General features: G+C 43.9%; 4 protein-coding genes across 12 annotated transcripts in view; 3 read left to right on the forward strand and 1 right to left on the reverse strand.

The window, feature by feature from the left end:
- LOC135519038 (uncharacterized) overlaps positions 1–3,903 on the forward strand; it is a 10,279-nt gene extending 6,376 nt beyond the window's left edge. For all 7 annotated transcript variants that reach the window (XR_010452252.1, XM_064944072.1, XM_064944073.1 and 4 more), the window contains 2 exons: positions 2,363–2,434; positions 3,191–3,903. Coding sequence is in view for 6 of the 7 variants with exons in the window: in XM_064944072.1 (XP_064800144.1) it covers positions 2,363–2,434; positions 3,191–3,294 (176 nt within the window). In the remaining variant the exon portion in view is untranslated. The remainder of the gene's footprint in view (positions 1–2,362; positions 2,435–3,190) is intronic.
- Positions 3,904–4,477: 574 nt separating this feature from the next.
- On the forward strand, positions 4,478–16,129 carry LOC135519040 (mucin-5AC-like). Of its 3 annotated transcripts, none has more exons than XM_064944078.1 (16): positions 4,478–4,808; positions 8,092–8,196; positions 8,344–8,477; positions 8,994–9,028; positions 9,286–9,371; positions 9,825–9,846; positions 9,966–10,048; positions 10,173–10,195; positions 10,404–10,474; positions 11,409–11,487; positions 11,707–11,732; positions 11,824–11,900; positions 13,088–13,169; positions 13,916–14,770; positions 14,865–14,936; positions 15,027–16,129. In XM_064944078.1, the coding sequence occupies exons 1-16, from the start codon at positions 4,689–4,691 to the stop codon at positions 15,101–15,103; spliced, it is 1,947 nt and encodes a 648-aa protein (XP_064800150.1). In that variant the 5' UTR covers positions 4,478–4,688; the 3' UTR covers positions 15,104–16,129. The 3 variants fall into 3 exon arrangements, with proteins under 3 accessions (XP_064800150.1, XP_064800151.1, XP_064800152.1); XM_064944079.1 differs by having other exon boundaries at positions 13,097–13,169; XM_064944080.1 differs by having other exon boundaries at positions 13,103–13,169.
- Positions 16,130–28,162: 12,033 nt separating this feature from the next.
- On the forward strand, positions 28,163–28,762 carry LOC135519462 (ADP-ribosylation factor-like protein 11). Its single transcript, XM_064944697.1, has one exon. It carries the CDS (start codon positions 28,163–28,165, stop codon positions 28,760–28,762), a length of 600 nt encoding a protein of 199 aa, XP_064800769.1.
- A 5,203-nt stretch (positions 28,763–33,965) lies between these two features.
- LOC135519041 (importin subunit alpha-4-like) lies at positions 33,966–60,052 on the reverse strand. The gene is made up of 17 exons (XM_064944081.1): positions 59,906–60,052; positions 57,671–57,715; positions 50,478–50,567; positions 49,035–49,064; positions 48,886–48,938; positions 48,488–48,583; positions 48,043–48,128; positions 47,457–47,543; positions 46,365–46,534; positions 46,140–46,184; positions 45,893–46,024; positions 45,377–45,505; positions 45,107–45,211; positions 40,852–40,923; positions 40,466–40,628; positions 40,284–40,378; positions 33,966–34,903 (listed from the first exon to the last, which is right to left on the reverse strand). The coding sequence occupies exons 1-17, from the start codon at positions 59,972–59,974 to the stop codon at positions 34,808–34,810; spliced, it is 1,563 nt and encodes a 520-aa protein (XP_064800153.1). The 5' UTR covers positions 59,975–60,052; the 3' UTR covers positions 33,966–34,807.
- Positions 60,053–60,948: the final 896 nt, after the last annotated feature.

Consider the following 60,948-nt stretch of genomic DNA (forward strand, 5'->3'; position numbering starts at 1 on the left):
CTCCTGGAGGAGGAAACAACTTCCTATGGAGTGAAAGAGGTATGTGATTGTAGGTGCGGTAACCATGACCGAGGCAGAGAATAGTACCGTTAACAGGGAATTTATTTCCTTAACACGGTAAATATGGGAAAAAGGGGCTGGAGGGAACCAAAGCAAAGGAAGTTCAAATCAAATTTTATTTGTCACATGGGTTAGCAGATGTTAATGCGAGTGTAGCGAAATGCTTGTGCTTCTAGTTCTGACAATGCAGTAATAACCAACAAGTAATCTAACTAACAATTCCAAAACTAATATCTTATACACAGTGTAAGGGGATAAAGAATATGTACATAAGGATATATGAATGAGTGATGGTACAGAGCAGCATAGGCAAGATACAGTAGATGGTATAGAGTACAGTATATACATATGAGATGAGTATGTAAACAAAGTGGCATAGTTAGTGGCTAGTGATATGTATTACATAAGGATGCAGTAGATGATATAGAGTAGAGTATATACGTATACATATGAGATGAATAATATAGGGTATGTAAACATTATATTAGGTAGCATTGTTTAAAGTGGCGAGAGATGTATATTATATTTCCCATCAATTCCCATTATTAAAGTGGCTGGAGTTGAGTCAGTGTGTTGGCAGCAGCCACTCAATGTTAGTGGTTGCTGTTTAACAGTCTGATGGCCTTGAGATAGAAGCTGTTTTTCAGTCTCTCGGTCCCAGCTTTGATGCACCTGTACTGACCTCGCCTTCTGGATGATAGCGGGGTGAACAGGCAGTGGCTCGGGTGGGTGTTGTCCTTGATGATCTTTATGGCCTTCCTGTAACATCGGGTGGTGTAGGTGTCCTGGAGGGCAGGTAGTTTGCCCCCGGTGATGCGTTGTGCAGACCTCACTACCCTTTGGAGAGCCTTGCGGTTGTGGGCGGAGCAGATGCCGTACCAGGCGGTGATACAGCCCGCCAGGATGCTCTCGATTGTGCATCTATAGAAGTTTGAGTGCTTTTGGTGACAAGCCGAATTTCTTCAGCCTCCTGAGGTTGAAGAGGCGCTGCTGCGCCTTCTTCACGATGCTGTCTGTGTGAGTGGACCAATTCAGTTTGTCTGTGATGTGTATGCTGAGGAACTTAATACTACCCTCTCCACTACTGTTCCATCGATGTGGATAGTGGGATGTTCCCTCTGCTGTTTCCTGAAGTCCACAATCATCTCCTTAGTTTTTGTTTACGTTGAGTGTGAGGTTATTTTCCTGACACCACACTCCGAGGGCCCTCGCCTCCTCCCTGTAGGCCGTCTCGTCGTTGTTGGTAATCAAGCCTACCACTGTTGTGTCGTCCGCAAACTTGATGATTGAGTTGGAGACGTGCAAGGCCGTGCAGTCGTGGGTGAACAGAGAGTACAGGAGAGGGCTCAGAACGCACCCTTGTGGGGCCCCAGTGTTGAGGATCAGCGGGGTGGAGATGTTGTTGCCTACCCTCACCACCTGGGGGCGGCCCGTCATGAAGTCCAGTACCCAGTTGCACAAGGCGGGGTCGAGACCCAGGGTCTCGAGCTTGATGACGAGCTTGGAGGGTACTATGGTGTTAAATGCCGAGCTGTAGTCGATGAACAGCATTCTCGCATAGGTATTCCTCTTGTCCAGATGGGTTAGGGCAGTGTGCAGTGTGGTTGAGATTGCATCGTCTGTGGACCTATTTGGGCAGTAAGCAAATTGGAGTGGGTCTAGGGTGTCAGGTAGGGTGGAGATGATAAGTTAGTCCTACCTACCTGTTCTTAACGCCACCTGGCGCGCTAACCAAAATACAGGGGGTGGTCCGCACAGGTATTAGTCCTTTTGGCATATGTAACCGATGTGAAATGGATAGCTAGTTAGCGGGGTGCGCGCTAATAGCTTTTCAATCGGTGACGTCACTTGCTCTGAGACCTTGAAGTAGTTGTTCCCCTTGATCTGCAAGAGCAGCGGTTTTTGTGGAGCGATGGGTAACGATGCTTCGTGGGTGTCAGTTGTTGTGTGCAGAGGGTCCCTGGTTCGAGCCCAGGTAGGGGCGAGGAAAGGGGCGTTAGCTAAACTGTTACACATACCTCAGAAGTTACGGCTACAAAATACTTTACAACAAATTTACCAGACTAACAACCAACACAGCACATACAAAGAAGCTCTCTCCTAACAAAGGAACACTGGCTTTTCAAGCTGCAGAAGGAGTCAGTAATTGCAGACAGCTGAATCCCCTGACGAGGGCAGGGTCAGAGCTCCAATCAGTTGCTTGGAATTCAGGAAGCCAGCCTGAAAAACACACAAACAAACCCACAACACAGAACCTGGGAAACGTAACAATATTAACCTAATTAATTTCCTGTGTTCACAGATTTCAACCTCACCCTGAAAGTGCTGGAGGCCTCTGGGATGCTGCCAGAGATCTTTACCAAAAGAGATCAAGGTAAAGTATTTTAACAACATGCACGGAATAAAGTCCCCATAAGTTAGCTCCTCATCGGAATTCTGGCTCGGAAGTACAAGTAACCTTGCCTGACACCTGAAGAATATCTTCCTGAGCTAAATCAAATCAAATCAAAAAATCAAATTTTATTTGTCACATACACATGGTTAGCAGATGTTAATGCGAGTGTAGCGAAATGCTTGTGCTTCTAGTTCCGACAATGCAGTAATAACCAACAAGTAATCTAACTAATAATTCCTAAACTACTGTCTTATACACAGTGTAAGGGGATAAAGAATATGTACATAAGGATATATGAGTGAGTGATGGTACAGAGCAGCATAGGCAAGATACAGTAGATGGTATCGAGTACAGCTAATGCCTAGGTGTAACGGATGTGAAACGGCTAGCTTAGTTAGCGGTGCGCGCTAAATAGCGTTTCAATCGGTGACGTCACTTGCTCTGAGACCTTGAAGTAGTGGTTCCCCGCTGCTTTTGTGGAGCGATGGGTAACGATGTTTCGTGGGTGACTGTTGTTGTGTGCAGTGGGTCCCTGGTTCGTGCCCGGGTATGGGCGAGGGGACGGTCTAAAGTTATACTGTTACATAGGCTTTAGCTCGATGGGCTAACATAGTCATGTGGCATGCAGGAGACCCTCCGGGCTCGTACCCTGATCGGTCACACCCACTGGCCAGTAGTCAGACAGAGAACTGCTGTCACCTTGATGCCCTGTTTTTTTTCCCTCCCTTTTTCCAGAAATGGAGAAGAGACTGAGGGAGCTACAGAGAGAGACTGTAGCGGTGAGGACTGCCAGGTCTGCCATGAGAGATGCTTGCGCCATGAGCTTCACCTCATCATGACGGAGCACCGCTGAAGATCAAAGCAGTTTTATAAAGGTGTTTATAACCAGGGCCTGGGTTTTCTGACAACTTGACTGAACTAGGAAGGTATAGGACTTGGAGTTTTCCCTGGTCCAATCCCATCGTCAGGAAAAACAGGCCCTCCTTTTAACCAAAATGTAAATATTTCAAACCTTTTGTATTTGACATATTTTTCTACCCATGTTCAAACTTAAACTCTGATATTTGACTCTGATATTTGAATGCAGTTTTTCACCCTGGCCACTAACTTGAGTGGCATGTTATACCTTATAATCTTTTGACAGACATTGGTTCTGAGGTTATTGGTGATGTTTTGATGTTAGGTGATCCTTAGTCTACCCCTCTGTACTGTATGTTATATGCTCACTAACCCTTAACAGACCAACTATATCCTAATATACTGAATGTGCAAATTAGTCAACTTTTTTGACGGTTACTATGTCCACTAGTACTATAAGATAAATTATTTAAAATACACTAATATTGTATACTTGAGTGTGAAGTTGAGACCTGTGATGTTCTGAGAATGAATTAAATGTATGTAAATGGATTGTGATTATTTCAGATTAAAAAATGTCCTGAACATGACTTTTTATAGTAAATGGTACAAATTACAAGGTTTCTGCACATGCTCTACAGTGAAGGGAGAAAACTAAGTGGCAAAGATGATTTCTCAGAATGTATTGTTATACCAGAGTTCCCCAACTTTTATGAGAAAAACATATTTAAACATTTTCGTTTGACATAAAACACCCGGAAATGCGCTCCAATTGATTTTAATTTAAATATGTTCCCAACTATTCATAAGCTTAGAGACACGTGATGGTAAAACGTCAGCAAGGTTTGAAATTGCAAGGTTTGAAATTAACCGCAGACAACGTATGGTCGTGTGTGCCAGCGGTTTGCTGAAGTCGTGAACAGAGTGCCCCATGGTGGCGGTGGACCATTGCATTTTATCGATGGAAATTTGAATGCACAGAAAGACCATGACGAGATCCTTTTCTTTTAGGGCGTCTTTGACCAACAGATGCATATCTGTATTCCCAGTCATGTGAAATCCATAGATTAGGGCCTAATTTATTTCATTAGACTGATTTTCTCATTAACGTAGTAAAATCTTAAAACATTGTTGCGTTTGTATTTTTAAGTATAGTTGACGTTTACTGTTGGCAGTGCACAATGCCCTCTTGCACCCCCCAAGTAGAATGAAACTAAAACCACACGGATACTTGCCTCGACAACATTTCTGAAGAAGCGAAACCGGATGCCCAGCCAACACGGAATTTCTTAGTGGCAGACTTGACTGAGGTTGGCGCGAACAATTTTCTGATTTGGGAAGTTGTTGCGAAAGATAATACACGAACACCTGCAGGATGGCTACCGATCAACATGGCAAGAAAGTCCAATGCGTACTTTGTCTAACGTCCGAGGAAAATCGGACAACTGGACCGTTATCAACGAAAGGTTCTATCACCGCTCATCAGAACTGCTTGGTAAGATGAAAAGCTCTATTGCTGCGACCTGTTATTGAAACGACACGGATAATTTTGCTTTGGTTGAAGATTTTGGTGCTGATAGGCTAGCAAAGAGAACTAAAACGAGTTAACAGGGTTTTCCAAACTCAGTCCTCTTGACCCCAAGGGGTGCACGTTTGAGTTTTTTCGCCAGCACTCGAGATCCCCAATGGATCGTTTTTGTGTGTTCCCTAGCACTACACAGCTGATTAAAGTAATCATCAATATTTGATCATTTTAATCAGCTGTGTATTGTTAGGGCGTGCACCCCTTGGGGTCCAGAGAACCGAGTTTGGGAAACACTGAGCTAACAAGCTATGGTGGACAATATGGGGCCGCGGGGTTTCTAAACCCAGAGATGCAACATCGCGAGAGTTCCGGGAACGTTAGCGGAACTTACCGGTTTAGGAAGGCAATTGGGTGTGTTAGGAAATTCACTCTGCAAAATTGTAATTATCTCCTCATGCCTTTTGCACACAATGTATATAGACTCTCTTTTTTTCTTTTTTCCCCTACTGTGTTATTGACTTGTTAATTGTTTACTCCATGTGTAACTCTGTGTTGTCTGTTCAACCTGCTATGCTTTATCTTGGCCAGGTCGCAGTTGTAAATGAGAACTTGTTCTCAACGGGCCTACCTGGTTAAATAAAGGTGAAATAAATAAAAACTCTAGAGTGCGCTCTGAACGAAAGCTCTGAATTTACGAACGACCAGAGCGCACTCTAGAGTGAATTTACTAACACACCCAATTGCCTTCCTAAACCGGTAAGTTCCGCAAACTTCTCAATCCTAAAGCCCATTTAAATTTTTGTAAAAAATATATATTAAAAAAACTTAATATCGAAGGAGTCCCTTTGATTTGACAGCGTGCACATGCGCAAGACGACCATTATGCCTTTGCTAGACAACGTCGCCATGACAATGCCTACGAGTGTGATCGAGGGTTTTCTATTGGAGGAGCAGTTTTAGCCCATCTTCATACTGCACTGTTTTTGGTGGGGCTCTATTTGGGCTTGGTTACGATAGGAGACCACTAAAGAAGAGACCACCTTTACAAATTAAATAGACTGCATGGCTTTGTGGTTTACTTTCCCATTTAAATTCTCAATGCTGTTAGCCCTAGGCAAAGGTCTTCTCTGGCCTAGGTTGGAGATGTGGGCCAGTTATGTGGGGGTAATACTGAACGATTAACCGACAGAGTTAGTTGTTATTAAACAACTAAGTAACGGACGTCGATTAAATTGCTTGAATTCCATTTAGTTTGTTTTATTTTTATTTTTTTTGTGATCCCAACGCGCCTTTTCTCTAGAGAAATCAACTCATTCATGAGAGAAATCAACTCGAACCATGTGGGACGCTGAGCTCCAGTACCGCTTGCCATGCAGTAGCAGAGAGAACCGTTTCACTTGGGTAGCTGAAGTGGAACATTTATTTGGTCTTTCTTCTGACACCGACTAGCATAGAGGCCCTGGATGTCAGGAAGCTTGGCCCCAGTGATGTACTGGGCCGTACGCACTACCCTCTGAGGCGCCCTATGGTCGGATGCTGAACAGTTTACATACCAGGTGTAGATGCAACCTGCCAGGATGCCCTCTATGGTGCAGCTGTAGAACTTTTTGAGTATCTGGGGACCCATGCCAAATGTTTTCAGTCTCCTGAGGGATAATAGACATTGTCATGCCCTCTTCATGACTGTCTTGGTGTGTTTTGACCATGATAGTTTGTTGGTGATGTGGACACCAAGGAACTTGAAGCTCTCAACCTGCTCCGCTACAGCCCTGTTGATGTTAATGGGGGCCTGTTCGGCCCTCCTTTTCTGTTGTCCACGATCAGCTCTTTTGTCTTGCTCACGTTGAGGGAGAGGTTGTTGTCCTGGCACCACACTTCCAGCCTATAGGCTGTCTCATCGTTGTCGGTGATCAGGCTTACCACTGTTGTGTTGTCAGCAAACTTAATGATGGTGTTTGAGTCGTGCTTGGCCACGCAGTTGTGGGTGAACAGGGAGTACAGCAGGTTACTTTGGCGTTCTTGGGCACAAGGACTATTGTGGTCTTCTTGAAACATGTAGGTATTACAGACTAGGTCAGGGAGAGTTTGAGTTTGAACATGTCAGTGAAGACACTTGCCAGTTGGTCCGCGCTTTGAGTACACATCCTGGTAATCCTTCTGGCCCCGCGACCTTGCGAATGTTGACCTGGCGAAATTTCTTGCTCACATCAGCTACGGAGAGCTGTTTGGCTGCTACTGTCTGAGCAGAGAGGAGATGACTTTAAGGAATTCAAAATAATAAAGTAATCAAATAAAAACAAAGTAATATATACAACTTGAAACATTGTATTAGTTCATAGTAATTTCCTAATCTATTTATGTCTACCCCAGGGTTTCCCCAAACTCAGTCCTGGGTGTCCCCCAACTGCTCCCCAGTGGCATAGCGGTCTCAGGCACTGCATCTCAGTGCTACAGACCCGGGTTTGATCCCTTGCAGTATCACAACTGGCCGTGATCGGGAGTCTCATAGGGCAGTGCACAATTGGCCCAGCATCGCCCGGGTTAGGGGAGGGTTTGGCTGGGGTAGGCCGTCATTGTAAATAAGAATTTGTTCTTAACTGTCTTGCCTAGTTAAATAAAGGTTAAATGTAAAAATTAATTGTGCTGAGCGATTACAGTACTTTTCTAGGTCGTTTTGGTTTGACCAGAGTTTCCCAAACTCGGTCCTGGGGCCCCCACCGGGTGCACGTTTAGTTATTTGCCCTTGCATCACACAGCTGATTCAAATAACCAACTATGACCGAGTTTGGAAACCCTACATTAGGGGAAAAATATACTCGTCAGCAGAGCGGAGAGAAAATCCCCCACCCCAAAACATCCTCCCGCGGCCATGCATTCCTTATGAGTTTAGTACAACTATCATACACACTCAGAACCCCCAAAATAACATGCATGGCCGCCCAAAAATAACATCCATTGTTTGTTTGTAAACAATGTAATTGTAAACAAACACTGAATGGCTTCAAAACATGGTTAAAACTAATGTTTATCTCATGGATGGTCAGTCCTCCCATCCACAGCTCTGTGAATTTGATTGTTTACCTAACATTTAGACCTATTATGTGTTTTATTTGTATTTTTGAGGGGGATATACGTGTTATGTAACCACACAAATTCATAGATGCAAGGACTGACCATCTATGATAATCCCAGATTGTTGTTTGAATCCTAGATTGCCCCTGTAACTCTCTGCTCTGTGTTGTCTGAATTGCAGCTGTATTCATCAGGGATTATTTGCAAGAATTCGCCAGAGTTTGACGACTTGTTTGGTTTCTCTGTGGAAGACGTCCTTAACGAGTTGAAAAGGGGAAACAGACTGGTGAGGTTATTTTATTGTTTCCTTTGGTTGTTTGAAGGAATTAAGTCTGTTTTCGTCGGATCAACTAGTTATGTATGGTGTTTAGTTTAATCTAATGTGGCCATTACAAAACAAACTGTTACTTACAGTACTTTTTCTCCTACCCAGAATTGTTACAGATGTAAGAAGAAGGGTGCCACAGTGGGATGTGAGGTGAAACGCTGTAAGAAGTCCTACCACTACCCCTGCGCTTTGCGAGATGGGGCCCAAAACGTCGATGACCACACAGAAGAGAAGTTTACGTAAGTGCGAGGCACAAAGTCTTTTCTTTCTAAACAACTGGGAAATATATTTTTCAACTTCATTCCAAATGAGAGGTGGTTCTCACTTACAAATTTAAAGGGATACTTCAGGATTTTGGCAATGAAGCCCTTTATTTATTTAGTAGAAATTTTGCAAGATTAATTATTTTGAGATGCACCATCTTGTTTTCAAGTGTCCAAATGAAAAAGCAAAACAAACAAACAATAATTATCTACTTCCCCAGAGTCAGATGAACGTGTGGATGCCATTTTTCATCTCTGCGTGCAGGTGGAAGGAAGTTGCATACTAAGGTTAGCGCAATGCGCTACCATAGACTTTCAGTCATTGCGCTAATGATAGTTAGCATTGACTCGCGAAACTACCTCTAGCTTCCTTCATACTGGGTACAGAGACATACAAATGGCATCCATGAGTTCATCTGACTCTGGGGAAGTAGATAAAGGGCATGAGCATGTTATTAAATGGGTCTCTATGACTGTCTCTGTGTTTTACAGGTTGTACTGTCTGAAGCATAATCTGGCGATGGCAGGTGAGTTGGCTGGTTCATGCCTGTAGGCTACCTGAGTAACTGTTACTATAGTAGACATCAATTAATTTGTTTATCCCAATATCCATCTGGTTGTGTTTAGTTGATTTAAATACCTATTCGTCCATCAGGGCAAATCTTCCTGGCTTTGTACACAAACACGCAGCCTCTGCCGGTCCAGCTGGCAGTACCAGCAAAAAGCTGTAAGTTAGAGGTTTTTCTTTAAATTGTTAATGTGTGATGTTTCTGTCTCAACACAGCAACCAATGAAACAGTGAGTAGAGCTTTGTCTACCAACGGTGATTCAGACACAACGATGAACAACAATGGAGAAACGTCGCCCAAGGTCTATATTCCACCTACTGTACTGTAATAACACACATACAGGACCATTGTGGAATGGATAGTTAATAGCTAGGCCTATATATGACTGATTACCTGGTCACCATCATTGAACCACATCATCCAGCTAAATTTGTAAGTCGCTCTGGATAAGAGCGTCTGCTAAATGACTTAAATGTAAATGTAAATTCTGAGAAGCAAAAACAAATAAATGAATACATTTCCGTTCCCATTTCCAACTGTTTTGTCTGGTCTGTGAGAGGAAAGCCTCAGTCTAGAGCACATCGATAGTGGCATTGTCAAGTGAGTATGAGGAGGCGCTTTTCATTCCAAAACAACATCTTTGCTCCTTAATTTCTATCATTAATGTCAGTACAATGCTTTATTATTTAGTTGTGAGAGCCTGGCATGTCTGTCTTTGTCACGTAGGTTGTATTGTAAAAAGCATCAACCACAGTCGTTGCAGAAAGAGCGGAAAGGTGAGTCATTTGTCTCCATTGACTCACATCAACATAGACTTGACTTCTCCTTTGGTTGTGTTTCCCTGTAGTTTAAAGATCAGATTTATCATGTAGAAATGTATGTTTCAATTGTAAAGGACTTGATGCAGTGGCAGGACCCTCATCTTCCCATAGTGACTCCAACATGTCTAGTAAACGACGGCAGAAACAAACACCCAAGGTGTGTATTTAACTGTTGAGAATGGATGTGTCTTCAGTTAAGAAAGTCATGGAATATGCTCATGTAATCATATATGATAATATCATAGTGAACCGTAATCTCTTTGCTTTTTCTGTTGGAACAGAGACGGTTGAGCTGCTCGAGCACGTAAGTATGGAATTCATGTATGCATGTTGAAGTTGGGTGGTCTGTTTCTTTGATGCTGACCTGCCCTGTTCTGTTTCGCTTTTTGAGTGCATGTAGCTTTATTAACATTCTATGTTGTCAAAAAGTGAAATATATAAATATGTCTCTTTAATTCTCTGGACACTATTTTTCTGAACACTGTGCCAAGTTGTTACTTTTTCTGTCACAGACCGGAAGTGAAATCATCAAAAAAGTCCAGAATGTGGAGCAAGAGAATTCAGAACGGTTTCTCAGACTCAGGTTACTTATTTCTCCTGTAGGCTCCCTTTTCATTACCTTGATTGTTGTCGATTTATATTTATACTGAACAAAAATGTAAATGCAACATACAACAATTTCAAACATTTTACTGAGTTACAGTTCATATAAGGAAATCAGTCAATTGAAATAAGTTCATTAGGCCCAAATCTATGGATTTCACATGACTGGTCAGGGGTGTAGCCATGGGTGGGCCTGGGCCATAGGCCCACCCAATCAGAATGAGTTTTTCCCCACAAAAGGGGTTTATTACAGACAGAAATACTCCTCAGTTTCATCAGCTGTCCAGTGGCTGGTCTCAGACAATCCCACAGGTGATGAAGCCAGATGTGGAGGTCCTGGGCTGGCATGGTTACATGGGGGCTGAGGTTGTGTGACCAGTTGGATGTACTGCCAAATTCTCTAAAATGACGTTGGAGGGGGCTTATGGTAGAGAATTAACATTAAATTCTCTGGCAACAGGTCTTGTGGACATTCCTGCAGTCAGCGTGCCAATTGCACACTCCCTCAAAACTTGCTACAGTGCTACAGAGACACTTGCTACAATGCTACAGAGACATCTGTAGTATTGTGTTGTGTGACAAAACTGCACATTTTAGTGGCCTTTTATTATCCCCAGCACAAGCTGCACCTGTGTAATGATCATGCTGTTTAATCAGCTTCTTGATATACCACACCTGTCCACTGGATGGATTATGTTGGCAAAAGAAAAATGCTCAATAACATGGATGTAAATACATTTGTGCAAGACATATGAGAGAAATAAGCTTTTTGTGTGTATGGAACATTTATGGGATCTTTTATCTCGAGAAACACTTTACATGTTGCATTTATATTTTTGTTCAATATACAGTAGTTTTTTACAAAGACGAGTGATGCATTGCATTGATTAGTATTTGTGTATGTTCTGTAACAGACGGAGTTGTGAATGGAATTGACATGGAGTTAGCCCCTTTGGAGTCTGATCTAGAAGACAGTGTGTTGTCTGAACACAGGTAATGATGATGGTGCTCCAGTCTGGTATCAATAAAACTACTGCTTAGTCTGATGGGTATGAAAACCCAATCATGACACATGTTATCTTTACAGTGTTGATGTGGTTCCTGTGTAGACCAAATATTCTAGAAGGGGGGGGGGGGGGGGGGGATAACAGTTGCCTGCCTCTGTATTGTACAGTGACGTTAGAAAAATAATATTGCTCTCTTACATCCCAGAAATCATGCTGAGGCTCTCACCGGAGGTAAAACATTTCAGGGTACACACACACAGCATATTGCCAGGAGGTTTAATATCAAACCTGATAATAACAAAACCACTGTGGTTTTCCTCAGGATGTCAGCCAGAACCTGAACACAGTGACGACAGCGATGGGGACGATAGCGATGGGGACGATACAGTCATAGACTCAGTGAGTTACACAACTCTGACTATTCTTGTCCAACACTTCCTGTGGCATTACTGTGTCTCTATCCTGGTCCTAAACTATTGGTTTGATCATTACTGTGTCTCTATCCTGGTCCTAAACTATTGGTTTGATCATTACTGTGTCTCTATCCTGGTCCTAAACTATTGGTTTGATCATTACTGTGTCTCTATCCTGGTCCTAAACTATTGGTTTGATCATTACTGTGTCTCTATCCTGGTCCTAAACTATTGGTTTGATCATTAGTGTCTCTATCCTGGTCCTAAACTATTGGTTTGATCATTACTGTGTCTCTATCCTGGTCCTAAACTATTGGTTTGATCATTACTGTGTCTCTATCCTGGTCCTAAACTATTGGTTTGTCTCTATCCTGGTCCTAAACTATTGGTTTGATCATTACTGTGTCTCTATCCTGGTCCTAAACTATTGGTTTGATCATTACTGTGTCTCTATCCTGGTCCTAAACTATTGGTTTGATCATTACTGTGTCTCTATCCTGGTCCTAAACTATTGGTTTGATCATTACTGTATCTCTATACTGGTCCTAAACTATTGGTTTGATCATTACTGTATCTCTATCCTGGTCCTAAACTATTGGTTTGATCATTACTGTATCCTGGTCCTCTATAAACTGGTCCTAAACTATTGGTTTGATCATTATTATCCTGGTCCTAAACTATTGGTTTGATCATTACTGTGTCTCTATCCTGGTCCTAAACTATTGGTTTGATCATTACTGTGTCTCTATCCTGGTCCTAAACTATTGGTTTGATCATTACCGTGTCTCTATCCTGGTCCTAAACTATTGGTTTGATCATTACTGTATCTCTATCCTGGTCCTAAACTATTGGTTTGATCATTACTGTGTCTCTATCCTGGTCCTAAACTATTGGTTTGATCATTACTGTGTCTCTATCCTGGTCCTAAACTATTGGTTTGATCATTACTGTGTCTCTATCCTGGTCCCAAACTATTGGTTTGATCATTACTGTGTCTCTATCCTGGTCCTAAACTATTGGTTTGATCATTACTGTGTCTCTATCCTGGTCCTAAACTATTGGTTTGATCATTACTGTGTCTCTATCCTGGTCCCAAACTATTGGTTTGATCATTACTGTATCTCTATCCTGGTCCTAAACTATTGGTTTGATCATTACTGTATCTCTATACTGGATGCTGAGTCTCAGAGTCTGTTGCTGCCTGTGATGTGGTGTGTGGTGTCTGAAGAAACCTCTCAGGACACAAACCTCTCAGGTAACGACTCACCTTCTACAAATCAAATTTATTTATATAGCCCTTCGTACATCAGCTGATATCTCAAAGTGCTGTACAGAAACCCAGCCTAAAACCCCAAAAAGCAAGCAATGCAGGTGTAGAAGCACGGTGGCTAGGAAAAACTCCATAGAAAGGCCCAAACCTAGGAAGAAACCTAGAGAGGAACCAGGCTATGTGGGGTGGCCAGTCCTCTTCTGGCTGTGCCGGGTAGAGATTATAACAGAACATGGCCACGATGTTCAAATGTTCATAAATGACCAGCATGGTTGAATAATAATAAGGCAGAACAGTTGAAACTGGAGCAGCAGCACGGCCAGGTGGACTGGGGACAGCAAGGAGTCATCATGTCAGGTAGTCCTGGGACATGGTCCTAGGGCTCAGGTCCTCCGAGAGAGAGAAAGAGAATTAGAGAACGCACACTTAGATTCACACAGGACACCAAATAGGACAGGAGAAGTACTCCAGATATAACAAACTGACCCTAGCCCCCCGACACAAACTACTGCAGCATAAATACTGGAGGCTGAGACAGGAGGGGTCAGGAGACACTGTGGCCCCATCCGAGGACACCCCCGGACAGGGCCAAACAGGAAGGATATAACCCCACCCACTTTGCCAAAGCACAGCCCCCACACCACTACACTCCTTACTATCCCTACTTATTAGTTTAGTCTTGGAAAAGCTTTGATAATGCAGACAATTTTTTGTTCTCTCTCTCCTCTCAGTGTGCAGTTCTCAGCCGTGTTCTGCGGCTAGTCCTGGTTCACCTGTCCTCTCTGGTCGACAGGGCAGCTCTCTCACACCTGGTCCCATCTCACCTGTCCTCTCTGGTCGGCAGGGCAGCTCTCTCACACCTGGTCCCATCTCATCTGTCCTCTCTGGTCGACAGGGCAGCTCTCTCACACCTGGTCCCATCTCATCTGTCCTCTCTGGTCGACAGGGCAGCTCTCTCACACCTGGTCCCATCTCATCTGTCCTCTCTGGTCGACAGGGCAGCTCTCTCACACCTGGTCCCATCTCACCTGTCCTCTCTGGTCGACAGGGCAGCTCTCTCACACCTGGTCCCATCTCACCTGTCCTCTCTGGTCGACAGGGCAGCTCTCTCACACCTGGTCCCATCTCATCTGTCCTCTCTGGTCGGCAGGGCAGCTCTCTCACACCTGGTCCCATCTCATCTGTCCTCTCTGGTCGACAGGGCAGCTCTCTCACACCTGGTCCCATCTCACCTGTCCTCTCTGGTCGGCAGGGCAGCTCTCTCACACCTGGTCCCATCTCATCTGTCCACTCTGGTCCACTCAATGTCACCAACACACCTACTCGTACCAGTCCACCAGTCTCACCCGTCCCGCCTGATTGCTGTTTCACCCCTGTGTCCTCTCCACACTCTGTATCCAATCATCCCCTGGCTGGGCCCGGAGGACTAGGTTCACCTATTGGTTCTGGCTCTGACTCTGCAGCCAGCAGAGTGTTCTGGAGAAGGTGTAACGAAGCAGGCTGTACACAGTCCATCTTCACCACCTTCTTCTCTGACATGGTCAGCATCTCCAATAGGATCCTGTCGGATAACGCCAGTCAGGAAGGTGAGTGGCACGGTTGGGTTGTATAAAATAAAACCAAATGAATCCATGTTGGGAGCATATTATCAGAATCTGTGACTTTGTTTCTCGCTCTCAGATTATGATCTCTCTCTGAGAGTGATGGAGGCTTCTGGAAAATTATCACAGATGCTCTCAGAGCAGGAGAGAGGTGAGAATTGGTGGTTTAATTATTGGTGTACAGGAGTTTTCATAGCATTGTGTGAATGTTAAATCTAATGTATTCTCCCCCTTTGTTCAGAGTTTAAGAAGAAGCAAATGGAGTTACAGAGCGCTACTGCAGCCATAAGGGATGCCAGGTCAGCCCTAAAGAGATAAGGAGCCCTGCCAGGTCAACTACAACACCCATAATCCACCTTCCCTCATTCAGTTCATTGGCATCACAAGATTTTATGGGGTGCATTATGCAGCCATATTGAGAATTTGATTTCACAATAGTTTATGTAGATCCACTTTCTTACCTTGTCAATATTATAAATCCCCCCCCCCCCCCCCCCAAAAAAAAAAAAAAATACTTTTGTTGTTTATACTGTATGTTCAAACTCCGAGACCGAGAACCAATTATGAAACAAGAGGCTGACATTTTGCTTGCCAGTAACAAAAGGATGTTTTACCTTTAAACAATATATATTTTTATATAAATATATATTTCTCTGAATAGATCCCAAAAAGTGTTGCTATTGTGTTGATAGCAAGTATACAAAACATTAAGAACACCTCTTTCCATGCCATTGACTGACCAGGTGAATCCAGGTGAATGCTATAATCCCTTATTGATGTCACTTGTTAAATCCACTTCAATCAGTGTAGATGAAGGGGAGGAGACAGGTTAAAGAAGAATGTTTTCGCCTTGTGACATGGCTTGTGTATGTGTGCCATTCAGAGGGTGAATGGACATGGCAAACGATTTAAGTGCCTTTAAACGGGTAACCACCCAAATGACAGCCAGCCAATCATACTGGTTTGTGTCAAGAACTGCAACATTGCTGGGTTTTTCACACTCAAAACACTTTCCCGTGTGTATCAAGAATGGTCGACCAATGGTCAGCCAGCTTTACACTACTATGGAGTCAACATGGGCCAACATCCCTGTGAAACTCTTTTGACACCTTGTAGAGTCCATGCCCTGATGAATTGAGGCTGTTCTGAGAGCAAAAGGGGGTGCAACATCTTCTGTACCTAGAACTTCTTATGATCTACATGATTAGGGTTTAGAGTTATTCCTAAATCCTATGGGTAGGAACAACTTGCATGTGTCTAATTGCTCATCCACTTCTTTTAACCGCACTGTTACATGTTCGCACACTTTTTATTCATTCAGTAATAAATGAAGAACCAAACTTGTCTGCGGCAGATTAGAGTTCCCTTATTCCATCTTATTCTGAGGTGATAAACACCACACTTGGATTTGAACCATGAACATTCTGCATGGTAACCGGCATGTTATACCCTCCACCTTTTACAACTTTTACTTTACTACATTCCTAAAGAAAATGTACTTTTTACTCCATATATTTTCCCTGATACCTAAAAGTACTCGTTACATTTTGAATGCTTAGCAGGATAGGAAAATTGTCTAATTCACATACTTATCAAGAGAACATCTCTGATCTGACGGACTCACTAAACAGGCATAATTTACCAAGCGGTTGTGAGTGTTGGAGTCTGCCCCTGGCTATCTGTCCAAAAACATAAATGGTGCTCTTTGCTTAATAAGGAATTAGAACTGGTTTATACTTTTACTTTTGATACTTAAGTACATTTTAGCAATTCCATTTACTTTTGAAACTTAAGTATATTTAAAAATCAAATACCTTTAGACTTTTACTCAAGTAGTATGTTACTGGGTGACTTTCACTTGTCATTTTCAATTAAGGCATCTTTACTTTTACTCAAGTATGACAATTGGGTACTTTTTCCACCACTGTAAACCTGGTGTTTAGGCCAATCATATAAGCTCTGAAAAAGATCTGATGTGATTGTTCAAAAGAGCAATTAGTGAAAAAAATATACAAGTTGGGCTGTCTGTCCAAACACAATGCAATCCACGCTCATATTTTGATTGGGATTCGATCGTGGTTGTAGACAAGCAGCTTTCAAAGGCAAAGTTACCATGTTCCAGGACATTGGATTTAAGGTAAAACACTGCATATGTCGCTTCATTTGGAAACTACTGGAAGTCAAGTGCACTATTTTAGCATGGTTTCAGATTGCCTGCCTTTATTAGGCTATTGTGAAAAGAAAGGACATCAACAAGATTATTATAAAAAAAAATGATTCTCACCTTGGGTGTTTTCAGTTGGATTACACGTTTGCTGCGTTGAGTGACGGTTTGTACGGAAGGAATCCTTTCCCCAAAACGTTCAACGTTCTGGAACAGACTTTGTAGTATGTTTGCTCCATTTGCTGAGGGGGGCTTGAAGCAATGAGTGACTTATTTAAAAGGGCAGAGGTGCACAATCCCAACTCCCCATTTTCAACTGGTCATTCAGAACATCAACGTTTTCCATTTGGTTGAAAACTGTACACTATTTTTCCGTACTGAACGCAGCCCTGGACTCCAAATTCCATTCCACGGAGGGCCCAGTGTGTCTGCAGGTTTTAGTTTTTTCCTTTCAATTAAGACGTAGACAACAAGGTGAGGGGAGTTCCTTACTAATTAGTGACCTTAATTCTTCAAGTACAAGGAGGGGACCACTGCTTCCCCCCTGTCAATCCCTCGTGCCACACAGTTTGGGCACCACTGATCAAAGGTTTTCTGCCCTTGAAGTAAATTGGCCTTCAGAACTGGGTCCAATAAGGAACACTGTACTGAGCTGGTCAGTGTATTTATATTGGTTCAGCAGTCTGGGGTCATATTGAGAAAGGCCAACTGGCACTTCATACAATTGGCATAGTCATGTCATAGTCATAGAAATAAATGAGTGATTGTTGGAATGGAATCAAAACTGGAACCAGACACTCGTCAAAGCAACCGTGACCCAGCCGTCTCACACTCCGTATGTCATGTAAATATATCTACAAATTATTTTTAATAAGCATCATAAAAATAGGCAATTATAATATTCCTGTACAATATTTCTGTACAGCTGAGATACTGTATAGTGCATACATTACTGAAAAGTAACAATACCGTATGTCTGAAATAATCTAACATCTTTCAACACAGGCTGAAAATACTGCATCCAATAACTCAGCCAACCCAATGTTCTCCAGGAACTCTTTGGTTAGCTAGCTAGCGAATTGTTTTGCCATATTAGTATTGACATGAAATCCGTCAAAACACCTAAAAACAACATGTGGCATAAAAGTAGCCAAAACCAACCAGGTAGGATTCCGCCCATGGCAGCTTCGTGTCGTTGTCTCGAGCTAGTTGATCGTTCAGAATCATCACAAGCACGGACTCATCGATTCGTGCGCAGTATTTTCATGATGTCGGCACAATTGGAAATTACCTTGACATTTTTACGTGGCTCTTCCGCGATATGGATTGAATCCAGACCTATGACAAGCCAACCATTTTATAACCTGAGACCCTCTTCATTTTGGAGCATGGATATCACCAGAGTGATATCTGGCCATAGTGATAAGACACATACTCAATCTCACACACTCTCCCACAACCCACTGCACATCAGGAAGTGCAGATGTGCTCCTCACTTGTCAAGAACAAACTCAATCCACACGTACGATTGGAAGGAACAATGGGAAAATTAAAACAACTGGCCTTCAGAGACGCAGGATGAAACTACCAAATCGTAGAGGGAGACAGAAGATGATATCCATATCTAATAGGACCTCTGAACAATTATTTAACAACCCTAATACAGTGGTTAGGGTAGTTTCTTCTGAATGTCCTTTGCCACCAATCTCATGTGCAGTAGACAGACAACCAGAAGCAGGCACTGTGGCTAACACTAAGGCAAATGGTACAGCTGGGTGGCTCTGTATCAGACTGCAGGCCAGGGCCTTGTTAGCGCAGCTTTAACATAGCCCCCTTTGAGGGAGACTGTGGGAGGGGATTCTGCGTGGTTCAGTGGTCAGTTGGACATTCTTGCAGTCAGCATGCCAATTGCACGCTCCGTCAAAACTAGAGACATCTGTGGCATTGTGTTGTGACAAAATTTCACATTTGAGTGGCCTTTTATTGTCCCTAGCATAAGGTGCACCTGTGTAATGATCATGCTGTTTAATCACCTTCTTGATATACCACACCTGTCAGCTGGATGGATTATCTTGCCAAAGGAGAAATGCTCACTAACAGGGATGTAAACAAATGTGTGTACAACATTTGAGTGAAATAAGCGTTGTGTATGGACATTTATGGGATCTTTTATTTCAGCTTAAGAAACATGGGACCAGCACTTTACATGTTGAGTTTATATTTTTGTTCAATGTATATCATGTGTACCAGTTATTTGCAAACGTTGCCATGAAATAAGTAGCAGCAGTACAGAAACGTCGCTAGACCTGCACATTCCTCACTCGCTAGATTCGCAATTCGCTAGATTCGCAAAAAGGGCCAGATGCATTAAAGACGAATTACACAAACAAATCTTCCAGACCTAAAAATATTTTTATGTGATTTAAGCATTGACATGGACTCAGAACATCACATTTGATTGTTTCTCTATAGCCCATTCATCTTCCAACTTTCACTATAATCCAGAAAGTTCTTAGTATGTAATGATGTTAGCTGGCTAACTTGATCTTGCTTTGTTAGAGCCCAGTGAGCAACCTACCTGACGTGGAGCATGGCCTGTACGTGGATGTTTGCGCCGTCCACGCTGAACTTGAGGTCGGCCGTCTCTGGGATATCAAACTTCTCCTTTAGAGACTGGGCCACCATCAGGAAGTCATCATGTTCCGGATAGAAGACACACACAATGCTCTGTCAACAGGAGAGGACACACACACAATGCTCTGTCAACAGGAGAGGACACACACACAGTGCTCTGTCAACAGGAGAGGACACACGCACAATGCACGGTCAACAGGAGAGGACACACACACAGTGCTCTGTCAACAGGAGAGGGCACACACACAATGCTCTGTCAACAGGAGAGGACACACACCATGTTCTGTCAACAGGAGAGGACACACACCATGTTCTGTCAACAGGAGAGGACACACACCATGTTCTGTCAACAGGAGAGGACACACACCATGTTCTGTCAACAGGAGAGGACACCATGTTCACCATGTTCTGTCAACAGGAGAGGACACACACCATGAGGAGGACACACACCATGTTCTGTCAACAGGAGAGGACACACACCATGTTCTGTCAACAGGAGAGGACACACACCATGTTCTGTCAACAGGAGAGGACACACACCATGTTCTGTCAACAGGAGAGGACACACACCATGTTCTGTCAACAGGAGAGGACACACACCATGTTCTGTCAACACACACCATGTTCTGTCAACAGGAGAGGACACACACCATGTTCTGTCAACAGGAGAGGACACACACCATGTTCTGTCAACAGGAGAGGACACACAATGCTCTGTCAACAGGAGAGGACACACACAATGCTCTGTCAACAGGAGAGGACATACACTTACCCATGGAGACATGACAGAGGGAGTCTGTCAGTGCAGGAAGGGCAGCATACTGACCCATTCCCTGTCCTCACATGTACACCTCTCACATGTACACCTTCTTTCTCAGCCATAATGTGTACTGTGTGTGTGTGTGTCTATTCCTAGACTGCCTTCTCTTTCTCAGCCATAATGTGTACTGTGTGTGTGTCTATTCCTAGATTGCCTCCTCTTTCTCAGCCATAATGTGTACTGTGTGTGTGTGTGTGTCTATTCCTAGACTGCCTTCTCTTTCTCAGCCATAATGTGTACTGTGTGTGTGTGTGTGTGTGTGTGTCCACGGGTATATACAGAGACTTATTTCACCTCCCCTTCTCAGCCATGATCTGGACAGGGCTGAGATGGTTGCTCTTGTGTCCTGTGCCCAGCTGGCTATAGGTGTTAACTCCCCAGGCTTACAGCAGCCCCTTCTCTGTTAGGGCCAGGGAGTAGGCAGGACCAGGGAGTAGGCAGGACCAGGGAGTAGGCAGGACCAGGGAGTAGGCAGGACCAGGGAGTAGGCAGGACCAGGGAGTAGGCAGGGCCAGGGAGTAGGCAGGGCCAGGGAGTAGGCAGGGCCAGGGAGTAGGCAGGGCCAGGGAGTAGGCAGGGCCAGGGAGTAGGCAGGGCCAGGGAGTAGGCAGGGCCAGGGAGTAGGCAGGGCCAGGGAGTAGGCAGGGCCAGACTCTATCTGGAGGGGAGGAGAGGAATGAACGTTAGAGGAGGTAGTGTTTGTACTCACCTGTTGCACACAGAGACCCTGCAGGCCCACCAGGCGACAAGGTGTCAGCTGTTTCCCATTGTTGCCCAGCAGCACAACTGAGAGAAACACACACAGGCTGATTAAATACAAATATTAAACACATTTCATATCAAACCCACGTTCAAACAGTGGTCACTCTCACTCAACTCTCCATTCTCAACCACAGCCAGAGGAGGTTTGACCTCAGGTGACGTGAACAGCCACCTTGTTCTGCAGACAGTTGGACAAACTCCTGGGGTTGGGCTGGTTGGCTGTGGACCCTAGCCCCACCTGGCAGTTATTGTAGCCCCACGCATACAGGAGGGGCAAACAAGAAGGGCTGCATACAGGAGGGGCAAACAGGAAGGGCTGCATACAGGAGGGGCAAACAGGAAGGGCTGCATACAGGAGGGGCAAACAAGAAAAGCCAGAGAGTCACATTCAACTGATTAACTTAATTTTCTTCAGGTTTAATAATACAGATCTAACAGCAGTACCCTGACAATACAACAGGTTCATTCTAGAATGGTGTCAGCCTCTGAACCTATAAACCTAAGCTCACATATCAGAGCTTAGGTTTATAGGTTCACAGTAAGTGAGTTTAGACCAGGGCACAATGGTAAGGGGTTTAGACTGCACTGTTTCTCAATCTCAACCCATGGTCTGTGGAATGTTGTTGGGAAGCCCCTCCGATGGTTATCTGACAGACACAAGTGTTATTTAGAATATAAGTAGTCCTCCATGGAGAAATATAATATAGGGTAGATTCCATCTTTCCCTGCTTTCTCCATCCATCCAATTAAAAAAAACTTGTCTCATCGCTGCAGCTCCTTAATGGGCTTGGGAAAGTCGAAGGTTGAGACATGCATCCTCCGAAACATGATTTACCTAGCCCCTACTTCTTAACACACTCCACTCAGGAGTGGACGACCGAAGTCAGCTTTCAGGTACCCGGCCCGCCACAAGGAGTTGAGCCAAATAAAGCCCCCCGGCCAAAACCCAGGCAGTAGTGGCTCCTCAGCACTGCAGTCCCTTAGACCGCTGCACCACTCGGGACCTCACCATCCATCCATCCATCCATCCATCTCTATCCTTTCAGTATAGTCAGTTTAAGAGGGTATGTTTGGCAGCATGGGTGAAGGAGGCTTTGTTGCGAAATAGGAAGCGGATTCTAAATTTAATTTTGGATTGGAGATGCTTAATGTGAGTCTGGTTAGACTGCAAACTCTCCTTCCAGACACCTAGGTATTTGTAATTGTCCACATATTCTAAGTCAGAACCGTCCAGAGTAGTGATGCTGGACAGGGGTGCTAAGGAGTATTTCTGTCTGTAATAAAGTACTTTTGTGGGGAAAAACCCATTCTGATTGGCTGGGCCTGGCTCCCAAGTGGGTGGACCTATGCCCTCCCAGGCCCACCCATGGCTGCACATCTGCCCAGTCATGTGAAATCCATAGATTAGGGCCTAATGAATTTATTAAATTGACTGATTTCCTTCTATGAACTGTAACTCAGTAAAATCTTTGATATTGTTACATGTTAAGTTAATATTTTTGTTAAGTACAGATGACCTCATTGGCAGAGGTTCCAAATGCACAGGCCTGCAGTATGGACAAGAGCTTCTCCCCCCTAAAGTAAAAAATCCTATAAATAAACACAATAACAAGGCTATATACAGGGGGTACAGGGGATAGCTATATACAGGGGGTAGAAGGCGTTAAGGAGCCTTTTGGTCCTTGACTTGGGGCTCCGGTACTGCTTGACATGCGGTAGCAGAGAGAACAGTCAATGACTTGGGGGTAGAAGGTGTTAAGGAGCCTTTTGGTCCTTGACTTGGGGCTCCGGTACTGCTTGACATGCGGTAGCAGAGAGAACAGTCAATGACTTGGGGGTAGAAGGCGTTAAGGAGCCTTTTGGTCCTTGACTTGGCGCTCCGGTACTGCTTGACATGCGGTAGCAGAGAGAACAGTCTATGACTTGGGGGTAGAAGGCGTTAAGGAGCCTTTTGGTCCTTGACTTGGGGCTCCGGTACTGCTTGACATGCGGTAGCAGAGAGAACAGTCTATGACTTGGGTGAATGGAGTCACTGACAATTTTATGGGCTTTCCACTGACACCGGCTATTATATACACAGTTGAAGTCGGAAGTTTACATAAACTGAGTTTAAATGTAGTTGGCTAAGGTGTTTCACAATTCCTGACATTTAATCCTAGTAAAAAATTCCCTGTCTTAGGTCAGTTAGGATCACCACTTTGTTTTAAGTATGTGAAATGTCAGAATAGTAGGAGAGAGAATGATTTATTTCAGCTTTTATTTCTTTCATCACATTCCCAGTGGGTCAGAAGTTTACATACACTCAATTAGTATTTGGTAACATGCCTTTAAATTGTTTAATAACTTGGGTCAAACGTTTCAGGTAGCCTTCCACAAGCTTCCCACAATAAGTTGGGTGAATTTTGGCCCATTCCTCCTGACAGAGCTGGTGTAAATGAGTCAGGTTTGTTGGCCTCCTTGCTCACACACGCTTGTTCAGTTCTGCCCACAAATGTTCTATAGGATTGAGGTCAGGTCTTTGTGATGGCCACTCCAATACCTTGACTTTGTTGTCCTTAAGCCATTTTGCCACAACTTTGGAAATATGCTTTGGGTCATTGTCCATTTGGAAGTCCCATTTGCAACAAAGCTTTAACTTTGTTACTTTTTAACTTCTGATGTCTTGATATGTTGCTTCAATATATCCACATAATTTTCCTAACTCATGATGTCATCTATTTTGTGAAATGCACCAGTCCCTCCTGCAGCAAAGAACCCCCACAACATGATGCTGCCACCCCCATGCTTCTGGGATTGGTTTGCACTTTTCGCACCAAAGTACGTTCATCTCTAGGAGACAGAACGCGTCTCCTTCCTGAGCGGTATGACTGCTTTGTGGTCCCATGGTGTTTATACTTGCATACTATTGTTTGTACAGATGAATGTGGTACCTTCAGGCATTTGTAAATTGCTCCCTAGGATGAACCAGACTTGTGGAGGTCTACAATTTTTTTTCTGAGCTGTTGGCTGATTTCTTTTGATTTTCCCATGATGTCAAGCAAAGAGGCACTGAGGTTGAAGGTAGGCCTTGAAATACATCCACAGGTACACCTCCAATTGACTCAAATGATGTCAATTAGCCAATCAGAAGCTTCTAAAGCCATGGCATCATTTTCTGGAATTTTCCAAGCTGTTTAAAGGCACAGTCAACTTAGTGTATGTAAACTTCTGACCCACTGGAATTGTGATTCAGTGAATTATAAGTGAAATAATCTGTCTGTAAACAACTGTTGGAAAACTTAATTGTGCCATGCACAAAGTAGATGTCCTAACCGACTTGACAAAACTATAGTTTGTTAACAGGACATTTGTGGACTGGTTGAAAAATGAGTTTTAATGATTCTAACCTAAGTGTATGTAAACTTCCCACTTCAACTGTAGGTCCTGGACTGTAGGAAGCTTGGCACTAGTGATGTACTGGGCAGTACACATTACAACAGTGCCGCTATAATTGACAGATGCTTATATCTCTTGATCTGTTGTACTCAGAGTGATGCAATTTGGCACACATGCTCAGGGATGAGTCTAGCTAACCTGTACAGTATGATTCAGTTTGGTCGCATGGTGGCACTGTTGGATAGTAAAAATCATTCATGCAAGCTGATAGCGGCCATATTGTTTGAGCACGAGTCTTGAAAATATATTGTATGAAAATGTGCAACTATAGCGGCGATAAACCAAATTTGGTCCCCCAAAAAGTGTCCAAAATACAACAAAAGCATATTACATTGCATGATCAGTTTGAGTTCTGATATTTGGCAAGTGTGCTAAGCAGTACAGAAGTAGCTCATCCTAAGGCAATCTGTCCACATTTTCATTCTAACCTAGCACAAACCCAACTAATCACCAAGTCCTATTTGAATCAGGTGGGTTAGTGTTGGGCTGGAACAAATATGTGCAACCTGAGGAATGGATTGTGAAACACTGACCTTACCTGTGGTCAATTCTAAATCAGGTGACCTGAGACATAGGTTAAAATAAACTTGATACTGTTTTAATGCAGAGTGTCCGGAAGTGAGACACAACAAATGATGTGACCTGTCAACATTCAGCAAGACCAATTGAATTCAGAGCTGCAGAGACAGTTACTTTCCTATGAAATAAATAAGGCGAAGGTCACTAGAGCACTGTCTGGCCTGACAAACACTAGACACAAGTCTAGATCATTTTGGCATAACATGCACAGAAATCGAATCATTTTTTCAAGAACATCAACAAAAAACACACATACATACATGTCAGATGCTTGGTAAACAACAGGTGTGTTGACAGTGGAATGTTAGTCTACACACCTGCAGAGAGAGAAAATAGAGGAATAATACTAAAGTATTGACCTGCTTCAATAAGAGTGTTACCGTGGCAATACACAGAGTACCAGTAGCTAGTAGATGTGCAGTGCTACGAGGTAGTTGAGGTTGATATGTACATACCGTATAGGTTGGGATAACGTGACTAGGCAACAGGATAGATAATAAAACAGTAGCAGCAGCACAAAGGGTCAAAGCAGATAGTTAAATAGTTAACCATTAGCTACCCAGACATACTATTTAGCAGCCTTATGTTTTGGGGGTAGAAGCTGTTCAGGGTCTTATTGGTTCTAGACTTGGTACATCGGTACCGCTTGCTGTGTTGTAGCAGATAAACTTTTATGACTTGACGAGCTGGAGTCTGAACATTTTTAGGGTCTTCCTTTGACACCGCCTGGTATAGAGGCCACTGCCCTAGTGATGTACTGGGCCGTATGCACTACCCTCTGTAATGCCTTGCGGTCGGATGCCAAGCAGTTACTATACCAAGCGGTGATGCTGCCAGTCAAGATGCTCTCAATGGTGCAAATGTAGAACTTTTTGAGGATCTCGAGAGCCCATGCCAAATCTTTCCAGCCTCCTGGGCAGTGGAGGCTGCTGAGGGGAGGACGGCTCATAATAACGGCTGGAACGGAGCGAATGGCATCAAACACATTCAAAACATGTTTGATGTTCCACTTATTCCGCTCCAGTCATTTCCACGAGCCCGTCCTCCCCAATTAAGGTGCCACCAACCTCCTGTGCTCCTGAGGGGGAAGAGGCGCTGTAGTGCCCTCTTCACGACTCTGTTGGTGTGTGGACCATGACAGATCCTAAATGATGTTGACACAGAGGAAATTGAAGCTCTCAACCTGCTCCACTACAGCCCCGTTGACGTGAAGGGGGCGTGTTCGGCCCTCCTTTTTCTGTAGTCTACAATCAGCCCCTTTGCCTTGCTGACTTTGAGGGAGAGGTCTCAGCCTATAGGGAGGTCAGTCTCATTGTAGTCGGTGATCAGGCCTACCACCGTCGTGTCGTCAGCAAACAATGACGGTGATGGAGTCCTGCACAGCCGCGCAGCGACCATAAAATAAACACCCCCCAAACATGAATGATGCCATAATCCTCATAAATCAGGTTTTGCAAGAAGCCTGATCTCTCTTGATCACTCAGTTAATCATGGGGGGGTTAGAGGTTTGTTCAGTAAGCTTGAACATTTGCTACGTTGTGGAATGTTTTGTACTGAACAACACATTTCCTCAAAACGTTCTCTTGCGTACTCTAACACACTTTAAGACGCGTTTGCTCCCGTTCGGTGGCTGTAGCAAGGTGTGGGTTGAAGCGATGAGTGCCGTATTTAAAGGGCAGTGGTCATGTTAACAGCGTTCCCCAACCTCCCTGTTTTTCAACTGTTCGTTAAGTACATGTCACGTTCACATGAAGAGATTCGGAAGACAGACGCAGAAATGCATAATAGGGTTTTTATTTAGCCCAAATTACGGCGAGCCATGTAAAGGCACAGGGACGAAGACCAAACAAACTCGCACACAAAACAGGGTTGAAACCCAAACAAAAGAGCGAGGAGTACCTCGAATAAATACACACGCCACAATGATTAACACTCGGGACAATGATTAGTACTCACACGCGCTAACGGACATTGTAACAATGATGGACAGCCCAATGGAAACCAAAGGGCACACTTATACAGGTACTATTCAGTGGGAATAGGGGACAGGTGTGCGTAATGAAAGTTCCGGAGGGATCCGTGACAGTACAGCAGTTTCCATTCAATTGAACGTACTGAACGCAGCCCAGTTGATTCAGTGGGCGTTTCCTGTTTTATTCACTCTAATCTAGGGTCAGAACAGAGGTACATTTAATACAGATCCTTGGTCAAAGTGGCTGTGCCCTTCTGTTTGTCTATTTGTTTGATCACAAGAATGTTTTATTTTTACCCACATGGTATCCAATTGTTAGTTGTTCCTATCATGTCTCATCGCTACAACTCCTCCGAAACACAACAAGGATATCCCTACCGGCCAAACCCTAACCCGGACAACCTAGGCCAATTGTGCGTCGCCCCACGGACCTCCCGGTCACGGCCGGCTGCGACAGAGCCTGGGCGTGAACCCAGACCCTAGACCACTGCGCCACCCGGGAGGCCCGATAACAAGAATGTTTAACATCTTGTTGCCCCTCATGTCAGCAAATTGCACCTCCATCTCCCATTTCTGATTTTAGTAGCTCTGAAAATAAACTACCCACAATCAATTTCTCATCAACTAATTGAATTATTTAACCGCCACACGTGTAGCCCAGATGAAGCCAATGCCATGGTTACCATCCCCAGTGATTGAGATCCCAGTCAGCTGGGTTGATTAGTCCAATGGGAACTAGCGCTGGCTTAGAAAGCTGCATGCAAACACATGAAAATAACTAGATGATATCTCACTTGGTTATGACTGTTCAGTGACATTCAGCTGTGCTGTAGGAGCCTCCATTTCAGCACAAAAGGTGTAATGTCAAGCAGCTGGATTACATACTCACAGACCAGGACGATAAAGAGGAATCAGGACCTTGCTGATAACTGAAGATGTGATGATTCATTTCTAAGCCTTGATGTTTAACTGATCTGCTCCACTCATTGGACTATTAAAGGACAAGCTTAGATGGACTCCAACCATCACAGATCTGCAGAAACCATCTTTCATAAAAACCTCAAAGCCCTGTCTGACATGGGTCTGGCCCTGTGCAGACAGTTTCACAGCCACATGGCCAAAGTGGTTCTAGTGGGCCTGGACGGGGCAGGGAAGTCCACCCTCCTCCACCGCCTTCTTAGGGGCGAGCTGGCACACACCACCCCCACAGTAGGCTTCAACGTGGGCTCACTGGAGCTGGATTCTGGCCCGGAGCTGACCGTGTGGGACATAGGGGGCCAGGGGGGCATGCGCGCCCAGTGGGGAGACCACATGGAGGAATGCGATGCCCTGCTGTTTATGGTGGACGGGGTAGACCGGGTACGGATCGGGGAGGCAGGGGCGGCGTTGGGGAGAGTGCTGGGGGATGAGAGAGTGAGGGGGGTCCCCCTAATGGTGCTGGTTAATAAGATGGACCTCCCAGAGGCGATGGGGCTCCATGAGGTGACGGGCCGGCTGGGACTGGGGCAGTGCTGGGATAGAGACTGGGAGGTGCAGGGCTGCAGCGCTCACAATGGCCTGGGGCTCCAAGAGGCCCTGGACTCTTTGGTCACACTCATCAGAAAGCGCTGAGGGAGAACTCAGACACACACACACACACACACACACACAGACACACACACACGGACATATGGAAAACTTTGGCAAATACACAGATCAATGGACAAGGAATGGGTTCTCATATACAAACAGGTAAAGAATAGGCACACACACATTTGGACAAAAGGGAACCTGTGAGGCTTTTCATAAGCTAGCTGTGCTCCTATCACTAACTAGCCCCATGTCTCACAGTATGCATCATGCCAGTAGGTTATTTGAATATAGAAACAGTTGTGACATTCACTATGAAGGAAACTATTCAATGGGACTTGAGAATCGCAAATTGGAATTAAATGGCTACTTTTAATCAAAAGGACAAAAACCCAATGGGATCATCCACCTGTTTTTACACTCACTGTAACAATGACATGGATTTTACATTAAACTAATCTCCCCCACAGTAATGTCACAAGTGCCACTCATTTTTACAATTGACAGAAGATGCAGTATCCTTCTACACCACAAGGTGGTCTCCTTATTTAGCCACAGTCCTGCTGGTTATAGTTTCTCCCTGGAAGTAAAATCAATGGTTGCTACTCCAGATTGAAGTGTTGACACCACCAGACTGAAGGGATTGGTGATAAACAGTTACATTAAAATAGAACCTTGTATATTCAGTAAAGCTGATTACTTTTTTTGAGAGCAAAATGTGTCAGGTATATTTATCCAGGTACCATGTACAGCAACTCTAAATCACATACATGCGAGTCACTTTGTCCCTTCTTTAGGAATAAGAATCTCTCATCAATTTTTCCAGACAGACAATACACCTTGATGTTACTGTATCAATCAGAAAGCTTGCAGCAGTAACCAATGGCTAACAGCACATTTATTTTGGTTAGGATCAGTAGTACAGAGAACATGTCCTAAAGATGAGATGAGAGGAAGTGATGTCATAATCAAAATCCCCTGATTGATTAGCAGAATGTGGCATTGATGGGTTTGTTTGTGGTGAGGTGAATGTAGTGTCTTCAAAGTATTTACACCCCTTGGAGTTTTCCACATTTTGTTGTGTTACAGCCTGAATATAACAGATTAAAATGTTGATTTTGTGACACTGGCCTAGACACAATACCTCATAATGTCGAAGTGGAATTGTTTTGATATTCTTACAAATTCTTTAAAACCTAAAAGCTGAAATGTCAAGTCAATAAGTATTCAACTCATTTGTTATGCAAAGCCTAAGTAAGTTCAGGAGTAAAAATGTGCTTAACAAGTCACAGAAGTTGCATGGACTCACTGTGTGCAATAATGGTGTTTAACTTGATTTGAATGACAACCTCATCTCTGTACCCCTCACATACAGATAATTGTAAGGTCCCTCAGTCTGGCAGTGGATTTCAAACACATTCAACCAAAGACCAGGGAGGTTTTCCAATGGCTCGCAAAGGGCACCTATTGGTAGATGGGTAAAAAAAAAGCAGACATTGATCATGGGGAAGTTACTACACTTTGGATGGTGGATCAATGCACAACCAAAGATACAGGCGTCCTTCCTCACTCCACTGCCGGAGAAGGACACCACTCAGGGATTTCACCATGAGGCCAATGGGGACTATAAAACACAGTTGAATGGCTGTGATAGGAGAAAACTGAGGATGGATCCACAACACCGTAGTTACTTCACAATACTAACCTAAATGACAGTGAAAAGGAGGAAGCTGTACAGAATAAAAACATTCCAAAACATGCATCCTGTTTGCAATAAGGCACTAAAGTAAAACTGAAAAAAATGTGGCAAAGAAATGAACTTCATTTCGATAATAAAAGTTGTGTTTGGGGCAAATCCAACATCTCGGTCTGCTTTACAGCTGATACAGAGACAAATTCACCAGTCAGCAGGACAATAACCTAAAACACAAGGCCAAATATACACTGCAATAGCTTACCAAGACAACATTGAATGTTCCCGAGTGACCTACTTACAGTTGACTTATATCAGCTAGAACATCTATGGCAAGACTTGAAAATGGCTGTCTAGCAATGATCAACAAACAATGACAGAATGAAGAATTTTTAAAAGCATAAATAGGCAAATGTCACACTTCCCAGGTGTGAAAATCTCTTAAGAGACTTACCCAGAAAGACTCACAGCTGTAATCACTGCCAAAGGGGTTTCTAAATATATCCACTCAGGGGTGTGAATATTTCTGTAAATTAGATTATAGTATTTCCTTGTCTTGGTCATTACAGGGTATTGTGTGTAGATGGGTGAGAATGTTGTTGATTTAATCCATTTTGAAACAGGCATGAATGCTTTCTGAGACACGGTAGGTATAGGTGGAAGGAGGGGTGATGTGTCAAAATGGACTACAATTATCAAACAACAAAATAGGAGTAGAACAAATCGCTCTTTTCAGCAGAGCGCAGCATTGACTATTCTAGTGGCAGACTCCAGCAATATGAGACACCACAAGAACATCTCCCATTCTGGATGCTCCAACAGCTTCTAGCATTTTGTTTCTTTTTTCCTTAGTACATTTGTCGTTGAGATTTCTTTTTGTTTCGTAGAAATTAAAAACAAAAAAAAGGCACAATGAATTTCCACTCACGTCTTTAATGTGCACAAGAGTTGAAAGCATCAGCAAGCCACCTTAAAAGTGAATTCATCTATCTAAAATGTATAAATGAAACTAAGGCCAAAACACTGACATTTTATTAAGTTCTTTAAAAACAACTTTTCTCTGGCAAGTAAAAATCTTGCAACAAACATAAGCTTGTATCGTTTTCTGATACAAGACAAATTGTAATTCTTTAAAGTGGCTCGGTCCTTCTAGGGATAGTTCATCAGTAATAAACAATTATTTCCAAAACAAACCTGTGCTGCTTTGAAACCCCCCTATTCCAAACCCACTCCTTACAAATCCTTCCTGGCTTTTTTTTGTGCGCTGTTTGAATGGGCCATAACAGAGGAACATAAGTCCAGACAAGGGACCGGGGGTTTGTGTTAGCCCTCACACTTCCTAGATCCTGGAAACAAACTGAGACTGGTACAAAGACAGTGTGTCCCTACAGACAGACATAACTGTATCAGGTTCATCAGCATGTCATCACAACCCATTATGATTAACCATTTTTTGAATGAAAATCAAAAAAGTCAACGGAACAACCTCCCCGTCAGTCTGACAATAAGTAGCCAATGTTATCGTTCTGCAGAGTGAGTCCGTTTCAACAATGACTGTTTAGCTGCAGCAGCTTTGTACAGGCTTTATGGAAATATATATTTATATATTCTCAAGAGACGATTTTAAGAGAGATACACATTCAGGAAGCTTATGAACTGTGACCTCATTTAAAAAAATAAAAATAAAGTTCTGTATAGGTCAGAGGTCGTGTTCTATCCTCTGTTAGTCCGGTCTTCTTTCCGCAGGAAGAGAGAAACAATTAATACTCAGACATGTGCATAAGACAGAAGAAAATCTACAAGTAAAAATAGTAAACCTGGAGGCTCCACATACTTGACCTAGAGATAGGGGACTCCTGGACGGCGGCGTTCGGGGGGCCTGGAGGCTCCACATACTTGACCTAGAGATAGGGGACTCCTGGACGGCGGCGGTCGGGGGGCCTGGGGGCTCCACATACTTGACCTAGAGATAGGGGACTCCTGGACTCCTGGGGGGACCTAGAGATCGGGGACTCCTGGACGGCGGCTGTCGGGGGGCCTGGGGGCTCCACATACTTGACCTAGAGATCGGGGACTCCTGGACGGCGGCTGTCGGGGGGGGACTGACCTAGAGATCGGGGACTCCTGGACGGCGGCTGTCGGGGGGCCTGGGGGCTCCACATACTTGACCTAGAGATAGGGGACTCCTGGACGGCGGCGGTCGGGGGGCCTGGGGGCTCCACATACTTGACCTAGAGATCGGGGACTCCTGGACGGCGGCTGTCGGGGGGCCTGGGGGCTCCACATACTTGACCTAGAGATAGGGGACTCCTGGACGGCGGCGGTCGGGGGGCCTGGGGGCTCCACATACTTGACCTAGAGATAGGGGACTCCTGGACGGCGGCGGTCGGGGGGCCTGGGGGCTCCACATACTTGACCTAGAGATAGGGGACTCCTGGACTGCGGCGGTCGGGGGGGCGCCATTGAGGCAGTCTCCATTTTTTTTTTTTTTAAATAGTCCATTTTCTTCTTCAAAATGGCTGATCCCTCCTGATGACCCAGTTGGACATGACTCCAACAGGGTCACCAGGAGGGCTTAGCCAATGAAGTTGGAAGTTCCACCCAGTTGACTACATTAAAATTGTGCAAGCCCTCAATGGCTCTGGTCATATTAGAATGAGCTTTAGCCACTAGAGGCCTCTGTGATTTTCTATACCTGGACCAGAAAAAGACAAACCTTGCAATCTTTTCTATTTCAACATAAAATAACACATTTTTTATAAGAATGAGATAATACTTTGTTGTTGTTGCCAAATATAGGTTTGTTTTAGTTTTCAGTCAACTCTTCTGTTGGAGTTCCCAACAGTGGGTGTGTTCCTCTGACCAGGTGTTTCTGATGCATTCCAGATCTTACAAAGTCTGGATAGGTATTTTACATATCAGCTAACCAACTCATATGTTACAGCAATCTCTCAGTCGATGACGTGGCACACAACCATTAGTTAATGCAAGCAATGTCTGCAAGACCTATGCCATCACTACCTGCTCTCCACAGGAAGTGACATCACTTCTGCAGCAGGATTTCATGTCCTCTGAGAAACAGGGCTACAGTGTTTTCTTCGTGGACATTGCATCATTGTACCGGACCCATTACGGAGTCTGAGAGAATGGGCAGCGCAATTGAGGCCATCTCCATTTTGAAGTAGTACATTTTCTAATACTTCTATGAGTTTGTAAACAAACTAAAAGGGTGCATACTGCCACCTGTGGTGTGTTGTTTGAACAGGTATTAAGCCAAGGTTGGCTGCCACCTGCAGTTATGGAATGTTTACTCAAGAGTAGAATTCATTGGCTGATGACCTAGATGGAATTATGTGAGCCTTCCTTAACCCATAAGAAGTCTTTAAAATGGTGAAAGTCTTAAATGGACTTGCCCATGTTAAAATGAGCTTGTGGGCCCTAGTCCTCTACCATTCTGTGGTTTTCCTCCAACCTGAAAAAATTTAAGCTTTTTTATTTTGCTCTCCCCTGAATTAGAGCAAAATTGCAAAACAATTATATACTTATACAAACCAGTTTTGCAGCATTATATATTTTTTTAATTACATGTATTTTTTATAAATAAAAATCCATAACTCATGATTCAAAGTCAAAAGCAAAAAAATAAAATAAAGTGAGTCAAAATGTCTCATCAGTCTGCCTAAAAAAACCTCTCCCTGCCTAAATCCCACCTCTTCCTGTCCTAGGACTTTGGGGACGAGGACAGGGTCCATGTCTGTTCATGGGTTCGCTCCGAGGTAAACATCTTTAATTGGGGGCACTCGGACATCAAGGGAGAGGGAGAGCGAGCGAAGGTCCACGACCAGGGGACAATCCAGAGGTGAAGCACAAAAATAAACCGCAAATAAACTGCAGTATCCTTTCCGATACCGCAGTATCGTGATATTGTTTTCTAAAACAAATATGCAAAGAAACTATTCCCAAGTGTCTTCAACGGTGTGTTTTTGTGCGAGTGTGTAGTTGTGACATTTGGCAATTCAAAAATATTGCCTCAAAAGGCTTTTTCTTCCTTTGTGATTTTCACGTGACATTTCAAAGCATTTGCTAAGATTGCCTGAGATCCTCCCCACACGGGTGGCCAGATGGTACTGGTGCTGGATTAATTACCTGGACCCGTTTGTATTGGGTTGCCAGGTTGTGGTGGCAGGTGGTAGTTTTAAGTAACCTTTCAGTGCAGAGGTGGCGTATTGTGGAGTTGGTGGGTGAATCCTTCAATCGCAAGGTGGGTTGCCATGTTGGAGTAATAGTGATGGTAGTAGGTGGGTTCAATCCTTCTGTATTAGGTTGCCAGATAGGAGGAGAGCTAGATGGATGAATGTCTGGGGTTGGTTAGACAGTACTAGTGAAGCTGGCTCCTAGAACTTGAACTCCTTCTGCAGGCTGGAGGCGGGGTCAAAGTTGAAGTTCCCTCCTTGGGTGGCTTCAGGAATCAAACTGGGATCCTCATCAATCTAAGAAGGAGAGACAAAGAAGAGGAATGGTGAGGGATGTGTGTGTGTGTGTCAGCGCTTCTGTTAGCTGGTAAAAGACGATAAATAAACATGGGTGCCGACCAATTGTCCAGGAGAAAAGGTAGAAGTACATTGCAAAACAATGCTTTTTAGCCTATTCATTTATGGGAATACATTTGACTGGTCATGCTTAAAAATCAATCTAGGTTCATTTGCTAAATTTAGTGGGATTAAATTGGCAGACATATCAGTGTGGATGACGGATCACCACCTCAAGCTGAACCTCGGCAAGACGGAGCTGCTCTTCCTCCCGGGGAAGGACTGCCCGTTCCATGATCTCGCCATCACGGTTGACAACTCCATTGTGTCCTCCTCCCAGAGCGCTAAGAACCTTGGCGTGATCCTGGACAACACCCTGTCGTTCTCAACCAACATCATGGCGGTGGCCCGTTCCTGTAGGTTCATGCTCTACAACATCCGCAGAGTACGACCCTGCCTCACACAGGAAGCGGCGCAGGTCCTAATCCAGGCACTTGTCATCTCCCGTCTGGATTACTGCAACTCGCTGTTGGCTGGGCTCCCTGCCTGTGCCATTAAACCCCTACAACTCATCCAGAACGCCGCAGCCCGTCTGGTGTTCAACCTTCCCAAGTTCTCTCACGTCACCCCGCTCCTCCGCTCTCTCCACTGGCTTCCAGTTGAAGCTCGCATCCGCTACAAGACCATGGTGCTTGCCTACGGAGCTGTGAGGGGAACGGCACCGCAGTACCTCCAGGCTCTGATCAGGCCCTACACCCAAGCAAGGGCACTGCGTTCATCCACCTCTGGCCTGCTCACCTCCCTACCACTGAGGAAGTACAGTTCCCGCTCAGCCCAGTCAAAACTGTTCGCTGCTCTGGCCCCCCAATGGTGGAACAAACTCCCTCACGACGCCAGGACAGCGGAGTCAATCACCACCTTCCGGAGACACCTGAAACCCCACCTCTTCAAGGAATACCTAGGATAGGATAAGTAATCCTTCTCACCCCCCTTAATGATTTAGATGCACTATTGTAAAGTGGCTGTTCCACTGGATGTCAGAAGGTGAATTCAATTTGTAAGTCGCTCTGGATAAGAGCGTCTGCTAAATGACTTAAATGTAAATGTGTGTATTTGTGTTAGTTGTTGTGTGTCCTAATATTTATCACACGGGCACAGCACATGTGAGGCTAGTTTGAGGGGGAACTCTGTCAGACAGCAAGAGGGCTGCTGCTACAGCTCCTCAAAGAGCTTGTGATGGAACATTTTATGTTGGTGCTTTTCTATTTATGAATTTCTGTGTTCTGTGTTTGTGCTTTTCTAATAACCATTTGTGTTCATGCAAGTGACTGAACAAATCCTCACTATCAGAATCTGCAATTTGGCAATACCTGCAATTCAGCTTAGAGAGAAGAAGTCTTGTGAGGTATTGGTCTGTCACATGAATGACACAAACGTTAATGATGAATTATGAATAAGCTAAATCATGCAAATATAACTTGTCTGTATATAAAAGAGATCTAACAGGACTGCCCCGGAGGAGCTCCTAATCAACATGTATAGTTGGTGCATTGAGTTGGTTGGAACCTCTCAAATCAACAAAACAAAGATTCCTTTAAGTTTGATTTTGTCCCTGGTGTAGAATTTCCACGACAAGCTCATTCATTGCTGCTGGAGTCCAATCATTGCGTAACAATTCTCAATTCCAATCACATGTTAAAAACAGTTGGATGGCCACAATTAACTACAATTTTTACACTTAACAAAAATATAAATGCAACATGTAAAGTATTGGTCCCATGTTTCATAAGCTGAAATAAAAGATCCCAAAATATTCCATATGCACAAAAATATTGTGCACAATTTTGTTTATATCCATTTTAGTGAGCATTTCTTCTTTGCCAAGATAATCCATCCACCTGACAGGTGTGGCACATCAAGCAGCATGATCATAACACAGGTGCACCTTGCGCTCGGGCCACTAAAATGTGCAGTCGTCTCACACAATGCCACAGATGTCTCGTTTTGAGGGAGCGTGCAATTGGCATGTCCACCAGAGCCGTTGCCAGATAACTTAAAATGTTCATTTCTTTACCATAAGCTATACAATTTATCATGTTTGGGATGCTCTGTATCATGTGTGTTACAGCGTGGTCCAGTTCTCACCAATATCCAGCAACTTTGCACAACTATTGAAGAGGATTGGGACAACAGGCCACAGTCAACAGCCTGATCAGTCAATACAGAGGTTGATGTGTCGCGCTGCATGCAGCAGATGGGGATTACACCAGATAAAAGGTATGTGACCACAGATGCATATCTGTATTCCCTGTCACGTGAAATCCATAGATTTGAGCCTAATCAATTAATTTCCTTATATGAATTGTAGCTCAGTAAAATCTTCAATTTCTGGATGTTGCGTTTCTATTTTTGTTCAGTATAATTCAACTGGTGAATGAAGCACGTTTCCCATTCATGTCGATTGGCAACGGTAGGCAGGCGGTGAAGCGCGTAAAAATGTATGTCCTCGGTTTCAGGATTAATGGTCTGGGGCTGTTTTTCATGGTTCAGGCTAGGCCCCTTAGTTCCAGTGAAGGTAAATCTTATTAACATTACAGCATACAATGACATTCTAGACAAATCTGTGCTTCCAACTTGGTGGAAGGTCCTTTCCTGTTTTAGCGTGACAACACCCCTCTGCACAAAGCAAGGTCCATACGGAAACGGTTTGTCGAGATCAGTGTGGAAGAACTTGACTGGCCTGCACAGAGTACTGACCTCAACTGTGTGGTATAAAATGATTAAATATGAGGATAATTCTGTGAAGATAGCAATGTGATTTTAGCCTTCTAAATTAATTGTTTTTCATATAAACTTGTGCCCAGTCAGTAGCACCGTCCAAGTGAGCTCAGAGTTAGTGTCAGTATGACGGAACGCCCCTTTGGCCAGAGTGCTTAAAAGGACTCGCTAAGAATAAACCTACAGACCAAGCAGACGGACGGTGTAAACCGGACATCATGAATGGTTAAACCTACAGACCAAGCAGACGGACGGTGTAAACCGGACATCATGAATGGTTAAACCTACAGACCAAGCAGACGGACGGTGTAAACCGGACATCATGAATGGTTAAACCTACAGACCAAGCAGACGGACGGTGTAAACCGGACATCATGAATGGTTAAACCTACAGACCAAGCAGACGCGAGGTCGCGGCCCACACGTTGAACTGGTTAGAAACGTTGTACTGAGAGCAGACAGCGTGGAGCGAGCTGTGGCTACACGGCTGAAAATGGCTTCAACTCTACAGACCAGCCGACATACAGCGCGAGGTGAACGTCACAAAATGGTTTCAACTCTACAGACCAGCCGACATACAGCGCGAGGTGAACGTCACAAAATGGTTTCAACTCTACAGACCAGCCGACAGACAGACGGCGAGGTGAACATCACAAAATGGTTTCAACCTACAGACCAGCAGACATACAGCGTGTGAAACCGGACATCACAAAATGGTTTCAACTCTACAGACCAGCAGACATACAGTCGCGAGGTGAACGTCACAAACTGGTTTCAACTCTACAGACCAGCCGACATACAGAGCGAGGTGAACGGCTGAAAATGGTTTCAACTCTACAGACCAGCCGACATACAGCGAGGTGAACGTCACAAAATGGTTTCAACTCTACAGACCAGCCGACATACAGCGCGAGGTGAACGTCACAAAATGGTTTCAACTCTACAGACCAGCCGACATACAGCGCGAGGTGAACGTCACAAAATGGTTTCAACTCTACAGACCAGCCGACATACAGCGCGAGGTGAACGTCACAAAATGGCTTCAACTCTACAGACCAGCCGACATACAGCGCGAGGTGAACGTCACAAAATGGCTTCAACTCTACAGACCAGCCGACATACAGCGCGAGGTGAACGTCACAAAATGGTTTCAACTCTACAGACCAGCCGACATACAGCGCGAGGTGAACGTCACAAAATGGTTTCAACTCTACAGACCAGCCGACATACAGAGCGAGGTGAATGTCACAAAATGGTTTCAACTCTACAGACCAGCCGACATACAGAGCGAGGTGAACGTCACAAAATGGTTCAAACTATGAAACTCTCAATCTCCACAGAAGAAAATAACCTCACCTCGGAGACCAGAAACACTCAGTCTGCAGCTGTGCATGTAAGTGGTCCTAGAACTTTGACTAAAAGACACGAGGTGGGAAGGAAGAATCCCTCCCATACAACCATTGGTACGTCTGAAGTATCTATGCTAACGAACACTCCAAGACCAGAGAAGCTCTATAACTAAGGACATTGTGACCTCTGGTGGATAATCAGAGCCTTACATCAAGCCACTACCCATAGACGGATCGATTGGCTTCTGAGAGACAGAGAAACACATCTAGGCGTAAATATATATTGCATTTCTAATCTGAACGAGCAGTGGTTAGGGTGCTAAGGATACGCATTTCCATGAGCGCAGCTTCCAAAATGTATGTAGGATAAGTTGACTCTCTCCCCTCCCATTATGTAACAAGCTGTCATATGGTGTCAGTTCACTAGGGACTTTTATCTTATGTAAGTGTGTATTACTTAGTTCATTATTTATTTACTGAGCCAATGTGTGTATTTCTGATTCATCAATGAGGTTAGGGTTCTTTCAGATATCAGGGAGTGTGCAACGTTCAGAATGAGACTGATAAGAGGTAATAATAATACATGAATAATCGACTGTTATTGATGTAAGAGATGTCTGTATATCTTTAGAGTTTATACTCGGGAGATAGCAACTCGCTAAACAACTTTTACTGTGGTGCAGCAAATGTCTAATGAGTTAATTGTTACATGATTCATTTCAATCGAGTAACAATTAAACATTGTTTAAACAGTCATCAGATTAATGATAGTCACGACACCTACTGGTTGTATGAATTTGTGATCCATTGTTCCCACAACTGTCCCAGAGTCTGTTTCTCGTAGAGAATGACAAGCTGACCAATAGAATAGGTCAACTTTTCTACTATGGGGGATAGTAGATTGACAGGCTAGTGATTTTGCTGTTAGTTACTGGTCTTGTTGTCTGAGGAAAAGTTCATGTGGACAGTTATTCTAACATCTTCAAATTTGCATCGGAATTTAGTAAGAAGGATGCACGCCGTTGCATGATCTGTTAAGATTAATTACCTTAAACAAAATGTGATTTGTATTTCTGAGCACCGTGGGTGGACGCCCTAATCAGGTTACACACCCAATGCATATGGGTCGGTTAATGAAAATGCTGCAGGTCACATGTCTGGTGCTACATTTTCCTAACAGAAGCCCTGGACTGTGTGTGTGATTTACAACTCACATCGTCGCCTGAGAAGTACTGGTCAATAATCTCGAAGGCTAGTTTGTAGATGTCCTCATTCTCATGTTGCTGCAGATTCTCAATCTTCTCCAGACCTGGGTGGAAAGCAGATCAGAAAGCAACAATTCACTTCAGACACACAGTACCTCCTCTAGCCATCATGAGAATATGCAGGCACTCACCTCCACACTCCTCTATGATCTCAGTGATGGTGCTGGCCTCGTCCCCAGCCATGATGAGGACGTTCTTGAGGCCGTCTAGGAGTACCTGGACCACCTGGGAGTCCTTCACTGAAAGCAGGCTGCAGAAAGGAGGGACTACATTCTGCTGCACCAAGTACTCCACCTACACAAACACCAAGACAGCAGTAAGCAATTCTGACAAATCACTGCTGACACTTATGATTGTGTAAGCAGGTTCAGTCACTGGCATTAGATTAGTTCATAAACTCACTGGTCTGAACGCTTCCAGCTCTAGAGGCCCTGGCATGACAATGCAGCCCCGTACCTGTCCATGTCTAAGTCAATAGTCTATCTGATAGAGGATGCAATGTGTGTGACAGACTCACCTGGTCTTTCCGGCCACTGATGGTGAGGTTGCTGATGGTCCACGCTGCCTCCTTCTGAGTCCCAAAGTCCCCCTGGCGACACACGGGTTGTCAGCACTACGTAACATATCACTACACAGCAATGACAGGAAGATCATCTCTCTCAGGCTCACAGCCATGTAGGCACGGGGGAGCCAGGACCACCCAATCAGATATATCCTGTTTTATCATCTCTACTAGACAGTGTTCCAAACAGGCAGAGGTAGGTAGTAACATGTACAGTTTTGCTTGCAGCGGCACAACTGAGGGGAGGGAGAAATGCCCAGCCAAGAAAATATCCTTCAAAGTGGAGAGGTTCAGAAGAGGGTAAATCCTACCGTGGCAAGAAGAATATGATTGAGTTTCCTATGGCAATTGATATCTGCACTGTTAATTTATTACCTGAATACAAACCTCAATGTTTAATCTCATGCTGAAATGGGTCTGATTTGCATACTAGACTGGTGACATTTCGATATGGATTGTTGTAACACTTACCTGATCCTCCTTAACATGTAATTCTGAGTTAAACATGTAACATCACACTTAGAGTAAAATGTTTTTAGTACGCATTCACCATCACATGTACTTGTAATATGAAATATTTCTCATGAATGCTATTGAAATTATTCAGATGTCTCGAGTACCATATTCCTTTTTATGAAATTGAGCACATTGAGATATTAAAACAACTTTGAATAAGACTAATTTAAACTGTACAGTCTACAGATTTTCTTAAATGTCAGTCTTCATTGGAGACTACCTGTGCTGGAGGACATTGCAATTTAGCATTTTTATTAGGATCCCGTTAGCTGCTGCTAACACAGTCGCCACTTTTCCTGGTGTCCACAAGATGGTGCTGGCAGGCTTAAACAATACATTTATGTAAAATAAATTGCACTAAGTTGTTGTTCTTCTTGTCGTCAGTTCGGGGAAAAAAAAAAAAAATTATCACACAAAATATGTAACAAGTACTGAAAAAGTTGTGAACGGAAACTTTTTTAAATGAACCCTTCCACCACCCCCTTAAAAAAAATGTTTTTACTCTTACTTGAGTAATTTAAGAAGGCTACATTTACTTGAGTAAATCACAATCTACTGTAAGTAACAGTACTTTTACTTCGATTTTTAGTACTCTACCCACCTCTGCAAACGGGACATTATTTGTATTTTTACCTAAACATGCAAACACCATCAGATAGAATTCATAGCAAGCAGTGAACTGGCATGACCTTCAGATGCACTGGCATGACCTTCACTCATGGAATGGGTGGCCAAAAATAACTAACTAAAAGCCACACCCCAATACACCATGCCACTGCTTCCTTTATTTAGTAAACAAGTCAGGTCACAATCCAGTGCATTTATCAGTCAGTAAGAAACTGGTCCTGAACATTACAACTAAGAGCACTGTATTTGGTACAAATCATTCCCTAAATTCTAGACCTCAGATGAATCTGGTCATGAATGAATGAATGAATGAATGGTCTGGCTGTTGAACAAGTTGAGGAGACTAAATTACTTGGCGTTACCTTAGATTGTAAACTGTTACGGTCAAAACATATACAGTGCCTTGCGAAAGTATTCAGCCCCCTTGAACTTTGCGACCTTTTGCCACATTTCAGGCATAAAATTGTATTTTTTTGTGAAGGATCAACAACAAGTGGGACACAATCATGAAGTGGAACGACATGACCTGCCTGGTGTGTTCCTTGTTCTTCATGATGCTCTCTGCGCTTTTAACAGACCTCTGAGACTATCACAGTGCAGGTGCATTTATACGGAGACTTGATTACACACAGGTGGATTGTATTTATCATCATTAGTCATTTAGGTCAACATTGGATCATTCAGAGATCCTCACTGAACTTCTGGAGAGAGTTTGCTGCACTGAAAGTAAAGGGGCTGAATAATTTTGCACGCCCAATTTCTCAGTTTTTGATTTGTTAAAGTTTGAAATATCCAATAAATGTCGTTCCACTTCATGATTGTGTCCCACTTGTTGTTGATTCTTCACAAAAAAATACAATTTTATATCTTTATGTTTGAAGCCTGAAATGTGGTGGCAAAAGTTCGCAAAGTTCAAGGGGGCCGAATACTGTCGCAAGGCACTGTATATTCAATGGTTATAAAGATGGGGAGAGGTCAGTCCATATTAAAGCGATGCTCTGCTTTTTTGACACCACACTCCACAAAGCAAGTCCTGCAGCTCTAGTTTTGTCTAATCTTGATTACTGTCCAGTCGTATGGTCCAGTGCTGCAAGGAAAGACCTAGTTTAGCTGCAGCTGGCCCAGAACAGCAGCACGTTTTGCTCTTCATTGTAATCAGAGGGCTGATATAAATACTATGCTGCCAGTCTCTCTTGGCAAAGAGTTGAGGAGACTGCATCACCTGTTTTCATAAGAAACAATGTACTGAAAATCCCAAATTGTTCGCATAGTCAACTTACACACAGCTCTGACAAAACACTTCCCCCACCAGACATGTCCCCAGGGGTGTTTCAGTCCCCAAACCCAGAACAAATTCAAGAAAGTGTACAGTATTATATAGAGCCCTTATTGCATGGAACTTTCTTCTATCTCATATTGCTCAAATAAACAGCAAACCTGGTTTCAGAAAACAGAAAAAGAAACCTCAGGTCGCAACGCCTCTCCCCTATTTGACCTACATAGTTTGTGTGTATGTATTGATATGTAGGCTACGTGTGCCTTTAAAAAATGTATGTAGTTCTGTCCTTGAGCCGTTCTTGTCTATTGATGTTCTGTATTATGTCATGTTTTGTGTGGACCCCAGGAAGAGTAGCTGCTGTTTTTGCAACAGCTAATGGGGTTCATAAAAAAAAAAAAAGTTGTTAGGTTTAATTAGCTTTAAAAATGCACAATTATCTCTCAGCCTCATGGCAAAATGTGTAGAACAGCATGAGATTGTGTTGTCACAATGCCAGGCCAAGTATCATGATACCACGTGGGGGGGGGGGGACTTCAGTGGCCTGGCGTCCTGTTCATCCCAATACAACATATTTAATTTAAAGTTGACATTGTTCACCATATAATAGAATACTGAAAAAGCCTACCTATGATGTGGCTGGAGGAATGACTACACGTGCATAATGAACAGGCTACACCTGCCCCTGAACAGGCAGTTCAACCCACTGTTCCCCGGTAGGCAGTCATTAAAAATAAGAATTTGTTCTTAACTGACTTGCCTAGTTAAATAAAAAGGTAAAAAAAATAAAAAAAAATAAAAATTGAATGTCATTGTCATGAAACCACCTTTACTCTTCAGTTAAGACTCCCTCCCTCATAAACACACACCTCTCTCCCACAAACACACTGTTCCCAACTTTAAAAACGTTAGGCACCAAACAGAATGTAAGGAGCACCAAAACCATATGTTGTTACACTATTCTTCCATTATCCCTATAAGAATCCACACTACGAAACTTCTCAGGAGTAGCACACGTTTCCTTTTTTCCTGTGCCAATCAAATTCTCTTAGAACAACTGTCAAGTTACCAGGTTGAGCGAGCTAGGTAACAAGACTGAACAAAGTTGTTTGTTATCAAACCAATAATTAGTGTCTGGGATTAGTTTAAAAACGGCCCTCGACATGGTGTGTGATGGTGTGTGAAATTGTATCAGAAAGAACAAAAGGTATCTCCGGTAATACTGTTTGAGATCGAGACGAGACGTTTTCTTCCCTGTAAAGCTGCAGACACTCCTCTTGTAAAACTGCGCTTCCTCTCTGGCACTGCTGCATGATGGGGAATTTGCAAAGCCTATCAGACTGGCCTGTACTCTTGGTTATACCAGGGATGAAATTATTCAATACATCAACTTCTCTCACTCTGCACGCTGCTCCAATGTATCAAATGTAACAGAAGACTGACCAGGGTCTGCATCCCCCCCGCCAACATAGCTAAATTATATTTAAAAAACTGATGCAGGAAGAGCGGACAGAGAGAAGCAGGTGAGTGGTGGCTGGAATTGGATACAGCTGGCTGATTACAGATGCCACACATGATATGCAGACATTATTGGGCTGGCTGGCGCAAACAAGAGACTTGTTGATGTTGCTTAAATACAACTGAATTTAGAAGCAAAACTGATTTAATAAACATTTTATAAAAGGCGTGAGTACGTCATGGCAAAATGTGTAGAATTGCAGGAAGTTTGTTTTGGGCCAAATAACACATTCTGGCTACGCTACTGACAGACGCACACCACAGATCTCTCACCTTGGCCAGTTGGTGGATAATCAAGGGGATGAGTCCTGCGTCGATCACAGCCTGAACCTGCTGCTGGTTCCCAGCCGTGATATTGGACAGGAACCACACTGCTTCCTGTAGTTTAACCAATCACAGACAGTTATGCCACAACACTTCCTATTAACAGTCCAATCTCACACAGTCAAACCAAACAATTTCCTGTTGGCCTGCTAACCATTGACATTGGCTTCTCCCCTCCCTGTTTCCATTCCCTCTCGGGGGAGTGTGTGTGTGCTCTACCTTGTTGATCTTCTCTTTGGGGTGTGTGAGCAGGTTGGGGAAGTGGGAGAGGACGTCACAGTTGAGAACCATCTGTGTCTGCTCGTCTGTCCCTGTCACAATGTTGCCTACTGCCCTCAGCGTAGCAGTCTGCAGGAAGTGACAACACAGCAGGTCAACACCCACAATGTCAGCGCGTCAGAAAAGACAAAAACACACCTTGATGTATTACTTATAAAAACACATCGTTTCCTCCCTTTCTTGAAATGATCACTGATCTGTATGTTGTAAGGAAAGCTAGGAGTTTCTTCAACATATGGCTGCAGTTTTACTAAAGTACACCTAGCCCTCATGATCAGTAAAGCCAAGGTTTTAATACTTGTTGATTTATTGGTCACATGCAATAACATCCGCTAATCAACGATTCATTTTATAAGCACACCATCTATACCAGTGTGTTTGGGTCTAAGTCTGAATGTTATCAGTTACCATGGTAATTGTTCCCAATTCTATGGTGTCCCCGTTGAGCCATCTTACCTGAACTTTGACCTCCTGGTGGCTGAGCAGAGGAACGAGGAAGGGAACTACGCCAGAGTCTATCACCATCTGAATCTGCTCGTTCCCACCATCCGTCAGATAGGACAGAGCCCACACCGTGTCCACCAGGATCTACAAAAGCATGTCAACTCCAATAAGTGTTGTTTTAATGGGACTGCTGATGTTTAAATTATGCTGTGTGAATTGTACCATTTAGGGGGTAATGAAAATACACTTCCATACTTACATTTATATCTGTGTGGTATAGAAGAACACACAGAGCTGGAACAATCTGGAAAATACAAAACAGTTTGAGGTAGAGAGAGGAAAAGATGGTGTGAAAAGCAGACTAGAAATGTGGTCATGTAAGGTATGTCGCTAAACATTCGTCCTAGTGATGAGTCATTTGGCTGACTGGCTGGAGAGACTCACGATAACACTGCTCACACGCACGGTACCCACATGTACATACCTCCTGTACTGTCTCCATGGGCGGTGGTGGCTCCTTGTTGCGACAGAGGTTTACGATGACCCAGGTGACGTTGCGGAGGAAGGAGATGGGGATGGACGGGTTAATGAAGGACAGCAGGGGCTTGACCACACCCAGGGAGATGACGTAATCTCTGCACTGTGGCCCGTCGCCTGGGGGAGAAGCATCACAGGTCATGGGTCATCATTTGGGCACAGCGTTTTTCCCTGGTTAGGTAGTGAGCTATGACAAATACAATGAAGTTAAATGAAGACACAGCAATATGAAGTGGATGTAGAAAAAGTCAGTTTTCTCAACAACAACAGAACGTTGCGGTGCAAGCCCTCCACTGTTTTGGTGCCCTGGCTACTACGCTGTGAACAGCGTGACGTGAACCCGTGCACATGTGCAGACACTGCGTGTGATTGTGTGAAAGCAAAGTCCAATATCTGCGGTGCTGCTCGTGGCAACATTATTTCGCTGACATGCTGGCCACATCACTCGTTACGCTCGCACGGCAAAATAAATCTAAACATACATGTACACATAATTCAATCATTTCATCCAAACTGCTTGTGCGCATCTATGAGCATCTGCGTAGCTAGGCGCTAAAATAGAACTTGGTTCCATTTGACGTTGGACACGCTGCAAGTCCCACCTCCACCAGCTCCTCATTGGTTTTTAGGAGCATATACCCACATGGGTGACTGAAAGATGAACTGAGGTCCACAATCCAGTCGGTGGTGGTAATGCACCTTAAAATTGGTTGCCAACAGCGATATAAAGTACACAGGCGACTGGAGGAGAGATTACTAGAAACTTATCTGTGGATTAATTGTCAGAGTAGAGAACACACTATTGTGTGACTCAAATGGGTAATTCTACAAAGACTTTGTGCATTTCAGGTAAAACAACAGCAGCAAGGTAGCTAGCTAAATGTCCATGAATGTTTCATGTGTTTCAACCTGTCCCAAAAATAACAGTTGGTTCAGAGTTAGTTTTGATATGTCAACCTGTGTGTCCTCATCTGGTGTGATTGGACAAAAAGGAACATGCGGTGCCCGCTGTAGTCAACATGTCAGTATCTTTACTCACCTATGATGTTGCCGAGTGCCCACACAGCCTGTTCACACACATTCTGATGGAGAGAGTGGAGCAGTCGCAAGAACAGGGGAACAGCATCTGTTCGTACACAGAGAGAGTTAAGAATTGACATATCACAATTTCAGACACAACGATAACATAACAGAAGCATTAGTGAAGCAGGGCAGAGAGACGGAGCCCAGACAGAGTCAGAGTAAGAGCAGGGCAGAGAGAGATGGAGCCCAGACAGAGAGTCAGAGTAAGAGCAGGGCAGAGAGAGAGTCAGAGTAAGAGCCCAGACAGAGAGTCAGAGTAAGAGTAAGAGCAGACAGGGCAGAGTAAGAGCAGGGCAGAGAGAGACGGAGCCCAGACAGAGAGTCAGAGTAAGAGCCGGGCAGAGAGAGACGGAGCCCAGACAGAGAGTCAGAGTAAGAGCCCAGAGCCCAGACAGAGAGTCAGAGTCACGGAGCCCAGACAAGAGCAGGCAGGGCAGAGAGACGGAGCCCAGACAGAGAGTCAGAGTAAGAGCAGGGCAGAGAGATGGAGCCCAGACAGAGAGTCAGAGTAAGAGCAGGGCAGAGAGAGCTGCTGAACTTACTGGATTTGACCACAGCCTGGGTCTGTTGTGAAGTACCAGATGCTATGTTGGTCAGGGCCCAGGCTGCCTCGAACTGGAGAGACGGACTAGTGCAGAGAAAGAGTGAGAGACAGAATGAGAGGCCTTCCATTAATATCAACCCATCTTCATCCTAACCCCACACCCACACACATTGTCCTGGATGTGTCGCCATTCCTGACCACAAGGTCCTGTGTGTGTTGTCCTGAACACAAGGTCCTGGGAATGGGGAAATATTTTGTTTGGGTTGGCTAAAGAGAAATTGGCCAAGGGACTCTCCTGTGCCTGACACACACTTTATCTGCATCATATCTCCTAGACATTAATCCTGTCAGACTACAGGATTACCTCCCAGTAAATGTCCCAACAGTGCATTAGAAGAGACAGTCAAAGGGAGGACATTGCTGCTGCCTCAGACCAGACTCACTTGTCGTCTCTCTCCAGACATTTGACTAGGATGGGCAGGATGCCAGACTTTATCAAGTCATCAATGGGAGGGTTTCTGTCACTGGAGAGGAGTTTTCTGACAGACACAAAAACAGGAAGTGTTTTGTTTGAGTCATGGAAAAGAAAACATGGTTTGAGAGATACAAAGCAGAGAGAAGGACAAGGTGATCACACGTCTTACTCTACTTGAGAAAATGATATGTTCCCTAACCCTCAACCCAATTCTAACAATAAAACTTAACCCCTAAACCTAAAAATAGACTGTTTACAAGTGAGGACCAGCAAAATGTCTTCACTTCTCAGAATTGTAGTTGGTTTACTATTCTTGTGAAGACTTCGGATACTCACAAGTATAGTAAAAGTTGTACACACTTTTACCTGGCAGCCTGTACGGCACTGAGCTGGACCACAGCGTTATCACTGGCGGCATTCTTCAGCGAGACAGAGAACACACGTTACAGCACCACACTCAGAGGATGTCTTTTAGTTAACAAGTAGACGTGTGTGTACATGAAGTTGAGGCTGACCTGTAACATAACTTCTAGTGTGACGTTTTGCTGTAAAGACAGAAGGGACAACATCAGTACCAGGTTACAGATCAACATGAGGGGGGGGGGGTACAATTGACATAAACATCCATTTAACAGATCATTCTGAGGAGACACAGTGCTGTTTTCCCTGTGGCTGCTGCCGAGTTGGTGTGTTGACCAGCCGGTTGAGGCTGTGTGAGCTCACAGGCTGAGAATGTCATGCTAGCCTATCACTACACTTCACCTTGTAGCAGCTAAACCAGGCCAGACCAGGGCCTATTCCTCATTTCATTAGCTTGGTGACAGGTCTCCAGTCAGCAGGGTAAAAAGCTCCTCTTTACCCTTATATCCCCCTGTGGATCCCCATACAGTGCATTCGAAAAGTATTCAGAGCCCTTGACTTTTTCCACATTTTGTTACATTACAGCCTTATTCTAAAATTGACTTTTTTTTATTGTTCTCAATCTACACACGATACCCCATAATGACAAAACAAAACCAGGTTTTTAGAATAAAATTTTAAAAAGTAAACTGAAATATCACATTTACATAAGTATTCAGATTCTTTACTCAGTACTTTGTGGAAGCACCTTTGGCAGCATATACAGCCTTGAGTCTTCTTGGGTATGATGCTACAAGCTTCACACATGTATTTGGGGAGTTTCTCCCATTCTTCTCAAGCTCTGTCAGGTTGGATGGGGAGCATTGCTGCACGGCTATTTTCAGGTCTCTCCAGAGATGTTCGATCGGGTTCAAGTCTGAGCTCTGACTGGGCCACTCAGAGACTTGTCCCGAAGCAACTCCTGCATTGTCTTGGCTGTGTGCTTGCGTTGTTGTCCTGTTGGAAGGTGAATCTTTTTTCACGCTCTGAGATGCACTTTCAACAGTGGGACCTTGTATAGACATGTGTGCTCCAAATCATGTCCAATCAATTGAACTGACCACAGGTGGACTCCAATCAAGTTGTAGAATCATCTCAAGGATGATCAATGGAAACAGGATGCACCTAAGTTCAATTTCAAGTCTCATAGCAAAGGGTCTGAAAGATGTTAATTTGTAATACATTTCCAAAAATGTCTAAAAACCTGTTTTCACTTTGTCATTATGAGGTATTGTGTGTATATTAATGAGGATTTATTTTAAAATCCGAAAGGACTGAATACTTTCGCTGCACTGTACATCATACAAACCATAGAGAGACCACGGGGTTAAGACCCATGTCTAGATTACAATGTCACACATAGAAATGGATTGTATAGCACGAACACAATGTCTAAGGTCAATCGATCTCCAGGAGGGTTGGCCACGCCTGTCCGGCTGGTCCTACCTGACAGATAGTCTAGGCAGTACATTTCCATCTGTAACAAGTCTCCTGTCTTAAAGATAGCCAGCCCAGCGCAATAAATAGCAAATGGGTTGCTAAAGTGACATCACACCCACCCCTTTGAAGTCCGAGTCTATGTCAGAGTCCTCAAGACTGTCCTCATGTGGGACGTTCCTCTTCTTCAGTAGATGCTTGTCTCGTTTGTTCTGACGGAAGAGAGGGAGAGATTAAAGAATAAACCAACACATTTATGAATACTGAAATATATGACAGAGTAGCAACACGAACTTCTACAGCACCAATACTTAAGTGGAAGCTGGATATCGGTCAAAAAAAACAGCTGACCCTCACATCCCTAGGATGTGTGTCATCTCTGGGACCGGGGTCGGTCTGCCCAGAGACATCTGGGGTACAGTTGGGGACAAAGTACAAACCCTGTGTCGCTATGGAGATGTCCTCTATAAGATTACTCAACTTTAGATACAGTGCCTTCAGAAGGTAATCACACCCATTGACCTTTTCCACATCTTGTGTTACAAAGTGAGATTAAAATGGATGTTATTTTATTGTCGTCAACTATCTACACAAAATACTAGAATGTCAAAGTGGATAATTTTTTTATAACACAGTCAATACACTGCATCTTGTTTAGATCAGTATTCAATCCTCTGAGTCAACACACATCAGAGTCACCTTGAGCAGTTGTGGAATCTGTTTATTCTGTGCAGGCTTCCTTTTCACTGTGTCATTTAGGTTAATATTAACTAACTAATTAACTAATTAATTAACTAATTAACTACAATGTTGTTGATCCATCCTCAGTTCTATCACAGCCATGGTGAAAACCCAGAGCAGTTCCCTTCCTTTCCTCCAACTGAGTTAGGAAGGGCGCCTGTATTTTATAGTTACTGGGTGTATTGGTACACCATGCAAAGTGTAATTAATAACTGCACCATATTCAATGAGATATTCAATGTCTTCAAGACATCTATCAATAGGTGACCTTCTTTGCGAACCATTGGAAAAACTCCCTGGTCTTTGTTGTTGAATCTGTGCTTATAATTCACTCACTGTGTGGGGTACAGAGATGAGGTAGTCATTTAAAAATCAAGGTAAATACAACACAGTGAGTCCATGCAACTTATGTGAATTGTTAAGCACATATTTACTCCTGAACTTCCCCTAGTCGTTGAACAACTCATTCCAAAATCATCGAGTTGGTCCTCCCTTTGCTTCTAGAACATCCTCCACTCTCCTGGGAAGACTTTCCACTAGATGTTGGAACATTGCTGCGGGGACAGCCACAAGAGCATTAGAGAGAGGTCGGGCAATGGTGTTGGGTGATTTGAGGTCGGGGCTCTGCAGGCCAGTCAAGTTCTTACACACCAAAAAAACATTTCTGTATGGACCTCGCTTTGTGCACAGGGGAGTTCTACTGAAACAGGAAAGGGTTTTCCCCAAAACTGGAAGCACAGAATCACCAAGAATGTCATTGTATGCTGTAGCGTTAAGATTTTCCTTCAATGGAACTAAGGGGTCTAGCCAGAACCATGAAAAACCGCTCTAGGCCATAATTCCTCCACCAAACTGTACAGTTGGCCCTATGCATTGAGGCAGGTAGTATTCTCCTGGCATCTGTCAACCCCAGATTAGTCCGTTGGACTGCCAGATGGTGAAGAGTGATTCATCACTCCAGAGAATGCTTGAACAATGGCGGCGAGCTTTATACCACTCCAGCCGATGCTTGGCATTGGTGCATGGTGATCTTAGGTTTGTATGCGGCTGCTCAGCCATGGAAACCCATTTTATGAAGCACCCAAGGAACAGTTGTGGTGACGTTGCTTCCAGAGGCAGTTTGGAACTCGGTAGTGAGTGTTGAAACCGAGGACGGACAGTTTTTACGCGCTACACCGGTCCAGCTCTTTGAGCTTGTGCGGTCTACCACTTCGCGGCTGAGCCGTTGTTGCAGAGCTCTTCAGTCAGGCCATTCTACTGACAATGTATGTCTAAGGAGATTGCATGGCCGTGTGCTCAATTTCATAGACCGGGCAGCAACGGGTGTGGCTAAAGCAGTCAAATCTACGCATTTGAAGGCGTGTCCACATACTTTTGTATATATAGAGCATTTAGGCTGTGTAACATGTTGGTTCAATGATCTACTTATTTTATGCAGCCATGGTATTTTAGTGGGGCAAACAGAGAGAGAAGAACACGTGATCGAGAGGAAGAGAGAGCTGCGTCGCGAGATATCTTTACCTCGAAAATACATTATCTAAACGATTGATAGTTGGTGTTCAGCAGTCATAAAAGTAAACCTTATTTACTTTGAAGAACTAGAAATGTGATTTCGTCAGACAGCAGCTCTATAGAGATGACTTGGAATTAAATAGTCAAATGCAATATACACAACAACTGAAATATTTTATTAAAGTAAAGTGAATAAATGACAGGTAAGTGATAACCAGTAATGGGCAGTCACTACCCTCATTGGGACTGTGTTAGGGCACATGATGCATAGCGCATTTAAAATGTTGGGAAAAAAAAAAAAAAAAAAAAAAAAAAAATCTACCGAAAATAACATTTTTTTTTTTAGATAACCGAACCAACATTAAAAAGCACTAAGAGACACACACCAACTGTAAGGCTCCTAGGGTACAGTGAGACACACACCAACTGTAAGGCTCCTACGGTACAGTTAAACACACCAACTGTAAGGTACAGTGAAACACACAAATGCACACAACAAAAATTAGTATACAGACACACTGGTGTTGAAAAGAGTGTGAAAGACACACACACACGCTCAACATGCGAGTCAGGGGTAGGAGGGATATTCCCTTGGCCTACATTCCAGTGTGTGCTGCAGTGCCGGGCCGTGCGTCACTGCTGGCGACTAACCAGCCCTGTGCTGCTCTCTGCTCTGGCAGGCAGCACCAACAAACCCTAGTCTCCCTCACCCGCTATCACCCATCAACAGCTATGTCTCACTCTCTGAATCAGTGGTAACTTCCCACAGTTTCTCTTCCTCAACCAAGTGACTCAGCAAATCCCAATCAGCATCATGAAGTAAAAAGAGTGAGTGACAGACTCAAAAGCCTTGACAAGGGGGGTTGTTTTAGCGTCTGAGAAAAAAAAAAAACAGGAAGTGGAAGGAGAGTTAAGAGTGTGTCAAAGCCCAGAGGGGGGGGGGGGTCTAGCAGAGGACGATAGTAGGGGGAGGAAGTAAGATTCAAAGCCATGAACAGTGTACTCTTTGGGTCAGAAAGATCACAGAGTCAACATGGAGAGTAGCGAATTGTTAGACATGAGTGAGAGATACGTAGCTATCACAGGAGGGGGTCAGAGCAACCCTTCAGTCTCTGGCTCTTTACAAAGGTGTAAACAGAGCAGCTGCATGACTACCAAACTAATTTGTTGTATTGTATCCAACATAGTACAACCTGTATATTAAAGGATTCAGATTTAAGCCAATTTTTGCTTGATCTGAAAATGTGGTTGGAAGCTCCGTAAAGATGGTGTGACGCAATTCTGCAGCCTCTGGAGGCATGCAGAGGCCAAATCGAGCTCTGTACCAAATGTTTAAACAACTGCGGAGGGCACCGTATAGCTCCGCAATGACATGATTGGTTGACGGGTAGGTGGGGGCGGGGAGGTCCTGTATAAACAAACTCACTTCCTTGAGAACTTCCTTCACAACAGCTCTGCACTGCAAAACGCAAGTACACTATATACAGTTCCAGTCAAAAGTGGACACCTACCCATTCAGGGGTTTTTCTTAATTTGTTTCTACATGGAAGAATAGTGAAGACATCAAAACTATGAAAAAACACATATGGAATCATGGAGTAACCAAAACAAAATATATTTTATATTAGATTCTTCAAAGTAGCTACCCTTTGCTTTGATGACAGCTTTGCACACTCTTGGCATTCTCTCAACCATCTTCATGAGGTAGTCACCTGGAATGCAATTCAATTAACAAGTATGCATTGTTAAATGAAAGAAAGAAATTCCACAAATGAATGTGTTTGAGCCAATCAGTGGTGTTGTGACGAGGTAGGGGTGTTATACAGAAGATTGCCCTATTTGGTAAAAGACCAAGTCCATATTATGGCAAGAACAGCTCAAATAAGCAAAGAGAAATGACAGTCCATCATTACTTTAATACAAGATTCTTCAAGTGCAGTCACAAAAACCATTGAACGCTATGATGAAACTGGCTCTCATGAGGACAGCCACAGAAAAGGAGGATACAGAATTACCTCCGCTGCAGTTCATTTAAATAAACTGCACCTCAGATTGCAGGCCAAATAAATGCTTCAGAGTTCAAGTAACAGACACATCTCAACATCAACTGTTCAGAGGAGAGTGCATGAATCAGGCCTTCGTGGTGGAATTGCTGAAAAGAAACCACTACAAAAGGACACCAATTTGAAGAAGAGACTTGCTTGGGTCAAGAAACATGAGCAATGGACATTAGACCGGTGGATGTCTGTTCTTTGATCTGATGAGTCCAAATGTGAGATTTTTGGTTCCATCTGCCGTGTCTTTGTGAGATGCAGAATAGATGAACGGATGATCTCTGCATGCGTGGTTCCCATCGTGAAGCATGGAGGAAGTGGTGTGATAAATAAAATCAGTATTTATAGAATATATAAAAATCACTACAGATCACTGGTGACACTGTAGGTGATTTATTTAGAATGCAAGGCACACTTAGCCAGCATGTCTACCACAGCATTCTGCAGCAATACACCATCCCATATGGTTTGAGCTTAGTGGGACTATCAATTGTTTCTCAACAGGACAATGACCCAAAACACTTCCAGGCTGTGTAAGGGCTATTTGACCAACAAGGAGTTATAGAGTGCTGCGTCAGATGACCTGGCCTCCACAATCAACCTACCTCAACCCAATTGAGATGGTTTGGGATATGTTGGACTGCAGAGTGAAGGTAAAGCAGCCAACAAGTGCTCAGCATATGTGGGAACTCCTTCAAGACTGTTGGAAAAGCATTCCTAATGAAACTGGTTGAGAGAATGCCAAGAGTGTGCAAAGCTGTAATCAAGGCAAAGGGTGGCTACTTTGAAGAATCTCAAATATAAAATATATTTTGTTTTAGTTACTACATGATTCCATGTGTTATTTCAAAGTTATGATGTCTTCACTATTATTCCATTCTACAAATAGTAAAAATAAAGAAAAACCCTTGAATGAGTAGGTGTCCAAACTTTTGACTGGTACTGTATATACAAAAGTATGAACACCCCTTAGTGGATTGGGCTACTTCAGCCACACCCGTTGCTGAAAGGTATATAAAATCGTGCACAGAGCCAAGCAACCTCCATAGACAAACATTGGCTTTACTGAAGAGCTCAGTGACTTTCAACATGGCAGTGTTATAGGATGCCACCTTTCCAACAAGTCAGTTTGTCAAATTTCTGCCCTGCTCGAGCTGTCCCGGTCAACTGTAAGTGCTGTTATTGTGAAGTGGAAACGTCTAGGAGCAACAATGGCTCAGCCTCTAAGTGGTAGGCCACACAAGCTCAGAACAGGACCGCCGAGTGCTGAAGCGGGTAAAAATTGTCTGTCCTCTGTTGTAACACTGACTACTGAATTCCAAACTGCCTCTGGAAGCAACGTCAGCACAAGAACTATTCATCGGAAGCTTCATGAAATGGGTTTCCATGGCCGAGCAGCTGCACACAAGCCTAAGGTCACCAAGTGCAATACCAAGCATCAGCTGGAGCAGTGTAACCATCACCGCCATTGGACACTGGAGCAGTGGAAACACGTTATCTGGAGTGATGAGTCACACTTCACCATCTGTCAGTCTGATGGAAGAATTTGGGTTTGGCGGATGCCAGGAGAGCGTTACCTGCCCGAATGCATAGTGCCAACTGTAAAGTTTGGTGGAGGAGGAATAATGTTCTGGGGCTGTTTTCCATGGTTAGGGCTAAGCTCCTTAGTTCCAGTGAAGGGAAATATTAATGCTACAGCATACAATGATATTCTAGACAATTCTGTGCTTCCAACTTTGTGGCAACAGTTTGGGGAAGGCCCATTCCTGTTTCAGCATGAAATGGTTTGTCGAGATCAGTGTGGAAGAACTTGACTGGTCTGCACAGAGCCCTGACCTCAATCACATCGAATACCTTTGGGATAAATTGGAACACCGACTGTGAGCCAGGCCTAATCGCACAACATCCGTGCTCGACCTCACAAATGCTTGTGGCTGATGTCCATGCAGCAATGTTCCAACATCTAGTGGAAAGCCTTCACATAAGAGCAGAGGCTGTTATAGCAGCAAAGTGGGGACAAACTCCATACTAATGCCTGTGATTTTGGAATGAGATGTTCGAAGAGCAGGTGTCCACATACTTTTGGTTGTATATGAATGGCCTGACTTCTGCAGAGGCCGTATCATTATTTTTGACATACATATATGTATGAGAAGATATCACAATAGTATTTTTGTGCTAGTTTGCTGTACCAACATTATTTTTTATTTTTTTTGGGGGGGGGGGGCACTTATTTCCATGACTCGTGGCTCCCTCTCATCCCTCTGCAGCAGACATATGGTGGGCAATATGTTCGCAACATTGAATATCCTGTGTGGCTCAGTCGGTAGAGCATATGATTCCCGCTGGGGCCACCCATATGTAAAAGTAGTGGCCCCAGCCGACTTGTAAGTCGCTTTGGACAAAAGCGTCTGCTAAATGGGATATATTTATATTTAATATCAATAAAATCACAGTATGGAATCAATACATATGTAATCATGAGAATCGCAATACATATTGTATCGTGATAATATCGTATTGTGAGGTCCCTGGCAATTCCCAGCCCTACTGGAAGTAGGGTTAAATTGCTCTTACAGTCAGTTTGGCTTTTTTCTGAATTTTGGTTAGGATCTAGGGAGGATAAACTGATCCTAGATCTGTGCCCAAGAGCAATTTCTACCTGCAGCATATGACTGCAGTAGGTCAAACAAAGATACCTATGAGGTCACGGTGAGGAGGCAGTTTACATGGGTCAGAGGTAAATCCAGAGAGGTGAAAGGTCATGGCTGGAGACAGAGGGTTAGACTGGGGTTAGTGCCTCTATAGAGAAGGGGATCATTCTGTATGGACAAAGAGGAATACCCAGCCTGTCCGGGGCAAGACACAGGGTGAGAAAGAAACAGCCTGTTTAAAAGGTCTGTGTAAACAGAGAGGTGAATACTAACACATTAATACAGGGAGCAGTAGAAGCACCGCTATAAAGTCATGCGTCAACAAAAATATTAAAATGAGGCTTCTTCACTCACCTTTCTCAGTTCCACTGTCACGTCATTTCGATGTCTTCTCATAGTCTGGAACACAAACAAAGCAAATCCTTCATTTCTAAAAACATTTTTAAGGAGAGTTATTCATAACATCTCTCTGGACTCAGGTCAGAACATAGGAATTGAGGGGACTAATATGTAAACTATAGTCTAACCACAACAGTAACACCACTGGATGTGGTTACGGTTCAGGTTAATCAATGTGTTTGTGTACCAGTATTAGTGAGCGTGTCCCTCTGCAGCAGAGATATGGTGAGGAATGTGCTTGAAATATTGAATCGGAATAGAATCGCATCTGCACCTATCATGAGGTCCCTGGCAATTACGAGCCCTAACCGGTGTGTTCGTAGTCCACTCATTGCTGTGAGCTGGTCTCAGATCTTGTGACTGTCGCTGCAGTTCATATTGCCATCCTAAATAGCCCCATACGTCACGTGGGTCAGTCACATCATACACAACCTTGGTCTGGTCTTACCCCTGTCTAGGGAGGCTGAGGTGCAGAGAACCTGAGTGAGACACCTTCTCCTCTCTCTAACAACCAGACAGTGTCCCAGTCAAGAGCGTCGGTGTGAGCACCGACTAGATCAGCAGAGGGCCAGTGTGGGTCGATGCAAGCTTTTATTCTAGCCAAGCACTAACACGTCTGATTCATCTAATCTGGATTCAGATTAAAGACAATGATTAGTTTATACATATATTAGGCTGTAGCCTAAACATAGCTTGACCAGTGGGCAGTGTCCTGAGTCAACAGTGAGTGTTCCCTCCTGGATACAGTGACCTGGGACGAACAATTAAGTCCAAGGCCACAACACTGACAGAGCAAGTCCAAACATGTTAGACTTTACAGAGCAAAGCAGATATTTGATAAGTAATTCTGGCTGCATCTCACATGATGTCCCATAAGGCTGTTTAGTGAGAGACAGTTGAACTGGGAGGAATTGGCCAAAGTTGCCCCTTCTGCTGGAGCAGGGTCAGATCATCCTAGTGGTTAAGGTCAGGATTTGGGTTAACCAAACTCATCCTAGATCTGTGGCTATGGGAAACTTTAACCTCGACCAAACCCCAATATATGATTTTCCCACTGCCCACCCCAATACTATAGTGTGTGCCAAATTGTTTCAGTAATCAACCATTGCAGGAACACACAACTCTCTGGTCCCAGATCAGTGGTTCTTAGGGCTTAATCTACCTCCTGGACCCTCCATTAGGCCCCAGATCAGGTTGTACCTCCTGGGAGAACCCAAGCTAGACATCCAGGATGCCAGAAATAGCCCTAGTGACGCACTTTGCAATATCTGCCTGTCCATCATAGTAGCCATGCGTTTGTAACGTTAGCTTCCGGTTTCAAAACAACCACTTATGGCACTGGTCTACATCCCATGGTTTTAGATGGCTCCCAAAGACAAATCAACTCCTATCTTCGTCTACTATTTAGAAAACTAATTCCAATGGGAGCCTTCATACACTGGGGATGTCTTAAAGATGACTCTTTGTATAACTCTGTAAAGACATAAAACAGAGTGCGTGCGTTATTGTCAAAGATACCACAGCTAACCAATATAAAATACGTGAAGTCAGTATGCCATAGTTTAGCATTGACAGCTCGGCCATAAGATACCGACCTCACGTTATGCGGATAAAAAGTTGGTGTGTGGTGGAACTAGCAAGTAAACCGATTCAAGTTAACGTCAGCATGCAGTCCTAACATAATAATTCAATCGACATATTAACCGAGCGAGCTAACTAGAAGATAATTTACAGCACAGGCAGTCGTTCAAAAACGCCTATTTTAGCTGGTCAGTTAGCTAGCTCATTATTGTTGGACAAGGCAAGGGTACTAACCAAAAAGATATCGAGCTACTGTCAGTTCTGAACAGGGTTCAGGTAGTTAGAGAGTCTATGTAGCTAATACATGCTTCTGCTAACTACCGTCTTTGGATTTGGCCAGTTGGGCTGTCAACTATATTCTGCTTTCAAAACAGGTGGTAGCTAAGTTAACTGCTTAGGTAATCAGCTAGGTAATAGTTCGTCGTTAGCGAAGCCGGCTGAGCACATTGCTAGTTTACGTTACAATCTTTGCTTTCAAGCTAGCTAGGTAACTAACAAGGCTTCATCAAAAGCTTGTCAGACAAGGCCGGTGAAGATAGCCGGTGTCTAAAGTAAAAATCCAACACGAATCACTGGTAACCCGCTCTATCCAAATGCGAGGCATCCTACCTCGACATCACGTCCCTTGTTTTTGAAGCTCTTGATACGGTGGTTATCCAAGTCGGCGTTTTCTGCCATGTCTGTTTGCTTGGTTCGTGAGTACTCCCGCGTTTGATCTCCAGTGAAAGGCAGAGCACTGTAAATATACTGCTGAGCACAGAGGCGACCAGACGTAAATCAGATGGGTGGTATGAGGGAGGAGCTCGGTGACGGGCTATCCTATTTTTGATAGGATGTTTTAGAAATGGCTCACAAAGCCATCACCATGGTTAATTTTTAAATATCATTAATTTAAAACATTTTGAAAATCTGCAGACACCTCAGTAAGTCATGTACCTTGGCTTAGCCAAAAAAGATTTTCCCATCAGGATTTTGTCCTATTCACTACATGGTACACGGTGTCATAAAGGCATCAGTAAGAGAGGCCTGTGACTCAAATCAAAATCAAATCAAACTTTGTGTCACTTTATTTGCCGAATACAACAAGTGTAGACCTTACCGTGAAATGCTTACTTACAAGCCCTTAACCAACAGTGCAGTTCAAGAACTAAGAACATATTTACCAAATAAACACAATACAATAAAAATAACGAGGCTACTGTATATACAGGAGGTGCCAGTACCGAGTCAGTGTGCGGGGTACATTGTCTTTGGACCATGATAGTTTGTTAGTGATATGGACACCAAGGAACTTGAAAATCTCGACCTGCTCCACTACGGCCCAGTCAATGTTAATGGGGGCCTGTTTGACCCGCCTTTTCCTGTAGTCCACGATCAGCTAATTTTTCTTGCTCACATTGAGGGAGAGGTTGTTGTCCTGGCACCACACTGCCAGTTCTCTGAGTTCCTCCCTATAGGCTGTCTCATCGTTGTCGGTGATCAGGCCTAGCACTGTTGTGTCGTCAGCAAACGTAATGATGGTGTTGGAGTCGTGTTTGGCCACGCAGCCGTGGGTAAACAGGGAGTACAGGAGTGGACTAAGTACACACCCCTGAGGGGCCCCACGTTTGAGGAGCAGCGTGGCAGACATGTTGTTGCCTACCCTGACCACC

This window comes from Oncorhynchus masou, chromosome 29 (genome assembly GCF_036934945.1).
Source record: "Oncorhynchus masou masou isolate Uvic2021 chromosome 29, UVic_Omas_1.1, whole genome shotgun sequence".
Taxonomy (NCBI): domain Eukaryota; kingdom Metazoa; phylum Chordata; class Actinopteri; order Salmoniformes; family Salmonidae; genus Oncorhynchus; species Oncorhynchus masou.

Excerpts from the sequence above, each read along its gene's own strand:
- LOC135519040 (XM_064944078.1), top strand. The coding sequence starts at position 4,689 with ATGGCTACCGATCAACATGGCAAGAAAGTCCAATGCGTACTTTGTCTA. Across the intron at positions 11,733-11,823 it reads TGCTGAGGCTCTCACCGGAG|GATGTCAGCCAGAACCTGAA; the intron begins GTAAAACATTTC and ends GGTTTTCCTCAG. Across the intron at positions 11,901-13,087 it reads ACGATACAGTCATAGACTCA|GATGCTGAGTCTCAGAGTCT; the intron begins GTGAGTTACACA and ends ATCTCTATACTG.
- LOC135519462 (XM_064944697.1), top strand. The coding sequence starts at position 28,163 with ATGGACTCCAACCATCACAGATCTGCAGAAACCATCTTTCATAAAAAC.
- LOC135519041 (XM_064944081.1), bottom strand. The coding sequence starts at position 59,974 with ATGGCAGAAAACGCCGACTTGGATAACCACCGTATCAAGAGCTTCAAA. Across the intron at positions 47,544-48,042 it reads CCAGGCTGTGGTCAAATCCA|ATGCTGTTCCCCTGTTCTTG; the intron begins GTAAGTTCAGCA and ends GTGTACGAACAG. Across the intron at positions 46,535-47,456 it reads GGCACTCGGCAACATCATAG|GCGACGGGCCACAGTGCAGA; the intron begins GTGAGTAAAGAT and ends CTTCTCCCCCAG.